Source organism: Pinus tabuliformis, chromosome 7, assembly GCF_031772625.1.
Source record: "Pinus tabuliformis cultivar Carrire ecotype Pingquan chromosome 7, CPIR1, whole genome shotgun sequence".
Classification (NCBI taxonomy): domain Eukaryota; kingdom Viridiplantae; phylum Streptophyta; class Pinopsida; order Pinales; family Pinaceae; genus Pinus; species Pinus tabuliformis.
Window position 1 is genome coordinate 1,071,852,193 of NC_142293.1, and position 72,089 is coordinate 1,071,924,281.

Genomic DNA, 72,089 nt, shown 5'->3' on the forward strand with positions numbered 1-72,089 from the left:
CAAGACACATAAATGTCGTTCCTTCGGAAAAGGAACAACAAAAATCGAAAATGTTGTTCCTTTGGAAAAGGAACAGCAAAAATCAAAAATGGTTTTGGAAAAGGAACAGCAAGGCACACAAATGTTGTTCCTTTGGAAAAGGAACAACAAAAATTGAAAATGTTGTTCCTTTGGAAAAGGAACAGCAAGGCACACAAATGTCGTTCCTTTGGAAAAGGAACAACAAAAAGCAAAAGTGTTGTTCCTTTGGAAAAGGAACAACAGAAAGAAAAAATAAAGAAAAAGAACAAAATTAAAGCAGAATGACGGCTGATCCAATAGGTGTTGTTCTTTTGAAAAGGGAACAGCAGAACGAAAAATGTTGTCCCTTTGAGAAAAGGAACAACAAAAATAATAACATTGCTGCTACTTCAAAAAGTAACGGCAAAGCATTTGATTCAAAAATATGTACAAAACAAAAGAAATTATGTACAAACTGTGAAAAGAGATAAATTATTTAATGAATCACAGGTGAGGAAGACTTCTCTCCCTCCCCCAAAATTTCTATATCAGAGTCTTGGCGTAGCTGCTAGCAGAAGGACTCCCAAGTGAGTGGTCTGCGATAAAGTCGAACTCGGTGGCCATTTGCCTTGAAGGCATATCCAGAACCATCAATAGTGATTAGAGTAAGATTACCATTGTCATGTACCTTCTGGATTTCATATGGTCCCAACCAACGAGTCTGGAGTTTCTCGGGAAAGTCCTAAATCCTGGAATCGTACAAAAGTGCCCAGTCTCCTTCGTGGAAGACTTTATTTTTAATGAGAGCATCATGCCATTTAGCTCACTGCTGTTGGATAAGTGTAGTATTTTGGAGTGTAGAGAGCCTGATTTCATCGAGTTCATTGATCTGCTACAATCGATTAATCTGTGCCTCAGTTAAATCTAAGCCAACTTCCTGTGTTGTTTGCAGTGTTTGGATTTCAAATTCTATGGGAAAAATGGGTTGCTTGCCAAACACTAATTGATAAGGTGAGTAACCAGTGGTACTTCTCCATGTTGTTCTGTAAGCCCACAGTGCCTCTGGTAGTCTGGCAGCCCAGTCACATCTATGTGATGCGATTTTTTTTGTTAGGATTGCTTCTATTATTTTATTGTTGCTTTCTACCTGACCATTTGCCTGTGGGTGGTATGGAGTAGTAATTTTGTGCTGGATATGATAGATTCTGAGTGTTGCAGCTATTTTGTTCCCAACAAATTATGGTCCACCGTCTATAATTATATCTCTTGGAAGGCCATAACGCAAAAATATATGGAACAAGAACTGTATGACAGAATCTTTTGTAGCTCTCGGCAATGCCTCTGCCTCAACCCATTTGGTGACATATTCTGTTGCTACCAAAATATATGTTTTCTAGTTTGAGGGTGGGTTAATTGGTCTGATGAAATCAAGGGCCTATCGTTTGAATGGTTCAATGAATAACTGTGGATTCAAGGGCATCTCATCGGACTGACCAGGGTATCCTGCTTGGCAACTGTCACAAGCTTGGACAAATTTCTTTACGTCTTTGAAAATTGTAGGCCAATAATACCTTGTTTGCAAGACCTTATGTCCAGTTCTGCGATCGACGAAATGTCCGCCACATGGTCCGTCATGGCAGGCTTTTAAAATGTCGAAGATTGCATCCTCTCGAACACATCTTCTGATATGCATTCCTGCCCCTGTGTGGAACAGGCAGCCTCCAACCCATGAGAATCGAGCACTCTTCTAAACAATCTGTTTCCGCTCGTTGGGGGTTAGATGTTTCGGTAGTTTACTTACTGCTAGGTAATTGGCAACATCAGCATACCAGGGTGTTTGAACAGCAACAAAAAATAGATGCTCATCCAGAAATTGATCTTCAATCATTGATGCATCGATTGGTTTTGGCATTCTTGAGAGAAAATCGGCTACAAGATTTTCTTTTCCAGGTCGATCCTTGATTGTAATATCAAATTCCTGCAATAAAATCAGCCATCTAGTTATTCTGCCATTTGTGATAGGCTTGTTTGCTAAATATTTGATGGCAGAATGATCTGTATACAAGATAACAGGGTATCCAGTAATGTAATGTCTAAACTTATTGACAGCATGTATTACAGCTAAAAGTTCTTTCTTAGTAACAATGTAGTTTAATTCAGCAGGGGATAAATTTTTGCTAATATAATAAATTGCATATGGTTTTTTATCCTCTTCCTGCCCAAGGACTGCTCCAATGGCTGTATCTGAGGCATCAAACGATATCTGAAATGGCAAATCCCAATTTGGTCCTCGAAGAACTGGGGCTATGGACACAAGCTTCTTTAGATCCTGGAAAGCACGTTCACATTTTTCTGTCCAGAGAAAATCAATGTTACCAGTTAGTGCATACAGAGGTGCAACAATATGCGAAAAATGTTCTATAAACCTCCTATAATAACCAGAAAATCCAAGAAAACTACGTACCTCCGTTTGAGTGGTAGGAGTGGGAATAAGCAAAATTATTTGGATTTTGGCTGGGTCTACCTAAATGCCAGCTGCTGAATAAGTCCCTCAGTCATCATCATATAGCATTTTTCATGGCTTAAACAAAGCCTGGTAGCAATGCAACGCTGTAGGACTTTTTCCAGTGTATCCAATGCTGGATCAAAATTGTCTCCATACGGTGTAAAGTCATCCATGTATACTTCAAGTCCTTCATTTATTAAGTCTGCAAAAATGCTGAGGATAGCCCTTTGGAATGTGGCAGGAGCATTGCATAAGCCAAAAGGTAGAACTTTGTAGGCAAATGTTCCCCAAGGACAAGTAAAAGTGGTTTTGTCTTGGTCTTCAGGGGCAATCTGGATCTGATTGTATCCACTGAAACCATCCAGGAAAGAAAAGAATTTCTTTCCTGCAAAAGTGTCTAATACTTGGTCGATGAATGGGAGAGGGAAGTGGTCTTTTTGTGTTGCTTTATTTAGTTCTCTGTAGTCCACACAAATTCTCCATTTCCCATTCGTTTTTGGTACCACCACAAGCAGAGAGACCCATTTACTATCAGAGATAGGAGAGATGAAGTTGACATCTAAAAGTTTTTGAAGTTCAGCTTTTACCACATATTTTAGATAAGGATTAAGTCTCCTATGAGGCTGGCGAACAGGTCTCACATCTTTTTCTATGTAAATGTGGTGGGTACATAATTGAGGGTCAATTCCTTTCATATCAGGATAGTCCCGTGCAAATTATTCTTTATATTTCCTCAACAGATGGATGAGCTTCGTTTCTTGTTTGGAGGTGAGGTTGGCATTAATGTTTAAGGTTTTTCCTAGTTCGATTTCCACAATTTTACTATTTGCAACAGAGGTAACAGGTATCGTTTGATCATGTGTATATTTAAGAGGATCTTCTTCTAATTCGTTATCGAATGCTACCTCTATCATGTGACACTGTGTGTGGGATCTGGATTCGGTTTGACTAATAAATTTATTAATGGCATTGTCGTCTATCTGATCTTTAAAATCAAGTGCCTCTTGTATAGTTAATGGAGATCTAATGTTGTCAGTAAGGTATGATACAGGGTGCTTATTAGTTTTGATCATTGTGACACTTGGTTGTGTTGGAGGATATAAGGCTAAGTTCTTGATATTCGCTCCCCTCGTTATGGTCATATTGCCTTATCGGCAGCCAATATAGGCATCGGTAGTTGCAAGCCAAGGTCTTCCTAATCAATGGGTGTCCATCAAGTCGGCTTTTGGGATTTATTACCAGAAAATCAGTTGGATATTCCCAGGAGTCAACAAATACCATGACATCATGTAGCGTGCCCTCTGGCCTAACCACAGATCGGTCAGCCAGCTCTAACAAGGTAGAGGTGGGTTCTACAAATGTAATGCCTAGCTTTTGGCAAGTAGTAGTTGTTAAGATGTTGATTGCAGCTCCTAGATCAACTAAGGCATTAGGGAAGGTTTGACCATAAATTTGTACGGTGACTATTGGATTTCCTGGGTCTTCATATTTAATGGGCATTTATTTTCCTCATAATAAGTCAGATAGAGTGCCAACTACTTGGATTCTTGGATTGTTTGTTGCATTCCTCCTTGGTTTCTTTACACAAAATTATTTGATAGTCTTTGCATATATCAGAATGTCTTGAATGGCTTAGAGGAATGGAATTTTTATGTACAAATTTTGTAATTCTCCCGGAATGTCAAAATCAGGATATTGTGTAGGTCGAGGTATGATTAATTGTTCTGGGAATGGGGGAGAGGATGTGGTTGTTTGGTTATGAGTTTGTTGTTTTTTCACATCCTCTTCTTGTGACAGATGTTCTCTGGGTAACTGATTTTCAACATGGGCTATCTTTTCTCCCTCAGTTTTAATGATACGCCCAGATCTTAACTGAAGATCATTACACTCCCTCAGATTAGCTCCTATTTCTGATGTTTCTATTATTTGGACAGATTGGACCGGTTTGTTATTTGGATTGGGGTTGGGTTGGGCTGGGAGTTGCGGTCTCAAATTAGACTGGGGATTTTGTTGTAAGACTGGCAGTGTAGGTTGAGGGAGTGGCATGGTTCCTACTGGCTGATGCATCGGTCTTTACCAGTTTGTCTGCCAGGCTGAACTTTGTGAGGTAGGCGGAGTCCATTGTGGTGGGTATGGGTTACTTTTCCAATATGGTGGAGTATAAGGAAAATTCGGCCAACCAGATGGGCTCGCCTGATTCAGCCACTGGGTTGATGAAGGAAACGACTGAGGTGACCAGTTTGGGGGCGGGGGTTGGGATTGACTTTGCCACATATTATATTGTTGGGCATTATACTGCGGAGACTGAAAAGAAGAGGTTGGGTCTAAAAACATACTAGATTGTCGCGGCTGCCACTGACGGTGCTGGTTGAGCAAATATACCGATTCTGGCTCTTCTTCTGCTTCCTTATATACTGCTTTTAATCCGGGAAGTGAGGGACAGCTTTCCGTAAGGTGATCTTTTGTGCAGATGGTGCATGTTCAGACTGCATCTAGTGGACACTCTTTATGGCTATGTTTCTTCCTGCATCGGGGACAAAAGATTGCCAAATTCTGTTCTTCCTCCATTTGCTTCTGCTTGGCTTGCATAACATCAATTTGTGTAGTTAGCGTCCCTAGTATATCCGTTTTAAAATTTTCCAATAGATTTCTAATTTCTGCACGCGTTACTCCTTCTGTTGAAATTTTATGATCTCTTACAAACCAATCATGTTCTGCCGGTTTCAATCTTGTGCTGCCTCTCGAACTCCTGATACATAAGTCAATAATGTCAGCAAAATTTTCCTGATAAATATCTCCTTTTCCCATAATATTTAATGTTTCAATCCATTGTTCCTTCATTCCCCTAATTAATGTTGTTTTTAACACATTATCAGGTAAAGGTAGTGACGCATAAGGAGATCTTTGAAGATTATATTGAAAATGTTCCACATACTCCTCTAATGTTTCACTTGGTCTAGCTACCATCTGGAATATTTCATCCTTCAGTTCTCTAGACCTGCAATAGTCCTAATATTTCTTTAGAAAAGATTCTTTCATTTGATCCCAGTTATTTATAACCCCGCCACCTAATCCCATAAACCATCTTAAGGCAGCCCCTTTTAATGTAGAGAGAAATAATTTTAGTTTCTGGGGGTTGGTGGTGTAATCATATCCCCTACACAGCACATCGAATTCAAATAGAAATGCATCCGGATCTTCTGATGTAAGATCGTGGAATGTAGGGATATGTTGAAGAGGTATTGCTTTCATGGGCGCATTTGCTGCAGTATCCACTAGGGGGTATTGCAATGTAGAGGTTTGGGTGTTTGGCTAGTTTTGAGCCATTTGGTCGAAGATATGCCAATAACCTTCTGGGATATCTAGGAGGGTATTCCTAGGTTGAGAAGGAATGACTTTAACAGGAATGGTTTTAATAACACTTCCTCTATCTGGGATAATGAGAGTGCCTAATGTCTGAGGAGATTGAGTTTCTTCAACAATGATTTTTGCAGCACTTCCCTTGTCTGGGCTATTTAATGGCTGAGTTGTCCCAAGAGGAGACCTTGGTTCCTCAGTTTCCCCTGTTTCTCCTCCTCCTTCACAAAGATTTCTGAAATTCCCTTCTTGCAATAGTTCTGGAGTAGAATTTTGAATTTCTTGAAAGTCTTGCTCTTTAGTTTGACTATGCACCTCAGCAAAGGCTACAGATGGTGATCCTGTGGCCTAAGGGAACTAGTAGGCTGTCTAGAAATAACTTTCCTGGGTCCTACTGAAGGCTGAGATTCTGCTTTCTTGAAGATTTCATCTATGAAGGTTGATTGGCCAAGGGTCACTAGCCCCTTAGCTTTTTCTGGCATGGGTAGAGGTTTGGAATTCTTTTCTGGATTTTTCTGCTTAGTCATGCACACAAATCAACTGCTAGATTCTACCCAAACAAAACAACAACAAATCTGTAGGAAATCGGGCAGGGGAGCAGGGTTGTTACATGCTCCACATGTAGGTTCTTACCTTCCATTTTTAAAACTCAATTCTTCCCTAACAGGTTCTTACACTACTCTGAAAAAAAACAAATGGCTACACTCTTTCCCCGGCAACGGTGCCAAAATGTGGAGCTATAAAAAGGGTCTCTTTCACCTCTAATTACCTCACATTAGTTTTCAATCTAGGAACGTTTTGTTATTTCAAAGAGTGTCTTAGTTTGAGGCTATCATTTGCCAGAGTAATGCTAGTAGTACAGTGTTCAGAAATACAAGAGTAAATGGATGCTTGTTTATAGCAAACTACTTCAAAAGATTAAACTACACATTCAGAAAACTAAGCAAGTTATCAGTCAAGGGTTCAGTGGCAGTAACTCATCCCTTTGTAAACTGATGGAACTAAGGTAAATCAGAGAACAGACCGTGGATCTGGGAGCCAGTCAGTAAATGCCAGTGCTCACTACAGCCCTGGATCGTTCTTCACACCAAAATAACAAAGGACAAGAAATGGAATGGCAGATAAGAAATGGAACAACGAAATAAGAAATAGAACAACAAATCTGAAATGGAACAACAAACAGGAAATTTTAACAGCAACTAAGTCTAGCAAGAAGTAACACCTTAGTCTACAAGATCAAATGCATGTATCGTGACCTACAGGAACCAAATGGCAATCCTTCACTCTTATTGGACAACACACCAAAATGGAACAACACTGATTAATGATAAATTATAGAACAGCACTTCAAAACCATATATGCACACAACGCACCTTAATAGTAACCTGATCTTGGTAAACCAGTTATCACTCTCAGTTATAAAAGATTACGACTGTGTTTCAGAATGGAACAACAATGTCTATAGATCCAACAATCGCAAAGAACATAATCGCTAAGATGAATTACGTAATACCAATGAATAAGTGCACGAAACAGAGGCTCTGTAATTGAACAGAAACAATATTCTGTAAAGACTGACAATATTATATCAACACTTAGAAGAACAGTGATGCGTTGCAGAGTCAATGCAATAGTTTTGTCTCAGTAAAGTAAACATAATAGAGCATGTGATGTAAACTAACAAAACACATCAGATTACTAAATAACACTGATAAGAAAACCACACATAAAACAAACGTAATAGTACAGGAGCAAGTGTCCTCCAGGGCCAGGCCCTTAGCCTTCGAGGGTACACTGCTTGAAGTTATTCCAGACTCAGTGATGAAATAGCAACCGAGTTTGTATTAATGCATAAAATAGAATTATAGTAGATCAGTTCTCAATGAGACTCGATGATCAAAGTTCCAATCTTCAGAGAAATTACATAAAACATAAGGATTAGACCCCCTCGAGCTAACAGTGCTGCCTCTTTTATAATGATGAAGGCAGAGATGTCTAGGTGCAAAAATACTTAAAGCAACGATCCCTCAAGATCAAAGGATCCTGAGGGATTCGCCGAACTGTTCGTTCTTAGTTATCTGTTTTCCTTCTTGCAACGAGCCGACATCTCCACTTCCTTTCCAGGGCTAATTCACTTTGATCTGTTTTGCCTTGTTTGCATACGGTTCCCCGTCAAAGGGACAACGGTTAACCCGGCCTTGTTCTTTCCTTCAGCATGGTAGTCCTTTGTTTTCCCTTCTTTCTGCATAAGAAAATGACAATTGTCAGTGTTTCCTCTTTGCACATTAATCTCACAGGTTTCATTACAATTCCTTATCATTTTCCTAGCTCATGATGCAAAAGGTTTGTAAGTTCTATTGAAAAGATGCTGAAATAATTACCAAAAACATACCTTCTTTAGTACTCCACACTTCCCAGCCAGGAGTTGGGTGGCTATGCACACCCCTTTATCTTTAATGTTGCTAATTGCATAACCCCTATTTTTATTTCCCATTTTATATTTCTTCTCCATGGCCTCTGCGAGCGCCAAATCTCTGCTTTTTTAGGCTATCTCCGCGGGGTTCTTTCCCTTAAAGGGGAGTCGGGAAATCCTGTGGATAAGATCCGATGTGATGGGAATAGGCTCCTCCAGCCATAAGTACCCATCATGCACTAGGCAAAGCAGCTGCCTAATGATGAAAATTGTGATAGGTACACGATGAAAGTGTGGAATCCATCGTAGTTGGAGTAGTCCAACCTTCTCCACACCGTGCAACCATTTCTACGGCTCTAGCATTGTAACTGACCCCTCCGTGCTCTACTTCATGAGGTTCTCAGTCTCTAAATGTGGGAACTTCTCGCTGTCCACGAGGTCCCAATATTCAAACTTCATTGTGGGCACATGGCCCAGGGTTGAGCCCTCAAACATAATGCCATCACGGAGGAGTGGGGTTTGGACTGTGCTCTTAGCAGCATCCAAATCTTTGGGTACCTTAGCTTTCCCTTTCCATGAAAGAACGTACTCGGGCAACTTTTCTGCAGCGCGCACTGGCTGGATGTCTTCTTCCATGTCTTCTACTACTTATGTCTCATCTACAAGAGCCTGTAGGTCCTCCTCTTCATTATCTGTCTCAATGGTGACAGCCTTGCCCTTTTCTTCCATGGAGAGTTTACCGAACCGCGGATTCTGCAGGGACATGCAGACTGGTCCTGCCACCTGCTTATCTTTCTTGGGCCTCACTGTTCGAGGCGATTTCAGGATTTCTAGTGCGACCGCAGTGTCTCCACAAACATCATGCACTGTGGGGTTCTGCGCTGTCTCGTCAGCGGTTTCTTTGGCATAGCCCAAACCTCTCCTAGTAGTTGTCATATTGCTTGAGCTGTCTATGGTTGTTCACGAAATTTGGGGCTCAAATGTCACTTGGCGCTCAACATTCTGGGCTATATGTAATTTCTCAAATCTAAAATGAACAAGTGTTGTCTCGTGGCTAGCCCTTGGAGTTTTATAGTGCCTTTTGAATTCAAATTTGACCATTCCCCCCAATTCTAAGCCATTAATACTTTCTTGGTGACAACTTGCCCTAAACATAGCTCTTAATTCTTGTCTTGAATGCCTGTTGCCCACTCCGTTTTGCCTTAAATTAGACATCTCGTCATGAACAATGACACCAATGGTTACTTCCCAGCCTACCCGCGTGGTAGTGCAGCCCCCCGTGTGCGGGTGTGAACCTTGTGCCATGATGAGTTCGCGTACACCTCGCTCATTGCGTAGCTCCCAAACAGACTCTTTTATAGTCCCGTGCTCTCTTTCAACTATCTGGAGCACTGAGACTGTGCCTACTCCGGCTAGTTAGGTGGTCGCACCACCTATGCAAGACTTCAACTCGCCTTCCTGCATAGTCCATGGAAAATCCTCAATTGTCTGCGTGACCATCGGTGCTGCATGTTCTACTATGTGCAGTACGCTCCCCCGGTTACTGCGTTTAGTGAGGTGCAGTCGTAGCCATGGCAGCAAAGTCATAAATTCTCTTCAACACTCTTCTAATGCAGTGGTATGGTCATCTGTATCTTGCTTTGTCATCCTTTGTTTATCGATTAGACATGCTTGCATGATCTTATTTTGTAGCCTTCTAATTTCAGCGTCCATCCACATGTTTTTCTTCCTCAATCGTACTTGGTCCTTTTCGAGTTCGCGAAGTCTAAGGTTCCCTCGCTGGATGGCTTCCTGAATCCTTATATGTTTGTCCTCGCGTAGATGTGTGATTTCTTCCTTTTGGTCATCGCACACTGTCACTACTACAGGGTCCAGTACATGCAGATTCATTTTTTCATTTTCTTTAGTAATTACCGTCTCCATTCTGTTCTGCTCCTTTGCAATCGTCTCTGTGTTCAAGGTTTTGCACATGGTCTGGTAGGCCCATCGAACCACTGGCATGCGTAAGTCCCAATCATTTCATCTTTCCTAGTGAACCTTTTTTAGTACTCAACATACCCTATCGAAGGCTTCGTCATGGAGAACTGGTAGCACGCGTCGCCTTTCCTTCTACTACGATTTGTTCTGATCCTCTATTCTCGGGTTGGTGTGTGATTGTGCGGGTTTTGCAGCATATGTCTGTAACCATCGAGAAAGGTGGGCACGCAAGTTGTTCCACCACTATTGACTAACTTGCATTTGAAGCTAGGGTTTTCCAAATTGTAGGCACATCATCCTTCTGCATCCATGCCAGTCCACAAAATTTCCTTGATGCATACCCCACCATCGTGCAGGAGTTACACATATTTCCCATTTTAGCGCATCAAACCACTATTGTTCTGGTACTATGCTTTCAAATTTTCTCAGAATTTCCTCCATCGCTGTTAATCCATCATATCTCGGCAGTTCCCTTGCCTCTGTTGTCATGCAACGCAATGATCTAGTCATCATGTTGTAGTTCAGTGTTGTTACTTCGTGCAGTCGATTCTGCCATCGCTCTATCTCTTCATCTAAATCCGAAGTGTAGGAGCTTTCACACTCCCATGAAATCCTTCCATTTACAGTCGGATTCACCCAATCATCTCCTTGCGCAGTTATCTTGTAGATACAGTCGATATTGTCATCACTGTCATCATCGTGCACCAGTTTAGTGTATCGCGCTCCTTCAGCTGGATCTAGCGATACTATTACGCATAATGCCTTTTTCTCAAAGATCATTTTGTGCTTGTTCAGATTTATAACTCCATTCATATCAGTAGCCCAGTCAATTCCCAGTAGTGTGAGATAGGGACTGCTGTCATCGACAATCTCTATCACTTCAAAATCCACCTGTGCGCTCGCACCTTCAATATTGACCGTTACCCCTTGCAATCGTCCCATGGGAAAAATCTTATGTTCGTTTGTCATTCATAACTGAATAGGGGACCATTGTAATGCAGGTCTGCCCATGCATTCCCATCTTTGCTTTGGTAGTACATTCATGTTTGAACCCACATCCAGGATTACCTGATCCATTTTATACTCACCTATTTACGCAGTCAACCTCATTTCCCTTCGTATGCGCAATGAATGATTTCCAAGTTTCCGTACCATGCGCGGTTCTCCTGACCCCATGCACCTAGTAATAAGTTCCTGTAGTCCTTTAATTGCCTTGCTGTCACACAGTAGTTTCATGCATGTCTCCATAAAGGTAGTGAGTATTGAAGGATCCATCCCTGGTTCTAGTTGATCCTTACTACTTGAAGTGGAGGCCTCCGTGAAGCTCTTCTTACCTTCCATGAATGTCTCCTTTGCACATTCTAAATCAAACTTGGGTTCCTTTTTAGGAGCCTTGCGAACCCACACACTTTCTTTTGGCTGCTTCCCTTTATCATCTCCCATTGTCATACTTCTCTTGAGCATCATATTTACATTTGGGTCTTCTTTGCACAGCTCAGACCTCATCATGTGTAAATTCTGGGTGAGAGGGGGTTAGAGTACCCCCTTTTCGCACATCCTCACTATCAATGAAGGGAAATCTTCCACCTCATGATCAAATTGAGTACAGTACCAACATGGTATTCTAGTTGGGTTTGTACAATTGTGGACATAATGACCTAGCCCTCCGCAATTGTAACAGATTATTTGGCCGTGACCCCTTCTCGGTCCCATTCCGCCTCGAACCTGACTGCACCCCTGAAACCCAACGCATTCCATCCCTGCATTTGGGTCGAGGGCTCGCGTTTTGGTCTACACCCTATAGGCAAGAGTCTGATCCATAATTAGTTCATAGCTTTGACAGGTGCATTCGTCATGGCCTACCAACTTGCAGAAATTACAAAAGAATTGTTGGGACGTCTGCCTATACTTCTGCAATAGATCGCAATTATCCATGGTGTGTTTTCCTCATATTTGGCATATCGTGCACCATAATGCAGATGCCATGCTCGGCCATACCTGTGCCTCTAGTCTTAACGGAATTAGCCCTCCTTTGGCCAGGTAGTTCACGAACACTGGACAGTGGTCCTTGTTGTGCCCTTGGCCTTTTCATTTTATGCACCATACTTCCTCGCGCACCTTTGGCCGAGGTGTCCTATCCTATTTCAAACTTTGGATCTACAGACACATATTCTGTAGTTGCACATGGATTTTTTGGACTCCCAACCTAGGGTCTTGTAAAGGGGTCTCATGCAATCTCATTGCCATCTCCAACGCTTCGGCTTTGGTGGAAAGTTTTTGCTATGACAACACCATCCTTAAGTGTGGCATAAGAGAGGCCACAAACCATGTGCGATGCTATGCATTTGTTAACGTCATATAGGATTCACAGATTATACTCTTCAGCCTTTGATCCAGATCCCAGGGGGTCTCGCCCGGGAGCATCGCGATCTCCTTAAACCCAATGATTAATTGTGTCTCTGATTTTGGCCTGCTAAATTCCCTGTTCAGCGCAGCTTGGATCTTTGCAATTCCTACGTTCGGGTGGTTATTAGAATTCTTGATATACCACATTAATATGCGATCCTACAGCATGCTCACCAACGTAGCCTTTTTAATATTATCATCCACGAAGCCCTATGCTTCCCATACTGCTCTGACCACGAACCAAAATTGGTTCGGATCTTCATTTCCCACTCCTATGAATACTGGTAGTTTGATTGCACTCGCCATAATTTGTTATGGTGGCAGAGGTGGGGTGGATAGAGATGGAGGTGAGGAGGGTGAGACGGGTAGCGGTGTAGGTGGAGGTGGTAAACGTGGAATTCGATGCCTTATCAGATTGGCTGTGCTTCTCGGAGAAACTTTCGCGAGCTCTTCCTCGCTTTCCTACGAGGGTGAAATTAAGGGACTGTTTTCCAACTCTTCACTACTTCCGCTCCTATATATCTTCCCACTTCACGTAGTTCCAAACATTAATTTATTCGCATAACCCGCTTTTCACACAATAGCATCTTAGTCCAAGTGTTCAAAGATTTAAAATACTTACCTCGTGGTCCCTTGAGAAAACGTCGTTCTGCCTCACTGTAGCCGACAGTCGTGTCTACTATGAACACAGTGATAAATCCTCCTATTATTCGGTCGAGATAATGGTCCACAGCTCGCGCTATCTTATCTTATGATGCTTCTAGTCTGCGCAATAATTCTGGAGTCCACACTATTGGTTTGTCGAGCCTACACCTTCCCTGGCTGTTTGCTAACTTCACGATCCACTCATACAATTAAGAAGGAAAGGATGCAAAGAAAATTTCATGGATTTCCGTATACAAGTAGCGCTCCAACCACTGTTCCTTAAATACTCACAGATTTCTATTCTCCTCTACCGTGAACTCGTGAATCTTCTTGTCCAACTACTCTTCAATTTCTTTCTTCGTTGGATTCTAGTGGCATGACATTAGACATCCTTTATGCAGATCCCGGTCCTACTGGCCCTTTTGGCAATAGTCTGTGGAGCGTGGACTGAGGTCTCACCGAAGTAGTATGGGAGGGTGCTAGAACCAGGTTTCCTCACCCTGGGGATGTCTGATGGGCTTCTAGATGTTCACGGTCCAACCCGTCGCTACATGCACTTGCTATTCCTTCGCAACCTGTGTTTTTGTTTCTATGCAGCCCTACTCGGGGCGTGACCTATATCATACCCAATTTCCTTGCTAATTAACTGATTACCTAACTTGTGTGTTTAAGATTAATGGTTATTACAACATATTCAACAATCACATCAGTGTGCATGATACATAAACCAATATAAACATAAAGAAGACAATGCACAACAAATACATAGAAATAAGAATCAACTTCTCTTTATTAATCTTCAATCCTGGTTACAGACTCGACACCACCCTGCGCACTCAGCTACAGGGGTCCGTGCACTTAGCTACGGACTCTACTAGGCCTTTGCACACTCATCTTTAGAGCCTCTTCCTACTACTACGCCCCAATACACTTAGAATCCTACTCTAAGCTCAAACCATTCCTTCCTTATTAACTATCTTTACAACCTAGAGCCTTGCTCTATTTATACAATCCCATGGTTCACGGACCATGGGTGGGCCGACATGACTTTAAATTACATTACATTACTTTAGGGTGAACAACCCTATGAATTAACCTCTACTTCGTTCTCCGTGCCCACAATTCACAGAGTCTTACAAAACCTTTGACCAAAATTTGGGTTTTGAACCCCAAAACATATTGTGGGGGGATTCCATGCCCAACAGATGATAACTGCGCAAGTCCCCATACATTTATATGCACAAGCTCTAATTTTTCTCTCTTATTTTCCATCCCAAATTTGATAAATCTTACTCTCTTTTGTTTTCCATGAACATAACTTTCACAAAAATCCAAATCAACATGCTTCAAACTTGGCAACAAATTCCTTGAGTGAAGAATATGCATCCCTTCTCACTCATGTGTCCGAGACTATGATGCCAGAATGTCATATCTTCTCATGTGAAGTTAAAGAATTAATATAATTATAAATACCATTGCATAAATACAACGTACAAACCTTTTCTCCTTTTGCTACTAGTAAGGATCCTTTAGTGACCTTCTAGGTTTTGTTTGCGAATGTAGTTACACAACCTTCACCACCTAAATACCTCGTTGAAATTAGATTTTTCTTCAAATATGGAACATACCTTAACTCCTTCAATAGAAATTGGTTTCCATTTTTTTTCTTTATAAAAACCTTACCCATTCTAATGATTTCATGGATTTTATCATCACTCAAATGAACCTGTCCAAAATGTCCTTGAACATAGCCATGAAAATGTTTCCTATAAGGTGTGGCATGGAATGAAGCCCCTAAATCTATCACCCAGGCATTAATAATATTCTCTAAGGAAAGAGTTAAAGAATCTTGCAACACATCACCTGTCACATTCACTTCAGGATCGTTCTTTTACTATGCATATCCTTCTTTTCCCTTCCACGATTTGCAGTCTTTCTTCACGTGTCCTTTCTTCCCACATTCACAGCACACTATCCCTGATCTAGATTGGGATCTTCCCTTTCTTAAATAACTTTGATTTCCTGGTATCCTTCCTCTTTCCATTTTTATTCCCCTAATTTTTGTTTTTTAAGCATTACCTAATGTCTCACCGGAGCTTTTCCATCACATTTATTTACTAAGGATGGCACAAAAAACATCATCAAAATTTAAAGTACTAGATCTAGGAACAAAGTTACTAATAGCCATAACTAAGCCATTCGAACTTTCTGGAAACGAGCACAAAAATAATAGAGCCCTAACTTCATCATCAAAATTTACCCCTACAGAAATGAACTAACTCGTAACCATGTTAAATTCATTTAAATGAACAAAAACAAATCCACCTTCTGACATCTTCATATTAAATAGATGCTTCATAAGAAATACCTTATTTAAGGCTGAGGGTTTTTCATATAGTTTGGCCAATGTCATCATCAAGCCTTCTTTGTTGATTTCCTTTGAAATTTTAAATGCCACTGACGCTACTAGACACAACCATATTGTTCCTGCTGCCTTTTTGTCGAGAAGTCCCATTCTTTGTCCATCATACTTGTCAACTTCTTTGATTTTGTGCTCAATGGTAGGTACATAAATTTCTGATACATATAATATTTCATCTACATATTCCACAGATGGTAGTTTTGGTCATTAAATTTCTCGACCCTAATCATACCATCTTCTGCCATTGCTCCCACTCGAACAAGGAACCCTTCCCTCTTGCTATTTTATTAGCCAAATATACCTTCAACTCTGATACAAGTTGTTAGAAAATTAAATAACAGAGCAATGGAACATGTTGAAAAGTGTAGCAAGAAATTATCAATTTGATTTTTCCTTAATTAAATTGAGAAAATTTAATTTGCATATCAGTAGACAACTTGAATTCAATTAACTTGTGTGACATGGATTGTGTCACCAAATTTACTCAGTAAATTTGAGTTGGAGGAGTTAGAGTTCAGTTAAGCAAGTGTGATTTCTAATTTTTAGAGATCAAAGTCATTCATCTCAAGTTGTTTTCATTTAAACTATTTTCAACTTTTGGAGGAACTAGTGTAAGGTCAATTATGCTGTGGGACTTCAGTTAAACTCAATGATCATCTAGTTAACTGATCAATAAACCCAAAATAGCTAGTGCATGCAGAGAATTTGAGTTCCCCAGATGTGGTGGAGATTCCAAGGTAGTGTAACATTAGTTGTAGACTAATATTGAGTGTAAAAGTTTTGCATGCATTCAGATGATGAACCTTGGGAATTTCATAATCCATTTTGGCGAAATCCCTACATAATAGGGGCCTAATTTCTTAGGAATTGTACAAGGAAATAGGGTCTTAAGTAGAGGTAGAAATTGACTAAGTATGGTTAGAGCTTCTGAGTGAGTAGAGAGATAGGTTATGCACTTGTACTTTTTGCTCAGCTGAGAAAAAATATTGTAATATGTCTATATTCATTAGATTAATGCAAGGAGGCATTGGGGTTTTTAGCAGATTTCTTTCCCCGGGAAAAATAATGTGTGCATGTGTGTTATTTCTTATTTCATGTCTGATTTTTTTTTTCTAAATCGTGAATTAACTCCCACAGAGTAGTAGAGTAGGTTTGTGATTTGTGATTTTGATTAAAAAATGATGAGTAGTTGCAAATCTACATCGTAATATCTGCATGGTATCGAAGTAAGAATCAAATTAGAGTAGAAATTTCGAAGTTTCTTCTCAGGAGGATCAAATTCAGAGTTTAGTGCAGTAGGATCTCTTCAGAGCTTAGAATATGGCCTTTAATGGACTAAGGCTAGAGTATGCCTTGGAAGGCACCTCTAATTTTGTTACATTGAAGGATCACATGGAGGTGGTATTGGATGAAAATGGATTGCAAGAATACATCAAGACAAATGTTGCTAAACCACCAGATTCTGATGCCTAGAATCTTGCTCAGTGGAAGAAAGATGTAGGAAAGGTGAGGAAAATAATCTTGGAGGGAGTAGGAATTCACATTTTCTCAAATATTCACAGAAAAGAAACTCGGTTTTCAATGTGGAAAGAACTGACATAATTACTGGAGAATAATAGTGACCATAGGAAGATGATGCTCAAGGATAAACTTTGAAGTATCAAGATGCAGAAGAATGACACTATTTCATAGTATTTGTGGCAAGTTCACACAATGTCATGATGAACTTGATGGGGTCGGTGTTAATGTCCCTGAAGAAGACATGGTAAGCCAAACCCTTCTGGGCCTTCCTAAGAGATGGCATAGCTATCAAGATTCGGTGAATGGGAGGGAGAAACTACTGAATTGGGATTTATTATAGCTTGATTTGGTACAAGAGGAAATAAGGTGAAATACCAAAGATGGGACTTCATCCAAGGGAAAGGATGAAGAAAAAACTGCATTGGATGGAAAGGAAAAGAAGGGAAAAGGGAAGAAATATCAATTCAAACCAGAGTCCATCCAAGGGGGAAAGTAGAAAGTTTTGTCCAAAATTAAATGCTTCCATTATCATGAATTCAAGAACTATGCCACGAAGTGTCCACACAAAAAATCAAGGAATTATATCATGGGAGGAGTGGTAGGGGAAGCCTTGGCTTCACAGTTCGAGCATGAATTTACCCTCATTGCATGCATGGCCAACACAACAATAGGGAGCATGTGGTACTTGGAATTAGGTGCATCATTCCACATGAAAGGGTGTAGATATTTTTTCAGTGACTTGGAGGAAAAATACATGTACATGCACATTGAGATGGGGAATGAAGAAATGTATAGTGCAACTAGGGTTTGTACAGTCACCTTGCAGAGGGAGTCAAGATCCTCCCTTAGGCTCAAGGATGTCATGTTCATTCTGGGCATAAAGAAAAATCTCATCTCTATTGTAGTTTTTGAAGACCATGCTTATGATGTGATCTTCAACAAAGGAAAGGAATTATTGAGACACATAGCCATGGGACATGTGAAGCAGATCGAGGTTCATGTGAAGAAGAAGGTGTAGAGCCATGATGTCGAACTTTGGCACAAAATAATTGGCCATTTTCATCATGGTTCCTTGAATATTATGCAGTAGATAACCACAGGCCACACCAAAGGAGAACTTGAGAAACACGATTTATGCAAAGGATTTACTTTGGGTAAGTACACAAAATCCACATTCCATGATCGAGATAGCATAGTGCATGTAGTCCTTGAAAGGATCCACTATAATTTCTATGGACCATTCTTGACAACCTCCACTAAGAGACACACATATTTTGTCGTTTTTATTGATGACTTCTCACGAAAGTGTTAGATCTTCTTCATGCAAAATAAATATGATACATTATCCAAGTTTGTAGAATTCAAGGCAGTGGTTGAGAAAGAAATCGACATGAAGGTGAAGGCTCTTAGGAGTGATAATAGAGGTGATTATTTGTGAAATGAATTTAAAAATTTATGTGAAAAATAAGGCATTCGACGAGAGTTGACAACACCCCACAACCCACAGCAAAATGGGGTGGTTGAGAGAAAGAACCATAGAATTATGGGAGAAAAAAGGGAAATGTTGCATGACCAAGCCCTACCTCTACATTTGTGGGTTGAGGCATGCAACACAACAGTCTATTTTTAGAACAAGAGTACTCATCAAATTCTGGGCGTGATTGCACTGGAGGAGGCTTTCTCATGGAGAAAGCCAGATGTGTTGCACTTCAAGATTTTTGGAGCTTCTGCTTAAGTCTACCATTTCTCCAAATAATAGAAGAATAAGTTAGATACGACAACAAAATTTGGGGTACACAGAAAATCCCCACAATTACCATGTGTACTTTCCATCCCTCAAAATAATAGTTGTGCGAAGGGATGTAAAGTTTGATGAGGAGAAAGCAACATGTTTATCTCTTTAGAGGGAGCTTTAGAGCCCACCAGAAGAGGAGCTTTTAGCTCCAATGGAGGAACCTCAGGAAATTGTGGAGTAGCCAAAAATTGAGGAGCAGAGAGTGGAGACAACCACTCAAGCAGAACCATCCCTGCAAGGTAGGAAAAGAACTAGGGAAGCTGAGAGACGTTCAGGACGCGAGGGAGAATGTGGGTGCTTATTCAAATCAGTGTAGGAAGAGAAGGTCACCTGATCAATACATTGGCCACATGGATATAATGACTAAGATTGTAGAGATTGAGCCATCCTTTTTCAAGAAAGCAATAGAGAAACCTATAAGGGTATATGAATCCATTGTAAAGAATAATGTTTGGGAAGTAGTACCAAGACTAGCAGATAAATTAGTTGTGGGTTCAAGATGGATCTTCAAGGTGAATCGGGTATCTAAGAGAAGCATAGAGAAGTATAATGCTAGATTTGTGGCCAAGGGGTACTCTCAATTTGAAGGGATTGACTATGAGGAGACATTTTCTCCTGTAGCAAGGTACTCATCCATCAAATCAATTCTTTCTTTGGCTGCATAGGTGGGGTGGAAGATCCAATAGATGGATGTAAAAACAACATTCTTCAATGGAGTTATTGAGGAGGAGATTTACATCAAGAAACCAGAAGGATTTGGGACTTTTGATCGAGATTCTCATGTGTGCAGACTCAAGCGAGTGTTGTATGGTCTCAAACAAGAACCTCATGCTTGTTACACTAGGATCAGTATATATCTCACTGGTTTTGGATTCACCAAAAGTGAAGTAGATGTAAAACTCTATCACATCTTAGTAGAAGGTAAATTGCTCATTATTATCTTATATGTTGGTGATTTGATTTTAACTAGTGACGAGAAGCTGATCATATAATTCAAGGAGGACCTTGCAAGGGAGTTTGAAATGAAATTCATGGGTCTCATGCACTACTTCCTTGGGTTGGAAGTATGGCAAGGTGATGGGGAACTGTTTTTCTCTCAAGGAAAATATGGAAATGAGATACTACAGAGATTCTGCATGGAGATTTGCAAACCCATGGAGACCCTTTTAGTGACCAACTAGAGGAAGGAGGATCCCACTTCATGTGAGGAAGTGGATGCAATTATTTATCGATAACTAGTGAGTTCATTGATGTATCTTGTGAACACATGACTAGATATGTGCTATGACATCAACCAACTGAGCCAAGATATGGTTAGGCCAACAAAATTATTTTGGAAGGTCGCTAAGCATGTTTTACATTACCTCAGAGGCACTACCAAGTTTAGACTATGGTACAGATGGACAAAGGGAGTGAGGCTATGTGGCTTCACAGATGTAGATTGGGTTAGGATTCCATCAGGTTGAAAGAGTACATCAAGTGGAATTTTTAGTGTTGGGTCCACAAATTTTTCTAGGTATAGCAGGAAGAAAAAATATGCGGCACTCAGCTTGGCATAATAAAAATACATGGTTGCAAGTCAAGCGACATGTGAGGTGATCTGGATGACAAAGATACTTGTTGGATTGTTTGGTCAGATGGTGATCCAACTATGATTTGTTGTGATAATCAAAGTTACATCAAGCTCTCTGAGAATCCTATTTTTCACAATCGATCCAAGCATATAGATATCTGGTATCACCATTTACGGGACTACGTATAGAGGATGATAATGTTGTTGTAGTACATTCCGATAGAGGAACAAGATGCCAACATTTTAATAAATGCCTTTTCATGAGGGAAGTTTTGATTCCACAGGTGTAGGATAGGGGTGGTTGATAATCCATTTCTTGTAGAGAGGGAGCACTGAAAAATCTAGCAAGAAATTTTCAATTTGATTTTGCCTTAATTAAATTGAGAAAATTTGAATTTCTACATTAGTAGACAACTTGGATGCAATTAACTTGTGTGAAATGGCTTGTGTCACCCAGTTTACTCAATAAATTTGAGTTGGAAGAGTTAGAGTTTAGTTAAGCATGTATGGTTACTCATTTGTAGTGATCAAAATCAGTTATCTTAATTTGTTTTAGTTAAAAAAGTTCCAACTTTTGGAGGAACAATTGGAAGGTTAGTTATGAAGAGGGACTTCGATAAAACTCAGTGATCATCTAGTTAACTGATAAATCAACCCAAAATAGTTAGTGCGTGTATAGAATTCGAATTCCCCAGCTGTTGTGGAGATTCCAAGGTAGTGTAACATCAATTGTAGATTAGTCTTGAGTGTACAAGTGTTGCATACAGTCAAACGATCAACCTTGGTAATTGTGCAATCCATTTTGGAGAAATTCCTAAATAATAGGGTCCTAACTTCTCAGGAATTGTGCAAGGAAAGAGGGGCTCAAGAAGAGGAAGAAATCGACTAAGTCCGGGTTAGAGTTTCTTAGTGAGTAGAGAGAGAGGTTATTCACTTGTAGGTTGTGATCAGTTGAGGAAATAAATTGTAATACATCTCTATTCATCAGATTAGTGCAAGTAGGAATTGGTGGTTTTAGCAAATTGATTTCGCTGGGAAAAATATCAAGTGTATGTGTGTTATTTCTTATTACATGTCTGAAATTTTTATTCCAAATTGTGAGTTAACTTCTCCGGAGTAGTAGAGTAGGTTTGTGTCTTGTGATTTTGATTAAAACTTCATGAGAAGTTGAAATTCTACACCATAATTGCTACAGAACGCACAAAATATTGTGGAAACAAAAACACAGATATACGTGGTTCATCCAATTTAGGCTACGTCCATGTATAGGCAACCAATCCTTCCTTTTATATTGTCCAGCAAAATGAAGAGATACAACCTATAGTAGATTTGTTGTAATTTTGTCTTTGCTCTCACAAAGTCTCCTCTCTCTTTCTTGCTCAAAATAATAACACATAGCTACAATTCCCTCATATAAACCAAGGGTTCCCTTCTAAGGAAAAAAAACCATAAATTAACATAACGTCTACCATCATATCATCCACCTAATGAACGACCCATATTGACTACGAAATTACAATATTTTACAAGGCAATTTTTCATCTATTTTTTTAGCTTCAGGGGTGCTTCCCCCAAACCCTTGAGGTGAGGGGAATAGGGCCCCCCAGATCGCCATGGGGGGTACAAGCCGCCCCCCCCCCCCACATGGAGGGTTGTACAGTCTTCCTAGTGTATACACCCAACTGAAACAAGACCTTTGAATCAAGAAGATAATCAAGCTCCACACCCATTACATGCAATGTCTATGCATCAATCAAAACATCAAGCTAAACGCATCGTTGTAGTCAACTTGCAATCCAAAATCAAATTCTATAAGCCGAATACAATTACAACTTTCATGCTATTAACTTTGTAACTAGGCACCAATTTTCTTCCCAAAGGTCTAGATAGAGCCCATATAGTCCAAGTATTGAACTTGGAGATTTTGATACCACTATGTAACATACCCACTACTATCCCTATCCCATAATAAGGTAGAAGGAGGCAATTACTATGATGAACAAACCTCTAATATACAGTTATGGAAATGGGGTCATAAAATTTTTGATCTTTCTCAAACTTCTCAAAACCCAAGATATACATTGTGTAACAACCTTGGTAGAAATTCATTTAAGAAAATATATAAGAGCAAGTTCCTAGGACATGTATTCCAAGATGAATGTTTGGAAAAAAATCCCAGCGGGTGTTCATTTTAGTTAATATGGCTAAAGGAATTTGGAAAATGAAGCACTTCAACATTGGATTAAGAAAAGAAAAGTAAGGAAAAAGAAGGAAAAGGGAAGCAAATATCAAGCAAGGAAGAGCAAGATCAAGTGGATACAACATGATTAATTGCAAGTATATATTTGCATGTGTGATTTCCTTGCTAGATTTGGCATGGATGGTACATTCATGTGTGTATTTAGTTTTCTTGTTGTCATTGGCATGGGTTTTTCTAGGTGCAACTGTTATCTCAAAATCAGGCCCTGGAAGGCTGTAGACCAGGAAGACTTCAATTAACTATTTCAAACCAATCTTTTAGCTAAGGCTTAGCCTCCTTAGCCTAAGAGGGCTCTCTCAAAGGATTAAACGTTTTCTGATTATGATCAAGATGGCTAACTCTTTATGAAACAAATAGGAATGAAGATGGTGGAAACAAATTTAACAAGTATCCATTGGGCTTATGGAGTCATATGTGATTTAGTATTAATAGTAGGATTGGCTTTGCATAAAGTCAAGGCATTCAGATTTCAATATAGGTAGAGCACACCAAACACAAAAAGACAGTCTACAAGTATATGAAGGAAATTAGAACACTGCAAGTGATTTCTAAGTAATCAAATACTCATAACACTGTAGATGACATGAAAAGACAACAAAATAAAATCATACATTGAACTCTCTATGATTCTTGAGAAGCATAAGGCAGTACTGTATTACCAAAAAAAAAACAGTCTTTACATAAGCCAATTATCATAGATTTTTTACATAAATTTCCAACCCTTATTACATTTCTCTTTCCCCTATATATAGAGCTCTTCTACCTAACTGAGATTCCTCCTCAAGCATGAGGGGAACTCAAAATTTACTTCTAATGAAAACTATTCAAATTTTAACGGCCTATTAAATATAACAAACTACTACTAGACTTTCTAGAGATCTAAATCAAATAGGAGTCTAACTCCATATTATGCTAATAATAGCCTTAATTACAATAATTCTTGTTCTTTGACATGTGGTCCCTTTTTAGTTTGGCTGTGGTGGATGTTCAAAGCTCCATACTGGTCTTCAATGTTACACTTTCTCCATTGCCCCTGAAAAATAGAAAACTGTCCCTGTTTATCGGCCTTTGGTTTTCCTCAAAGATGTTCGAATCCAATGAACTATGCCCTTCATCTTTGATTATACAAAACATATCAGAATGCCACGTCCTTGATGTGCTGTCAACCTTTTCCTTGTGTGAAGACAAAAGCTCCTCCAAGCTGTCTGACATATCTTGGACTGTAGTAAATAAGATCACTTTATGACAAAAAGTTTAGAGTTGGATTCGAATACATGTTTCCTCCACCTGTCTTGACCTTGTTGAAAGTTGATACCTGTAGATGATCCCTTGAAGATATTCCCTTTTCAAAAAATTTCCACTTGTATTTCAAAATCGGTTGACTGAGATTAGATTGTGCAGCTTCAGCAGTTTCGTAGCGCGCTACGAAACTGCTGTGTGTTAGTCATCATCTTCAGCAGTTTCGTAGCGCGCTACGAAACTGCTGTGTTATTCCAAAAAACACAGTTTTAACCAAAATTTTGCTATTTTAAGCCTCTTGATATTTAAACATCCCTTTCAACTGCTCCAAGGCCTTTCAAAACTGAATGGAAAGTATGATTCTTCAAGAAAGATTATACCAAGCAAAACCATCAAAATTTGAAACATAGCCTTACTTGAAATGGGATTTCTTTAAGGAAATTCTTTCTGCTGGCTTAACTATATCTTTAAGTCTTCCATTTGTTTCTTCATGACTTTGATCCCAGATCTGAGGTTTGTATTGACCTTTTTGATAAAATGAGCTTCCTTTATTGTAGGAACAGTCCAGCTATGGAATTGAACATTAAAATCAACCACCTCAGGTATTTGAAATGTTTGGTCCTCCCACTGAGCTTGCATTTGGTTAAAATAAGCCTCCTTAACTGCAAATTTCCTAGAAGCTTTCTTCATTCTAGCAATTTCAAAGTTGGCCAATTCCAATCTCCTTTTCAAGTCTTCCACACTATCTTCTTCTTGAATGGTAACTACTTTGCCTTTATCCTTTCTTTCATGAGGTTGTGTCACCTCCCCTGTTTCATCTGCTCTTGGCAGTACCTCCTGTATTTGTTTAAACTTCCTCGTTATGGGTCTCCTAGGCTTAAAGACAATTTGATTAACATGATCATCAAACTTGAGTTTTTTCGAGGCTTTGACTCTCTTAGCCTTGTCTTTTCCTGACTCTATCAAATCTGCTTGAACTAGTGGAGATTCTTCAATGTCGATGGCTTGCAATAAGTCATTTAAATCTCCCTTCAAAACAGGGATTTATTCAATAATCCTTGATTTTCCTTTTTCTTCAACTACCTGGCTCCTAGTCCTTCTTCTTTGAACTCGTTCACCTGTGCTTGATTCATGTGCAGCTTCTTTGACCTGAGCTTTCTCTTTAAGGGACTGCTGGGGTGTATCCTTGATAGTCAGTGGCCTGGTGGATTCTCTTACTTGCTTCCTTGCCTTTAACTTTGAAAACCTCCTGGATCTTGTTTCTGCCTGATGACCAGTTGTTGTTGGAAGATCTTTTGCAGCTTGAGGACTGAGACTGGTCTCATTTTTGAAACCAGACATGAATATAAAGGTGGGCCAATCTCTACCTACTTTCCAGAGTTCATGCAAAACAATCAAATTAATCAAACCATGGTGAAACAATGAAGTCTCATAGGCTTATTTCCTTAGTTGCACCTTGTCACACAATTTGCTTAAGTTGCGAAATAAGTAAAAAGGTAGATCAATAGATGTCTTTCCTATGAAATTCAATAGAAGTTTAAAATGGAATGAATACGCCTTATTATATCTCCCTTCACAAGTAAGGTACTTCTGTATACAAGTAAGCAAATTGGCATATGACTCTTTGACATAACTTCTAGGAACAGACTTGTTTAAATCTGAGTTAATGAACTCTTGCTTCAGAAATTCTTTGCATGGGATCATATCAAATTTGAAATTCTTAAACCATCTTTCTTGCCCCCTTGGAATCTCTGTAACTATGGATATTATGTCTGGTGAGACCTGCAATTCCAGCATACCAACCTTTGAGTTTAGTCCTGTGAAATTCAGGGAAAATTCCTTGGTGACTTGTGCATGACCTCCCTGGAGTTTCTTGCAAAAATTCCAACATCCAACTTGTTTAAATGCATGCTCGACTTCTCTATTCTTCAAGGTTATGTCTAAACCTTCAGGTTCGTTTCTCAAAAATCTACCTTATCTGTGGTCTTTTCTTTTTGTTGATCCCTCCATGAAGGTTTGAAACACTGTTGCTGCTCAAACTTCAATCTCTGCCTTGCTTGAACGGCTGCCTCGCTTGGTAACTGCCTCGCTTGATAACAATGTATTCAAATTGAAAACTTGTAGACTTGTTCTTCATGCAACGAATACAATCATCATTAAGACTATGAATACCTGGCTTTTCTTGGAACTTGCAATCCGTGTGTACCAATGTACCTAGCGACTGTAATGATGGAGATAAGTAGTTGGACATGATATGTGGAGTGCATAAACTGACAATGAATGACACAACTATAACTTAACTTGACAGATTTGACAGTTAGGAAAGATTCGCCGCGGAATGCACGAATCTCCGATTTCGTAGCGCAGTCAGTGTAAATTTTGAATTATGCGCTATGAAATCACCTAAAACATGTCGTGCTGTGAAATCACCTAAAACATGTTGTTCTGCGAAACTGCTAAAAAGAATTTATGCGTTGCAAAAAAACTTTAAAATGATTACATGCGCTACGAAATCACCTAAAGGGCTTTGGCATATAGTAACTTTTGAGCAAAACTGACACATGGCTATGAGACCGGTGATGAATAAGAATGACCAGTGATGAATGAGAATGCATAGTTGACTCAAGACCCATAAAACTTAGACTCTAAGGGAAACAAAAATCAAACTTAGACTAGCACCAACCTTTATCATCAAACTAATGTGAGAAATTTTGGCATTAGAATTCTTAAGTGATAACAGTGGCTCCACTTGGGATAGTGTGCTCCTATAGTACACTAAGAACTCGCAGGTCCAGTGCTTTGTCCATTTTATGATAAACATAGATTTGCTTGACGAGCATCTTTTTCCAGCTTCTTGGGCCTTCACCTCGGGCTTAAGCTTTCTGTTCAGCTTGTCATTATTTGCAACAAAAGAAAAACTGATAAAACGGGTATATACAATGTTGTGAGAAACTGGCAGAATTTTGATCAATAATAATGCTTTAGGAACCTGCCATTGACAGGTCCTCCAGCATATGGTTTTCCATCAATCTCTTGCAGAATGTAAGTGTTATTTCCATGAAAAGCAGAAATTTGATATGGCGCTTTCCACAAATTTTCAAATTTACCATGCTTACCTTTTTCTTCAATTCTAGCTTCCCATTTCAACACTCTATCATGGATATGAAAGGTAACTTCTTTGATCTTTTTATCAAATGTTCTCTTGATTCTGTTCTGACTTTGTTGATGACTATCAAACACCTCATTTATTTTCTCCTACAAAGCTATCAGATGATTGATCCTTCTTTGTAGTGCATTTGGTTCCTCCTCTAATCCTTGAATCAACTTCATCACAGGTACTCCAAGGGATGTTGGAAATATGGCTTCAGCACCGTATACTAACTCATATGGCGATGTCCCAATGGATCTCTTTGGACAAATCCGGTCATCCCACAAAGCATACTTTAATTTCAAATGCCAAGCTTTCTTATTTTCCTGCAACAGCTTCTTGATGATCGTCACAAGGCTTTTATTTGATGATTCATCAAGGCCATTTCCTTGCAGATAATAAGCAGTAGAGTGTCCAAGAGAAATGTGATACTGATGGCAAAAATTAATCATCTTCTTGGACTTAAAAGCTTTAGCATTGTCAGTTATAATCTTCATTGGGCAACCAAACCTTGATAATATATTATTCTCTAAGAAAGAGATAATCACTAAATCATTTGCTTGCCTTGTTGGGACCACTTCTATCCATTTGTTAAAGTAATCAGTGGCTGTGAGAATCTAGCCATGCTGACTTGATGAAGGAGGATGGATTTCCCCTATAAAATCTAATCCCCATTGCTGGAAAGGCGCTTCAACATATATAGGAACCAAAGGCAATGACATAAGCTTCCTCTTTCCTTCAAACACTTGACATTCATGACATGTAGCTATATTTTTATAGATATCTCTGAACATAGTTGGCCAAAAATATCCAGCCCTCAAGATCTTGTTTGCAGTAGATTTCCAATAGTGATGTCCTCCACAATCTCCCTTATGGAATTCATCAATTACTTTATCATCTTCTTCTTCAATGAGACAATTTAACAATATCCCTCCTGCATCTTTCCAAAACAAATTTTGGTCATACACGAAATATCTTAAAGATTTCAGCTTGACAAACCGGGCTTTGGATTTTGAAAGATTAGCAGGGGCTTTATTGTGCTACAAAAAAATGCTACATCCTTGTACCACTCTAAAAGCAAGAAGTTTTCATTTATTTGGACCAATTCCTCTTCATTTTCAGAAATTTCTGAGATCTCTGTACTCAAGTTAATATCAAGACAGTCCAAATTTGATTGAGTCAGTAGCTTAGCTAAGCCTTGACCCTTTACCAACTTCGTGGGTTTAATCTCAATGTCATACTCTAACAATTTTGCTATCCACTCGCCCCTTTTTCCATCCGGATCAGCCTGTGTTAGAATATCCTTTATAAGCGTTTGGAACATAGGCAACAATGTGAGAATGCAAAACATAGATCCTGAAATCCTTTATTGCTTTCACCAATGCATAGGCTTGTTTCTCTAGGATATTATACTTCAATTCAGCATTTGATAATTTCTTGCTAAAGAAAGAAATAGGTTGCTGAGTACCTTGACTTCCTTTTTGCAGTAGAACTCCAGCAATTGTATCTTCAGAAGCAAATGTAAAAATAAGGAATTCTTTGGTAAAATCAAGGCTGATAAGTATAAGTGCTTGTGTGAGTGCCTTCTTGATCTCCTCAAATGATTTCTTTGCTTCAGCTGTCCACTTAAAGTCCACTCCCTTTTTCAACATCTTTGTTATATTCTTGACAACTTCAGCGAAGTTAGGAATGAATCCTCTAACAAAGTTGACTTTTCCAAGAAAGGATTGAATTTCTTTCCTACTTCTTGGTAGATCTAACTCTTGAATTGCACTAACTCTATTAGGATCAATTCTAATTCCTTATTTAGAAATGACATGACCAAGAAGTTTTCCAGAGGTTAAAGCAAAAATACTTTCAGTTGGATTAAGAGAAATACCAAACCTTCTACATTTCAGCAAAACTCTTTCAAGGTGCTTCAAATGATCTTCTTCTCTCTTTGAAAAAATTGTGATGTCATCAAGATAAACCACCACTGATTTTTCTTTTTCTTCAGCAAAAGCAATATCCATTGCTCTCTAGAAAGTGGCTCCTGCATTCATGAGACCAAAAGGCATCTTGGCGTACATAAATGTTCCCCATGGCGTTGTGAAGGCTGTTTTCTCTTGATCATCTGGATGAACAAGAATCTGATTGTACCCTGAGAAACCATCAAGCATAGACATCCTTTGTGAACCAACAATGTTTTGCAGAATCAGATCCATCTTTGGAAGAGGATAATTATCTTTCAATGAAGCTTTATTCAAATTTCTGAAGTCTATACAAATCCTGATCTCTCCATTCTTTTTCCTAACTGGGACCAAATTAGCAAGCCAATTTGAGAATCTGATTGGAACAATAATCTTAGCATCAAAAAGTTTTTTCACTTCCTTTTCAATCAATGGCATAAGAAGAGGATTAATTCTTCTTAACTTCTGCTTGAAAGGCTTTTCATTCTCCTTAATAGGAATGGTATGCTGTATAATTGAGGAATCATATTGTTTCAAGTCAGCATAGCTCCATGCAAAAACATCAATGAACCTTTTCATCATCTCAACATATTTAGTCTTCATATCAGCTGAAAGAAATTTTGAAATCTTGACCATCTTAGGCACAACTGAATCTCCTAAATTGCAGCTTTCCACCTCTTCTTCATCAGCTTGTAATTTTGGTGCTTTGAATACATTGTTTTGATCAAAAAATTTCTCAAGGGGAATGAGACCTTTTGGAATTAAGTTGTTTTTTAATTGTAAGACTTCAAACTTTTCCTTTGATTCCACAAACATATTTTGCTGATCTATTTGAGTGCTCTGAAATTCTTCCTTCAACTCAATGAAATTCCTCACCTACTGATCATCCTCAAAGACCTACCAATTAATGATGTTATCTGGTATAACTGGTCTGTGACGAACCTCCACCTCATATTTTTCAGAAGAGTGTGTAGGAATAATAAAAAGGCTGGCAGAAATAGCAAGAGAGTCTGCAATAGAGTTTTGGTCTCTGGTTTTTATACTAAAAGTATGAGCTTGAAACTTTTCCAAGATCTGAGATGGTTGATCCGAGACCAGTATCACATGAATAAATGGAAAAAAATTTAGGCTTATCTTTGTTGCTTACCTATAAGCCATTCTGGTCTCTCGATACAACCTCCCTTGCTTGCCAAAAATAGGGATAGTAGCATAGGTAAGGTCCATCTACATCGTGCCCTTGATTTTTTCTGGCCACGATCTTGAGAGAAGCATCCTAAACTTAGGTGGAATGTCAGCCACAACAATTTCCATGACAATTGTTTTTGCTGGAATTTGTGTGAGACCCACAACAACATATTTAATCAAACCAATGCATTGAAATCCTTTTGAATCAAAGGAAAATAAATCCTTATATGGTCTAGTTACCTCTAATCCCAGTCTTTCCATGATCACCTTGGGCATAAGATTATGAGATGCCCCTGAATCTAACATAGCATTATGTAAAGTCATGTCATGAATGCTAATGCTTATGTAGAAAGGAGGAAACTCTTCATTCTGTTCATCTTCAAGTCTTGGACCCAAGCAAATAACAGGATTATCTTCTTGTACATTTAAGGTATCAACTACTCCTGGTTGTGAATTGAGAATTTCAACAATCTTACTTTTGTATCTATCTACCTTGAGGATTTCACTTAAGGGGACTGATATCTTGATTTTTGCAATCTCATTCTCAAGGTTAAAAACAGAAACAATATTCTCAACTTCTTTAGTAGGTGATGGAGCTTGAATATCCTTTTTCCCATGTGGAGAATCATCTTTACCTTCAGCAACATTTGAGTTATCCTTCTTATATTCAACAGACTTTGAGGCATCCTTCTTGGGCTGTGCTTTGCTTGCTGTAATGGGCATGTTTCTATTCCTGAGATTGTACTACTTTTGCATCTCGAAGATAGCACGCTGATAACCCTTTAAATAGTCTGAAGGCTCTTCTCCTGGTTTGGTCATACTAGACTGATCATGTTCCTCCTTAGTCAAGAAAATCCCTGACACTTCTTCATCAAGACAATGGATGGACTCCTCAGGAATTTCAGGTTCATCTTCTTCATCCACCAAATTTTACTGGAAAGGAGGTCTTACTGGAGGATTTGGCTATTGATTTCTATTTTCTCTTAGCCTTTGCTGATTTTGAGGTCTTTTGAACTGAGGATTCCTAAATTGAGGTTCCTGCTATGCTGGGGGAGCCAAGGTATTCCCAAGAGCCAACCGATCCATTAATTTTTCCATGGTCTTCATCATTGTTTCAAACTTATCTTCTAGAGCTGAAGTGGAAGGTTTCTCTTCTTCTTTTAGTTTAGCCTTTGCCATCTTTGATTTCTTAGCAGCAATCATGTTCACCTCCCCTTTAATTGCATCATTTTTCATGTAAGCAAGATTAGCAAAATCCCTTTCTCTGAGTAACAGAGAGAAGTTAGAATCAAATGCTTCGGCATATCTCAGTTGTGCCAAGGCCCAAGGAGGTTTCAAATGGGCTGGAATAGAATTGTATATTTTATTGAACCTCTTGGAGAATTTTTGGACAGTTTCATCAGGAGATCTTCTAAGATTGTTGTATTCGGTAAGAGCTTGGATAGGGTTAGTTCTATTTCCCCATTTCCTTAGAAAACTATCTTCAAACTCTACCCAACTGTGAATGCTTCCAGCTGTAAGAGCCTTAAACCATTTTTTGACCTCTCCAATGAAGGTTTGTGCAAACAATCTAAGCTTCACATCCTCATCATCAACTTCCTCTCTGTCAACAAAATCATTGAATCTGTCTACATGTTCTTCTGTTGTGATATTTTCATCTCTACCCCATGTTGGAATTCTAGCAGCATATTTGTTGGGAAGGTCATGTAAAACAGCAGGGAGGGCTAGTGGAGCATACTTAGCAGGTACAACCATAATTAATGGAGGATTAGTGATGACAGGTACTGTGGGCACAGAGGAACCAGAACTAGTATGAGGTGGATTTCCTAGTGTCTGAGAGCTACTAGGACTAGCAGAGGTAGAGGATAAAGTGCTGATACGAAAGGACTATTTGGACTTTGCAAACCACTGACAAATGTACTCTAATTTGGAAGGGGTAGACCAGTTTTAGATTTGAGTAAGACTTCAAAAGGATCAAGATCTTTGAGTTTATTTAAATCTTCCTCTTCTAAAAACAATTCAGAAGTAACCACCTCCCAAAATTCCTCCTTATCTTTTTGTGACACTAAGGATGAAGTATCAATACCTCTTTTTTGTAAATGTAGAATAATTCCAATAAGTTCTTCTTCGTTTTCAGACCTCAACAACACCTCATGTATGTTATCATCAACAATTTTGTCCTCAGGACTTCTTCAAAATTCAAAGAGCAAAGATTTTGAAAAAGATGGAGTACCTGGTGTTTCAGTAAATCTTTGTCTGCTCCTTGAAATGGTGTTTGGATTGTCCACAGGAGTATGTGGATCTGGGTCAGGATTCCTCCGTGTATATCTTCCTCTCGAAGCCACCTTTTAAACTTAGAAAATGTATGGAGTCACCAAGGTAGATTGCAGCCTCGAAAAATCTTCTGAGCTCCTGCTACCTTCAAAAGTTCAGTCTCTTGATTTCGGGAATGAATAATCTTTAGACTCCCGGCAGATGCACCAAAATGTTATCTCAAAATCAGGCCCTGGAAGGTTGCAGACCAGGAAGACTTCAAGTAACTGTTTCAAACCAATCTTTTAGCTAAGGCTTAGCCTCCTTAGCCTGAGAGGGCTCTCTCAAAGGATTAAAGGTTTTCTGATTATGATCAAGATGGCTAACTCTTTATGAAACAAATAGGAATGAAGATGGTGGAAACAAATTTAACAAGTATCCATTGGGCTTATGGAGTCATATGTGATTTAGTATTAACAGTAGGATTGGCTTTGCATAAAGTCAAGGCATTCAGATTTCAATATAGGTAGAGCACACCAAACACAAAAAGACAGTCTACAAGTATATGAAGGAAATTAGAACACTGCAAGTTATTTATAAGTAATCAAATACTCATAACACTGTAGATAACATGAAAAGACAACAAAAGAAACTCATACATTGAACTCTCTATGATTCTTGAGAAGCATAAGCCAGTACTGTATTACCAAAAAAAAAAAAACAGAGTCTTTACATAAGCCAAATATCATAGCTTTTTTACATAAATTTCCAACCCTTATTACATTTCTCTTTCCCCTATATATAGAGCTCTTCTACCTGACTGAGATTCCTCCTCAAGCATGAGGGGAACTCGAAATCTACTTCTAATGACACCTATTCAACTTTTAATTTCCTATTAAATATAACAAACTGCTACTAGGCTTTCTAGAGATCTAAATCAAATAGGAGTCTAACTCCATATTATGCTAATAATAACCTTAATTACAATCATTCTCGTTCTTTGACATGTGGTCCCTTTTCAGTTTGGTTGTGGTGGATGTTCAAAGCTCCATACTGGTCTTCAATGTTACACTTTCTCCATTGCCCCTAAAAAATAGAAAACTGTCCCTATTTATCGGCCTTTGGTTTTCCTCAAAGATGTTCGAATCCAATGAACTATGCCCTTCATCTTTGATTATACAAAACATATCAGAATGCCACATCCTTGATGTGTTGTCAACCTTTTCCTTATGTGAAGACAAAAGCTCCTCCAAGATATCTAACATATCTTGGACTGTAGTAAATAAGATCACTTTATGACAAAAAGTTTAGAGTTGGATTCGAATACATGTTTCATCCACCTGTCTTGACCTTGTTGAAAGTTGATACTTGTAGATGATCCCTTGAAGATATTCCCTTTTCAAAAAATTTCCACTTGTATTTCAAAATCGGTTGACTGAGATTAGATTGTGCAGCTTCAACAGTTTCATAGCGCGCTACAAAACTACTGTGCATTAGTCATCATCTTCAGCAGTTTCGTAGCACGCTACGAAACTGCTGTGTTATTCCAAAAAACACAGTTTTAACCAAAATTTTGCTATTTTAAACCTCTTGATATATAAACATCCCTTTCAACTGCTCCAAGGCCTTTCAAAACTGAATGGAAAGTATGATTCTTTAAGAAAGGTTATACCAAGCTAAACCATCAAAATTTGAAACATAGCCTCACTTGAAATGGGATTTATTTATCGAAATTCTTTCTACTGGCTTAACTGTATCTTTAAGTCTTCCATTTGTTTCTTCATGACTTTGATCCCAGATCTGAGGTTTGTATTGACCTTTCTGATAAATTGAGCTTCCTTTATTGCAGGAACAGTCCAACTACGGAATTAAACATTAAAATCAACCACCTCGGGTATTTGAAATGTTTGGTCCTCCCACCGAGCTTGCATTTGGTTAAAATAAGCCTCCTTAACTACAAATTTCCTAGCAGCTTTCTTCATTCTAGCAATTCAAAGTTGGCCAATTCCAATCTCCTTTTCAAGTCTTCCACACTATCTTCTTCTTGAATGGTAACTGCTTTTCCTTTATCCTTTCTTTCATGAGGCTATGTCACCTCCCCTGTTTCATCTGCTCTTGGCAATACCTCCTGTATTTGTTTAAACTTCCTCATTATGGGTCTCCTGGGCTTAAAGACAAATTGATTAACCTGATCATCAAACTTGAGTTTTTTCGAGGCTTTGACTCTCTTAGCCTTTTCTTTTCTTGACTCTATCAAATCTGCTTGAACTAGTGGAGATTCTTCAATGTCGATGGCTTGCAATAAGTCATTTAAATCTCCCTTCGAAACAGGGCTTTCTTCAATAATCCTTGATTTGCCTTTTTCTTTAGCTACCTGGCTCCTAGTCCTTCTTCTTTGAACTCCTTCACCTGTGCTTGATTCATGTGTAGCTTCTTTGACCTGAGCTTTCTCTTTAAGGGATTGCTGGGGTGTATCCTGGATAGTTAATGGCCTGGTGGATTCTCTTACTTGCTTCCTTGCCTTTAACTTTGAAAACCTCCTGGATCTTGTTTCTGCCTGATGACCAGTTTTTGTTGGAAGATATTTTGCAGCTTGAGGACTGAGACCGGTCTCGTTTTTGAAACCGGACATGAATATAAAGGTGGGCCAGTCTCTACCTACTTTTTGGAGTTCATGCAGAACAATCAACTTAATCAAACTGTGGTGAAACAATGAAGTCTCACAGGCTTCTTTCCTTAGCTGCACCTTGTCACACATTTTGCTTAAGCTGCAGAATAAGTAAAAAGGTAGATCAATAGATGTCTTTCCTGTGAAATGCAACAGAAGTTTAAAATGGTATGAATACACCTTATTATATCTCCCTTCACAGGTAAGGTACTTCTGTATACAAGTAAGCAAATTGGCATATGACTCTTTGACATAACTTCTAGGAACAGACTTGTTTAAATCTGAGTTAATGAACTCCTGCTTCAGAAATTCTTTGCATGGGGTCATATCAAATTTGAAATTCTTAAACCAACTTTCTTGCCCCCTTGGAATCTCCGTAACTGTGGATATTATGTCTGGTGAGACCTGCAATTCCAGCATACCAACCTTTGAGTTTAGTCCTGTGAAATTCAGGGAAAATTCCTTGGTGACTTGTGCATGACCTCCCTGGAGTTTCTTGCAAAAATTCCAACATCCAGCTTGTTTAAATGCATGCTCGACTTCTCTGTTCTTCAAGGTTATGTCTAAACCTTCAGGTTTGTTTCTCAAACATCTGCCTGATCTGTGGTCTTTTCTTTCTGTCGATCCCTCCATGAAGGTTTGAAACATTGTCGCTGCTCAAACTTCAATCCTCGCCTTTCTTGAATGGCTGCCTCGCTTGATAGCTGCCTCACTTGATAACAATGTATTCAAATTGAAAACTTGCAGACTTGTTCCTCATGCGACGAATACAATCATCATTAAGACTGTGAATACCTGGCTTTTCTTGGAACTTGCAATCCGTGTGTACCAATGTACCTAGCGGCTGTAATGATGGAGATAAGTAGTTGGACATGATATGTGGAGTGCATAAAATGACAATGAATGACGCAACTATAACTTAACTTGACAGATTTGATAGTTAGGAAAGATTCTCTGCAGAATGCACGAATCTCCGATTTCGTAGCGCAGTCAGTGTAAATTTTGAATTATGCACTACAAAATCACCTAAAACATGTCGCGCTGCGAAATCACCTAAAACATGTTGCACTGCGAAACTGCTAAAAAGAATTTATGCACTGCGAAAACACTTCAAAATGATTACATGCGCTATGAAATCACCTAAAGGTCTTTGGTTATAGTAACTTTTGAGAAAAACTGACACATGGCTATGAGACCGGTGATGAATAAGAATGACCAGTGATGAATGAGAATGCATAGTTGACTTAAGACCCATAAAACTTAGACTCTAAGGGAAAGAAAAATCAAACTTTGACTAGCACTGACCTTTATCATCAAACTAATGTGAGAAATTTTGGCATTAGAATTATTAAGTGATAACAATGACAATGATCTTCACCCTTACCTTTCCATTTCCAGATAGCCATGGTGTGAGGGTGGTTTCTCTTATTTGGGTGAGCTAGATTTCTAGATGGTATTGAAGTTGAGTGAGGTGGTCTCTGAAAAAGAACATAAGGCTTAGGAATCTCGTGGTTGCATGCACATAACTGGGTGGAAAATATTGTAGCCACTCCCTTGTAGGCATCATCCATGGAACTAGAGGGTTTCATTTGAAATCAGGCAGTGTTGTGCCAACATCTAGGAGATCAGGGCACCGAAAAAAGAGGTTTAATTCAGGGTTTGGGCACCTACAAGGGTGGTTTATCCCTTAGGATACTTGTAGCACATAATGGGGAAATCATTAAGGTTTTTGGTTTGTTTATTCCACTTGTTTAGGGTGATCTAGGAGGTTGAATCATAACATAGTAACTCTTCGTCACATGTTTACCCCGGTAGGCCAGTAACTTGGGTAAATGTGGGAGGAGGGTGTTACAGAGTGGTATTAAAGCATGGTTCAACACTTGGAATGGATGGGCAGAATTTATTTGTCATGCATGCATGTAGGTTGTATATGTGCCTTGTTATGTATGCATGGAAATGTTCATTGTTATCATTGTGTCGCCATGTGGAAGTTGATGATGATGTTGTTGCAATGTGTTTTCATGTATGCATGTCAATGTATGAATGTTGTTATGCATGAAATGTCATGGTTATAATTGTCATGCATGAGGTCATTGTAGGAATTTTAGGTCATCATGATGTTGTTGGTATGTTATGATGCTGATGTGTTGGTTTTTGATAGAGAATGAGATGCAGATCATTAAAGTGAAGTTGCAGCACTAGACTTCGGGGTGAGAGAATATAGTCATTTAGGTTTGTATGTTTGGCATGCAGGTATGTGGTTAATGGTTGTTATAAGAATTAGGGTTACTTATATGCTTGTCATTCTATTTTTATTGTGGTTACATGTATGATAAATGCTAGTTGATTAGTGTAGTCATATGCACATGTTTCGAATAGTCATGAAGGATAATAACTTGTTGTTATATGCATTGTGGTCATATGCATGATGGTTGTGGTCATTGCAACTGAGGTATTGATGTTGTTATGTTTTGTGCTAATTTAGATTGAACCATGCAGACTATTATGGTTATGACATTCAGGTATGAGTTAATATATTGTGATATTATGTCATGCTAATCTAGAATGACTATGCATATGTTGTTGTTATGCATGTATAACAATTGTTTATGAGATTATGATGTGAACATGTTAGCTAGTTACTGTTATGGATATCATGACCTTATTTAAGTTTGGGTTGATATGTTGTGAATTTATATCTTGCTAATCTAGATTGATTATGCAGAAACAATAGCCTCCCTTGAGATACATTAAGGTATGAGTTTGCTTATGTCGTATACTTGGCGTTTGAATGTTTTATTATGTCATTTATTTGTTGTTTCAGTGTTTAGTCTCTATTATGTTGTCCATATGTTACTTGGATGTTTGATTAATTACATGATATGAGTATGTGTCTATAAGATTGCATGAAGGAATGATCTTGTTTCAAGATGGTTGTACTAACACATTATGTGTTGAGACAGTAGATATGCACTTGAATGCAAGTGGGTGCTAGTTGTAGTATTATGATTAACGAATGTAACTTGATTTCATATAATGACATGACTGTTCATCTTGGTAAAAGTTGATTTCAAATTAATATACATGATGTCTTGATCTTTGGAACGTGTAATTGACATGTGTGAGCATTTGCAGGGAAACATGCATGGTAGTAGCATGACAAGGTAATAGTTGATGTGTTTATATAATTAACAGTTGGGTGATGTAACAATACATAGTAAGACTCGATTGCAACAAACTAAAAAGGTAAAATAAAGGAATTGGGTGAGAATTCCTTTCGCTTTGTTTGGAAGTTGAAATTCCAAATGAATGAGTGTTTTGCATGAACACAAGAAGTCTTCCTAACCTAGATTTTGTCTGACATCATGTGGATATGTGCTAGGTTCATGAACATGTATTTGATAGGTATAACAATTGGTTTCTAGTTATAGTTGGATTTGTCAAGGGAATTGGAGTCCCTTAAGAGATGGAATGGATGTGTTCAGTTATAGGGAAACTTTATTGATACAACAAGGTAAGGTAACCATTATATTGTTATATTTATTTATACATTGACAGTTGCGTGTTTATGGAAATAGGGTGCAGGGGATTGTATGGAAAAGGGGATTGCTATGAAATCTTGAAGAAGGATCAGGTTGAGCTTTCCCTTGGAAGCTTGGGAATGATGGGGATTGAGTCTTGGTGTTGTTTTTTGTTTGTTCTTTTGTATTTTGTGATTTGTGTTTGCTTAATTTGCAGTTTTGTTTATCTTTAGTGTATTTCCATACCAATTCGTTTTTGGTGTTGTATTACTATTGATTTTTCGTGGGTTTCTCCTTGTTTGTTTCTTGTTCTTGTTTTTTATGTTTAATGGTATTGGGAATTGGTTGGGGGGAGAAGAAGTTAAAAGAGCTTAGGGAGAGTTGAATGAAACCCAAAAGGTAATGTAAGACACAGATGAAGCTCGGTGCATGAGTAAAGGGCAGCTGAAGGAAAGCATGTATGACAGTTGGTTGGATTGGTTGCGTCCATTGGAGTAAATGTACGATAATAGGATAGTCATGAGGAAGGTAACAAGAAAGGTAAAGTAAATGGATTTGAGGCGTCAGATTCCTTGGCTATGTTGGGAATCGTTGTTCTCCATATTGTGTATGTTGTGCACAAATAAAGTGAATTATCTTAACCTAGACCTTATGATATCTAGTAATTAAATTGTGATCTTGATTATGTTGATGTATATATATGTATACATGTATGTATGTATGTCATTGTTTGACATGACCATCAGGTATCATGATTGTTTTACGCTAATGACTATATGTATATATGTCATTTTATGACAGGGTCATCAGGAATCATTCTTATGGAGGAATGATTTCTTATGTAGGTGAATGCCATGAAGAGGTCCCTAGCCTTATGAGGAATTGAGTGGGAAGAGTATCCTTGATAGATATATGAGGTTAGTATCATGTGGATATGAATTGATAATGTATTATACTATGTCCATGTTTATGTTATGGATAGGCTATGCTGAGGGATACATCAACGGAATGGAGGTAGTGTGATCGTCAACATGTTGGAACATGCGTGAATAGTGGAAAGACACTAGAAGAAAGGTTCCTTGGTAGAGTCAGTGTGTGCTCTATGGATGTGAAATACTACTATTGTATATATGTTGTACATGTTGCACCTGTGATGTTGTGTGCAAGTGGTGTTCTGTACAGATGGTGTTGTGTACATGTTCTTTATGTAATGCTATGTACAAATGGTGTTTTATACATGTTGTTTATGAAATACTATATATAGATGGTGTTGTATACATGTTGTTTATGAAATACTATGTATAGATGGTGTTGTATACATGATTTTTATGCAATGCTATGTATAGATGGTGTTGTGTAAATGTTGTTTATGCAATGATGTCTACAGAAGGTGTTGTGTGCACGTTGATATATGGTTTTGTGTACATATGGTATTGTAAACATGATTGTACATGTGGTGTTGTATGCATGTGGTGTCATGTACATGTTGTACATGGGGTGGTGTGTGCAGGTGGTGCTATGTACACGTTGTGCATGTGGTGTTGCGTACATGTCATGCATGTGGTGTTGTGTACACATTGTGTAGGTGGTGTTGTGTAGATGTTGTGTAGGTGGTGTGGTGTACATGTGGTGCAGGTGGTGTCGTGTACATGTGGTACTGTGTACATGTTACACATGTGATATTGTTGTACATGTGGTATTGTGTACATGTCGTACATGTTGTGTTGTGCATATGTGGTATTATGTGCATGTTATACATGTTATTATGTGTATGCGTGGTATTGTGTTATGTGCATTGTGCAGTCATGGTATCATGACATGTGTATTCATTGTGTTGTACTATGTGTATGTATGTGTATTGTGTTGTACACTAGATGTAGGAGTATGTATTGTGTTGTGCTGTACACTGGGTGTAGTTGTATGTGTTGTGATGTATATAAAATGTATATGTATGGATTGTGTGGTGTCTTATACTGTGTGTGGATGTATGTGTTCTGATGTACATTGTGTGTGTGTACATTATTGAAGAAAAGAAAAATGCATTGGGTGTTCGCTGGGTGTGGCAACTAATCCGGTGTGTGTACGAAAAGGACAAAGGATAAAGGAAGAAGAAAATGACTGAATAAAGGATAAGTATTGATATTTTATTTTAGTTTTATTATGAATGTGATCTATGATTCCGGTTTATGATGGTTACATGTGATCTATGATTATTGTTTATGATGATTGCATTTGATTTATTATTGTGATCTATAATGGTTATGTTTTGAGCTAAGTGAATGTGATATATTTATACATGATGATTTGATCAAAGAGCTAGTTTGACTTGTTGTGACATGAAGCAAATAGATTTTCAGACGTACCTTACTAATGAACTATCAATGAGGTATGATTTGAAATAATTTCAACTTATTTTAAATAAATGGAAGTTATATTCTTGGTACAGGAAAGCATGGAAATTCCCAGTTGGGTGGTTGAAACTAAGTTAGCAGCAACAACAAAAGGAATTGGAATAGGCAATAGTATGATGGTAACACACTTTAGGAGTAGGGTCATTGTGGGAAATTGACATCCAATATTGTCCATTGATTTCCATGAGAATTCCATGACCAGTATGATGGTTTTGAGGTAGGGATATGCCTTAGTGTTTTGACCTTCTGATGTGAGGAAACCTTGCCAAGGGATGGATCACCCAGGATAAGGGATGTCAGGGAACTTGGAAGGTGAGTACTACACAGAAGGGGTGACCGGATTGCCCGAGGGACTGTGTAGCAGAGAATGGAATGGAGAGAATCGATTTGTTTTGGTCATTAACATTTCTAGATGGAATCAGATGCACATTAGAGTGTGCCCTGGAAGAATGAGTTGGTAACTATTCATTGAGAAGACAAATGGTGCAGGATTGTAGCACTGGACATTGGATGCAAATTTGATTTTGATAGTGGATTCTAGACTTCCTAGGAAGGAGGTGAATCCTGGTATTACTTTGAGGGTAGAGGTGTGAGCCTCTGGATTCCCTTTTTGTGGATGCAAGCATCATATCATTTTATTTGTTGGTTAGAGCAAATGTACATATGTATATATGTGTATATCATTGTAAATATTGTATCGTGCTGGATTTATAAAGCTCCAAGAAAAGTACGATTATTTGTTGGTTAAATAAAATGTGCATAAGTATATGTGGTTGTTATTGTAAGTATCATGATGAGATATGTTATAAAGTTCTAGTAAACGGTATGGTTATCATGTTTTCAACGGTGGTCATTATAAATACTACAACGAGTTAGGTTATAAAGCTCCATGGGAAGTACGTTTTTCTTTTCAATGATCTTGTTGGTTGTAGGTGTCATTGAACATTGAGGATGGTGTTCCCCCAAGGGGGAGGGTTCTATAACAACCCTAGTAAAAATTTAATTAAAAAAAAATATAAGACCAAGGTCATGGGACACATATTCTAAGATTAATGTAGGGAAAAACATCCTAGTTGGTGGTCATTTTGGTTATTATGGCTAAAGGGAATTGGAAAAGGAAATGGGAAAGGCTTTGAAAATTCAAAGTGGCATTAATTGGCATTTTATTTATGAAAATAAAGAGAATTAGGAGAAAAGGAAGGTGAAAGGTCACATGTTGCATGTGAGGAGGAAATTGAAGGAAAATAATGGAAAATGAAGAAAATAGAGGCATCTTTAATAAAAAGGCTTATAAAGATCAGTTCACAAGTTTTTAACGGTTCTATGGTGGAGTTCTCTCTCTCTCTCACACTTTTCGACACCTAGATTTTTCTTGGAGAACTTCAACATTGGATAAAGAAAAGAAAAGTAAGGACAAAGAAGGAAAAGGGAAGCAAAGATCAAGCAAGGAAGAGCACGATCAAGCGATTACAATAATATTACTTACATGTATTGATTTGAATGTGTGGTTTCCTTGCTTGATTTGACATGCATGGTACATGAATGTGTGTATTTGTTCCTCTTGTTGTTATTGCCATGGGTTTTTCCAGGTGTGATAGTGATCTTCAACCTTGCCTTGCCATTTCCAGATAGACATGGTGTGATGGTGTTTTCTCTTATTTGGTTGAGCTAGATTGCCAGATGGTATCGAAGTTGAGTGAGGTGGTCTCTAAAAAAGAACACAAGGCCTAGAAATCCATGGACCAGAGAAGGTGGGATTGCAATAAAACCATATATTATGTACCTCGATGGGTCGAGGAATCCACTACTGGTGAATGGCAGGATATACAATAAATCCTAGAGGTGTGTACTCTCAATCAGGCCTAGGAATCCATGACTAGTGAATGGTAGGATATACAGTAAATCTTGGAAGGTGGAGTCTTGATCGGGCCTAGGAATTCTATACTCATGAATGGCGAGATATATGGTAAAGCATGGTGACTAGAGTCTCGATTAGGCCTAGGTGTCCTCAACCAATGAATGGAGGGCTATATGGTAAAACATAGAGACTAGGGGGCATCCAATTTCCTCACAGTGTAGGTGGAGAGATCCAGAGACATCCATGCTTGTTTAGGGCCTAGTGACCCGATGGTGATTACAGTAAATCCTGGTTGTATTGATGACATTTCGAGTCTAGTGATCCGGTGGGGATTGCGGTAAAGCCTGAGGAAGCCCTAGTTGGTTTTGTTGTGAGTCCCACATTCATGCTTGGAATATGGCATGGGGGTGATTGGATGAAAGAAAGATTTGGTTTAGCCCAATATATGGTCAGGTGGTACATGGAAGTCCCTAACTTGGTTGATTTTGCATATGTTAATAGGAGCTCTTTTCCTCTTGTGATTTATGTGTACATCTACCTGTCATGATGAGACTTTAATGGTTGTTATTATTGTTACTCTACAGGTTATATGTTGGTTATAAGCATGGTCTTATGACATATCTTAGTCATGGCTCTTACCATGATTTGATTAATGAATGAATGAATGACGAATGTATGACCTAATAGGTGTTATTGCAACTATTATTAGAAGGAACTAGACTTTCTTGTTTAATTTCAGATAAGTATCAAACCCTATGTTCAAATGTGTATTTATAACCTCTAGATTTCATGTTCATGATATGTTTGATGAAATGTCTGGCATGGCTAAGCCTTGTTAGGTCAAATTATTGTCTAATATTTGTATGGAAGGCTTTTTCCTTATGTCATTCATGATTCTAGAAAGTTTCATTAAGTTCTGGGAAACGGTCTAGATCCTATCCTAAAAAATTAGCTTAAGTCCCACAATTGCAGATAAAAAATTGGGTGGAAAAGACTATATTTTCTCCATTGTGGGCATCATGTGTGTGACAGGAGGGTTTCATTCAAAATTAGGCAGTGTTGTGCCAACGTATGGGAGATCAACGCACTAAAAAAAAGGTTTAAATTAGGGTCTGGGCACTTGGAAGGATGGTTTAGCCCTTGGGGGGCATGTAGCACCTAATGGGGAAGTCATTAATGTTTTTGGTTTGTCAATTCTACTTCCTTAAGGTGTTCTCGGAGGTTGAATCATATCATATTAACTCTTCATCACCACATTCGTCTCATCGAGACCTTTTTGGCACTATAAAATTCACCCTAATCCAACTTACAAATCAGGAGATATGGCCAGTTAAAGTTTGGCCAATAAAATCCTACTACATCAGCAGTAAGCTCCATGTAGCATCATGCATGGTTCTTGTGTGGATGGTCTTCCAACATGGATGCATCCTCATAAATAAATCGTGTTCCACCTTGTAGTCAAAAGTTGGTCTGCTCATTGGAAAACACAAAACATAATATTTAATCATAGCCTTAACCTCGATCTCGTTGAATTGTGCGACCACATATTGGCTCTAACTTGCTCACTAGCCTTGACCATACCAAACCCCAACTAGTAGGTCTGACTGAGTCACTCATTAGCCCACCATTGACTAGTGGGTTTGACTAACTCACTCACTTGGCCCCGAACCATTTGATCATCAATTAGCAAGTCCGACTGACCTACTCACCCGACCTCAACTTGCTTGACTGTCAACTGGCAGGCTTGAAAGACTTCCTCACCCAACCATCATTGAAAATGGGGTCTGACTAACTCTCTCACTCAGCCACTATTGGCTAGCATATCTGATTGATTCACTCACCCAACCCCAACTCACCCGAGAATATACTAGCGGTCTCACCTGACTAGCTCAACTACACTTCTTGGTCAAGCATGAACTTTCCTTGAATTATGATTTCCATTCGACTCGCCCAACCTCGACATGATAGGTCCCATCATTGAATCAATGTGATTCCATTGAAACAAAGAGTTGACACTTGGGCCTTCTCCACGAACAACCTCAGATGCATACCATAAGTCTTATGACCCTGACCATCCTAACCTTGCAATGAAATTTTGGAATTGACCTTTTCTTTGTGGCCTTGCCCCAACTTCAAATTTATTCTAAAGTCTTTAGAATTAGAAATTTTGTCAAGTTGCACAAACTAGAATTCTTTACATTTTGACTTGCACATACATGACTTTAGCTTGTGCTCTACGAGCTCATGGATCATGCTCAATGTTCAACCAAACCATCTCTCTTGCCTTAGACATATGGAATATTAGTCTATTGTGATTAAGCATCAACCCATTAAAATTCTAGGTTAAAATGAGGGACCCCTGACCTTCAATACATATATTTGTTTATAATCATATATGTGCATATATGTGGTTGGGATGCCCTTGGCTTCTGACCATATGAGCTATCTTCCTAAGATTATAAATAAATATTGGTATGGACTTCAAGTCATTTTTAATGTAGACATTTAAACTACTTAATATATTTTTCTTATCTCTTTCATACTCTGATTATTTAGACAAATTGCAGACTCAAATTTAACACAGGGATGATCCATTCCATAGAAAATATTTAGGAAAAGTAGCATCTTCCTTTTATCTAAACATCTCATGCCTTAATGGTAATATAAACAATATGAATGCTTTATAGCTAGTATTTATGATTCAATATAGGAAAAGATAACTAGGATTTAACATATCATACATAAAGGAATTAACCATTCCTCATCAATTGTAAAGAATTTAGCATCAGACATTTGCACTGGAGTTAATGTTCCCAATATTAAAAGAGATAAAAGTTCTATGCATTCAAATGGAATTTAGGCATACTAACAAATATTCATATAAAATTCATTGGCACATAAGGCTAAGAAACACTTATCTTAAAATGATGAATTTGGAGATTGAGATTCAAACTCTAACTCTCCACCCAACCTTAGACAATTTGCAACCAAGCTTACTTGCAACTGTCATTTTCGAGCCAGATTCCAAATCTTGAGGATGAGTACTTCGGGATAAAATCAATACCACAACTAAAACATGGTCTCCAAAGGTTAAACCACCTTTACCCACCTACTAATCAGAAATTGTTGAAAATAACAAGAAGAAATATTAAAAATAGAATCCAAAAATTCCAATTTAATTTGTCCTTGAGTTAAATTGTGAATTAAAATTATAATTATTTTCTCATAGCAACTTGTAATAGTTAACTAAGTTAAGTTTGTTGAAATATGGAAACAAGAATATTCCAATTTATTTTTTCCTTGAATTAAATTGTGAATTAAAATCGAATTTAGTCTTAACATCTACTTGGAACTAATTAATTAATTTATTTTTAAATTAATTAGTTGGAGAAATTCAAGTTAGAAGTCTTTCTGAAGTCATGCAAGAGATATCCCTTAAATTAAGGAGATAAGATTGAGTTATATTTGAGTTGTAAATAGTTAACTCATTTTATTGAGTTAAGTCTAGTTAAATTAGTTCCAAACTGTTTGAGGAACTAACAATGAGTTAACAATTAGTTGATGCATTAATGCACTCAACTAGTGCTACTCCAGTTAGCTGAAGATTCCCTCATCAAAAACTCATGCATGTCTATTTTGAGAAAGACCCAGTTGAGATTAATGTTCAAGGACAATGTATTATCAGTTGCATGTGTTTTTTGATGGAGAAAAATCATGCATGCAGTCAAGGATAAATCCTTGAGGATTGGGTAGTTTTGAAAGGAGATCATCCACTTGGTAATAGGAAAACCATCCACAAGGAACAACACAAGGAAATAGGATTTTGGAGGGCAGAGAGGAAGGCTAGAGAGAAGCCAAGATTTCTTGTGAACATATGTGAGGATTGTACTAAGAGTTGGCTAGCTGTGAGAGCTAAGGCTTTGTATAATTCCTATGTATTTCCACCATGTATGATAATACGATAGTGTGGGGTTTTTAGCTGATGCTTTCCCCAAATTATTTTCATGTATATTATGCCATTGATTCTTCTTCTTCTGGTTATATGTTCAGCTTGATCTTTAAGCTTCCTCAAATTGATAGTAGAATTAGGTTATAGTATTCTGCTTTGATTTATATTACATTATTGGGTTAACCTACACAAATTTTCTACATGGTATCAGAGCTATATTTGTAGAAATTTCTACATGGAATCAGAGCTGTGAATAGTATACTCAGAAGAGAATTCGAATTTTGATGTTCGGGGTTGCAGGTGCAAGTCGAAATCATATCATACTTCAAGGTTGGCCAATGGCGTTCTATGGCTTGAGACTCGAGTATGCCCTGGAAGGTAGCTCAAATTACATAGCATGGAAAGATAGAATGGAGGTTATATTAGAAGACAATGGCTTGAAGGAATTCATTGATCAAGAAATCCCAAAGCCAACTTCAACTAATGCACAAGATTTGGCTGAGTGGAAGAAGTGTGTGGCAATGGCGAGATGGATCATCCTTGAGGGAGTTCGGGACCATATTTTCTCGAGTCTCCATGGGAAGGATACTCCATTTTCAATGTGGAAGACATTGAAGGACCTCTACCAGAACAATAACAACCAGAGGAAATTGGTGCTCAAGGATAAGCTTCAAAGAATCAAGATGGAGAACGGCGATACTATTTCCACATATTTGAACAAGCTCACCACTTGCAGAGATGAGCTTGGCAGTGTGGGAATAACTTCTGCTGATGATGATATGGTGAGCCTCGCTCTCCTTGGCCTTCCAAAGAGTTGGAATAACTACCAGGACTCTGTGAATGGAAGGGAGAAATTGCCAGATTGGGAATGACTATGGTCGGATCTTATGCATGAGGAGATCAGGAGGAGCACACAAGATGGTTCTTCATCCAAGAACGATGATGAAGAAAATTTGGCCTTAGCAAGCAAGGCAAGGAAAGGGAAGGGGAATGCTTCCCATTTCAAATCGAATTCTTCTCATGGAGGGAAGAAGGGTGACACGTCTAAAGTAAGATGCTTTAATTGTCACAAGATGGGACAATATGCGACTAATTTCCCATCAAAGAAGTCCAAGAAGGGATCCTTAGAAGGATCAGAAGGTGAGGCATTAGCCTCTCAATTCGAAATGGACTTTACCATCATCGCATGCATGGTGTCATCGATGATGGGTTATGTCTGGTATCTGGACAGTGGGGCCTCATTCCACATGACTGGTGATAAAAATTTATCCAGTGCCTTGGAGGAGAAAGACCTCAAGATGTGCATAGAGATGGGTGATGATGGAAGGTATAGTGTTTCAGGAGTGGGCACGGTTGCTTTTCATAGGGAACATGGAGCTCCTCTCACCTTGAAAAATGTGATGTATGTGCCTGGACTGAAGAAGAACTTGGTATCGGTCATGATGTTGGAGGACAAAGGCTATGATGTTTTCTTCAGTAAAGGAAAGGCGTTCCTAAGACACATAGACATGGGTCAGACCAAGAGGATAGGGATTCAGGTGAAGAATCTCTATAAAATAGAGGTAAATGATTGTGTAGCGTTGAGTACGAAAGAATAATTGGTGCAAAGCCAAGACATTGGTGAGTTGTGGCATAGGAGGTTGGGCCATTTTCATCATGGGGCTTTGAAGATAATGCAGTAAATATCTACAGGACTTCCCAAAGATAAACTTGAGCAAGTTGACACATGCAAAGGTTTTACCTTGGGAAAGCACACAGAGTCTTCCTTTCATGATCGAGACAGTCGAGCAAAGGCTATCTTAGAGAGATTTCATACTGATTTGTGTGGAAAATTCTCGATGGCATCCACAACAAAGCAAAGGTATTATGTGATTTTAATTGATGACTATTCTCGTAAATGCTGGATTTATTTTATGCAGAAGAAGGACCAAACCTTCACATTTTTTTGTGAGTTCAAAGCTTTGGTTGAGAAAGAATCAAGGAAGAAGATCAAGGCCTTGAGAAGTAACAATGGTGGAGAATATGTCTCTCAAGAGTTTAAGGACTTCTATGTAGCAGAAGGAATTAAACGAGAGTTGACAGCACCTCATAACCTATAGCAGAATGGGGTGGATGAGAGGAAGAATAGAACTATTGTAGGGGTAGAATGGGCAATGCTTCATGACCAAGGCCTACCACTTCACTTATGGGCCGAGGCATGGAACAAAGCGGTCTATTTGTATAATAGAAGCCCGCATCGCATACTTGGGATGAAGACGCTAGAGGAATCTTTCTCCAGTAAGATACTAAATGTGGGTCACTTCAGGATCTTTGGCTCATCAATATATTGCCATGTGACAAAGGATGCACAGAAGAAGCTTGAGTTGACAATAGAGTTGGGGGTATTTTTGGGGTACACTTATACACCTCATAACTATTGGGTGTACTTGCCTACCAGTCGGAGGACAGTGGTTCACAGAGATCTCAAGTTTGATGAGAAGAAGGCCATGTGAGTTTCCCTTGAGAGGGAGCTCTAACTATAGGCTGTGGAGGAACTATTGGTTCCTAAGGAGGAGGAGCCTTAGACTGATGTGGAGTAGCTGCATGTAGAGGTTACAGGAGTGGAGACATCCACTCAAGCAGATTCTTCCAGAGATGGAAGAAAGCACACAAGAGAAGCTGACAGATTGTTGGAGGATGTGAGAGAGAATGTGGGAGCACCATCCTCTCAGCACAGATAGAGTAGGTCACCTTAGAGGTACACTAGACACATGGCCCTTGCTAGGTTGTGTTGACCGAGCCATATTCCTTTGAGGAAGAAGTGCAGCAGCCGATTTGGGTTGATGCTATGGTGGAGGAGTATGACTCCATAGTTTGTAACAATGTTTGGGACGTGGTTTCGAGACCGGAGAACAAGTTAGTTGTGAGTTCCCGTTGGCTTTACAAGGTAAAGCAAGCTGTGATGGTGGTGTGGAGAAGCATAAGGCAATATTTTTTACCCGTGGCCTTTCACAGGTCGAGGGGATTGACTATGATGAGACTTTTGCTCCTGTCATAAGGTATTCATCTATCAGATCTATGTTGGCACTATCAGCACAGATGGGTTGGAAGATCTATCATATGGATGTGAAGACTGCATTCCTCAATGTCTAGATTGAGGAAGAGGTGTACATAGAGTAGCCGAAAGGTTTTGAGACCTTCGATCGTGAGTCACATGGTGTTGGCTCAAGAGAGCGTTGTACGGGATCAAGCAAGCACCTCGTGCTTTGTACACTAGGATAGACAACTACTTCACCAGGTTGGTCTTCACAAAGAGTGAAGCGGATGCGAACTTGTACCACATCGTGGTGAAATGTAAGTTGTTGATCATCGTACTTTATGTTGATGATCTCATATTGACTCATGATGACTGGTTGATCATGTCTTGTAAGGAAGATCTTGCAAGAGAATTCAGGATGAAAGACATGGGTCTCATGCATTACTTTCTTGGAATGGAAGTGTGGTAGAAGGATGGGGATTTGTTTGTGTCTCAAGGGAAGTATGCCAACGAGATACTCAGGAGATTCCACATGGATAAGTGCAAGCACATGCAGACTCCTCTAGCAGGTAACTGGAGGAAGGAGGTTGCTACTTCAAGAGAAGTGGTAGAGGCTACTATGTACAGATAGCTTGTGGGTTCACTGATGTACTTAGTGAACACATGAATAGATTTGTGCTATGCGATGAACCAGCTAAGCCAAACGATGGTTTAGCATACCAAGATGTTTTGGAAGGCGACAAAGCATGTATTGAGATACCTCAGTGGCACATGTTAGTATGGATTATGGTACAAATGGATAGAGGGAGTGAAGCTACAGGGATTCACTGATGCAGATTCGGTAGGGATTCCATCATATCAGAAGAGCACACTAGGAGGGATTTTCAACCTTGGTTCAACGACAGTTTCATGGTACAACAAGAAATAGAGGTCGGTTGCACTCAGCTCGACAGAGTCAGAATACATGGCTGCAAGTCAGGCATAATGTGAGGCCATCTGGACGCGAAAAATCCTATTTGGTTTGTTTGATCATAGGATGGATCCAACTGTGATCTATTGTGATAATCAAAGTTGTATCAAACTCTTTGAGAATCTAGTATTTCATGATAGGTCCAAACACATCGACATCCGGTATCATCATCTCAGAGACTGTGTAGCGAGGAGGATCATGTTGTTGCAGTATATTTCGACAGAGGAGTAAGATGCTGACATTTTGATAAAGGCATTATCAAAGTGTAAATTATAGTTCCATAGAGATAGGATCAGGGTGGCAAATAATCCTTTCCTTATTGAGAGGGAGTGTTGAAATATGGCAACAAGAATATTCCAATTTAATTTTTCCTTGAATTAAATTGTGAATTAAAATTGAATTTAGTCTTAACAACTACTTGGAAATAATTAATTAATTTATTTTTAAATTAATTAGTTGGAGAAATTCAAGTTAGAAGTATTTTTGATGTCATGCAAGAGTTATCCCTTAAATTAAGGAGATAAGATTGAGTTATATTTGATTTGTAATTAGTTAACTCAGTTTACCGAGTTAAGTCCAGTTAAATTAGTTACAAATTGTTTGAGAAACTAATAGTGAGTTAACAGTCAGTTGATTTATTAATGCACTCAACTAGTCCTAATCCAGTTAACTGAAGATTCCCTCATTAGAAACTCATGCATGTCTATTCTGTGAAAGACCCAGTTGAGATTAATGATCAAGGACAGTGTACTACCAGTTTCATGTGTTTTCTCATGGAGAAAACACATTCATGGAGTCAAGGATAAATCCTTGAGGATTGCGCGGTTTTAAAAGGAGATCATCCACTTGGTAATAGGAAAATCATCCACTTGGTAATAGGAAAATCATCCACAAGGAACATCACAAGAAAAAAGGAACTTGGAGGGAAGAGAGGAAGGTTGGAGAGAAGCCAATATTGCCTGTGAGCATCTGTGAGGATTGTACTGAGAGATGGCTAGCTGTGAGAGATAAGGCTTTATATAATTCCTATGTATTTCCACCATGTATGATAATATGATAGTGTCGGGTTTTTAGCTGAGGCTTTCCCCAAAGTATTTTCATGTGTATTGTGCCATTGATTCTTCTTCTTCTAGTTATATTGTTCAAATTGATATTTAAACTTCCACAAATTGATAGTAGAAGTAGGTTATAGTATTCTGCTTTGATTTATATTGCATTATCGGGTTAACCTACACAGATTTTCTACAAAGTTGACTTAGTTAACTTAGGAATTTTGAGTTGGAAGTATTTTGGAAGTGATGTATATATTCTCCCTAAGTTTTAGGGGTCCATAATGAGTTTATTTATTAGTTTTAATTAGGTAACTTAGGTGACTGAGTTATGGTTAGTTAAATTAGTTCTAACTGTTTGTCAAACTAATAGAGAATTAACAGTCAATTAGTGCATTGGTGCATCCACAAGTGTTACTCCAATTAACTAAATATTCCCTCATCATAAACTCAGGCATGTCAGTTTAGAGAAATACCTAGTTGAGACTAGAGTGTAGGGATAATGTACTATGAGTTGTATGATTTACTGAGTTGTAAATATCATGCATGCAATCAGATAAGGACCTAATTTTGGATTGCACAGTTATGGATGAGGAATTTACCTTTAAATATGGGCTAATTCTCTTGGGAATTTTGCAAAGAATTAGAAGCTTGGAGGCTTGGAAATTTGGTTAAGTATTGGCCAAAGGAAGTCATTAGGTGGAGGATAGGATATACTTATGCAAGTTAAACTCAAGGTTGAGAAGAGCATATTGTATTCATCCAAATTCTTTGACCAAGGGCACAAGGAATCAGGGGCTTGGAGAGAAGAAAAAGAAGCTAGAGATTGAGTTGAGCTTGCTTGTGAGCAGGGAGATTGATCATACTGAGTACTTGGATTTTTCTTGTGAGAACAAGAATTATATTATCATCTTGGATTTATGATTTAATGCAATACAGGTAGTAGGGGTTTTTAAGCTAAGGCTTTCCCCAGATACTTATTGTGTTATATTCCATTGATTTATCTTCTTCTTGTTCATATTGTTTTAATTTCTCTATTGGCTTCCTCTAGTTGAAAGTAGAATAATATTTTTGTATTTTTCTTTAGTACATTGCACGAGCTTGTAAATCTATAGGAAATTCTACAATGTATCATAACTAGATTTGTAGAAATTTTCTACATGGTATTGGAGCCAGATATTTTTGGGTTGCGAGTTTGCAGAGTAGATCTGAAATTGTTTGTGAAAAATTTTCATAAACAAATAGAATATTTGGATTCCTTGTGAAAAAATACCCAAATTCAAAAAAATAGTCAGACGAATCGGAGTTTGTGTGAAGGAGATATCACTGATTTAAAATCAACTCTTTTTTTTTTAGAAAATTTCATCACAGCGAGACATAAGAAACATATTGGTTTGCGAGCCAAGAACCTGTATACTCTTGAGGTTCAAGATGCATACAAAAACTAGAAGAGAAAGGCAAAGTTTATATACTTGGTGGTTGATAGGGAGAGTAAATTACCTCTCAACATGCAAGCCCATAAGAAGACTCAGAAGAAGCTTCAGGAAGTTGTGGAGTATCCACAACTAGAGAAGCTGAGAGGAGACCGAGTGGAGGCATTTGCTCATTTAGAGACATCTGATAGGGAGATATTTATAGTGAAGTGGGTAGAGGGAGCACATGCAGCCATACTTCCATCTTTGAGGTGGGGTGATGTGAAGTGATAGTCACAACAGGGTTGAAATTGGGTAGGGTCCATTGAGAGGTTTTGTCTCATGGATCGTACCTTGCTACGAGAGCCCAAAGTACATAGTAGCAAGATGAATCAGTGGTGACTGATGCAGTCAGAGATCAGAGTGACAGAGGCTAGAGAAGTCAGATACTGAAGAGCACAAAGAAGGGTTGACAACGGTGCAGAAAGGCAAAGTCAGCAGAAGCGCAGAGTTTTCAGTTGATAGAGGCAGTAGCAGTCAAAGACTTTGATGATAGATGCATCATTACGAGTTTGGTTGGATATTTTTGTTTGTTTTTAGAGTTGTTGTAGCAAAAAAAATTAGAGATAAGTGTTGCATCCAGAGAATTGAAAAGGTTTAGGATTGGGAGCAAGTCGAATTCATTTCTTGTTGAGAGGGAGTGTTGAAAATAACAACAAGAAATGTTAAAAATAGAATCTAGAAATTCCAATTTAATTTGTCCTTGAATTAAATTGTGAATTAAAATTGTAATTATTTTCTCATAGAAACTTCTAATAGTTAACTAAGTTAAGTTGACTTAGTTAACTTAGGAATTTCTAGTTGGAAGTCTTTTGGAAGTCATGTATATGTTCTCCCTAAGTTTTAGGGGTCCAAAATGAGTTTATTTATGAGTTGTGATTAAGTATCTCAAGTTATTGAGTTATGGTAAGTTAAATTAGTTCTAACTGTTTGTGGAACTAATATAGGATTAGCCGTCAGTTGGTGCACTGGTTCTTCCACAAGTGTTATTCTAGTTAACTTAAGATTCCCTCATCAAAAACTCATGCAAGTCGGTTCAAAGAAAGACCCAGTTGAGACTAGAGTGTAGGGACAGTGTACTATTAGTTGTATGATTTACCAAGTTCTAAATATAATGCATGCAACCAGAGAAGGACCTAATTTTTGATTGCACAGTTATGGATGAGGAATTTCCCTTTAAATATGGGCTAATTCTCTCAGGAATTGTGCAAAGAATTAGAAGCTTGGAGGCTTGGAAATTCGGCTAAGTATTGGCGAAAGGAAGTCATCAGGCAGAAGTTAGGAAATACTTGTGCAGGGTAAGCTCAAGGTTGAGCGGAGAATATTGTATTCATCCAAATTCTTTGACCAAGGGAACAAGGAATCGGGGGCTTGGACAGCAGGATAAGAGGCTAGAGATTGTTCTGAGCTTTCTTGTGAGCAGGGAGATTGATCATACTAAGTGTTGGGATTGTTCTTGTGAGAACACACATTTTATTATCATCTTGGATTTTTTATTTAATGCAATACAGATAGTAGGGGGTTTTCAACTGAGGCTTTCCTTGGATACTTATTGTGTTATGTGCCATTTATTTATCTTCTTCTTGTTCGCATTTTTTTCATCGATCTATTGGATTTATCTTCTTCTTGTCTTTTGATTTAGTACATTGCATGAGCTTGTGAATCTATAGGAAATTCTACATAAATCAATACGAGGAATGAGAATTCACTTCCTATAGGATTTCTCAATAGCTCCTAGCTGCTACATAATAGAGATTGCTATCTCAGTCATCCTCGATTCTAAGGTTCTTTTTGACATAGAGGCTTATTTTTAAATGTAAATAATAGAGTTCCTTTAAAACATGAGAAGGTTATTCAGACCTTAGGCAAACCACTTATAGTGGTTGCATTAGCCTCAAGTCAAGTCATTTCTCTATAAATTCTTTTATCTTAGCCAACAAACCACACACAATGGTTTCATTAGTTGCATTGCTATAAAGTGAACTGTATCTATCCAAATGAATTTCCCATTTGGTCCAGAAAAGGAACCACCCCTCCCCTCTTTTCCATCATCCATATCTTAAATAGTTATCTTCTCGTTCCTTCCAATTTTTGATGCTCGCCCTTTCTAGGTGTGTGGACTCGTGGATTTTTCTAGGTGCATAGAAATTCTTGCCTCTTTAGGTGTGCATAGAGGCCATTCTTTCTCTTCATTAATTCCTCCCACTAGATGCTATACCCACAATTTCTGGTTTCATGGGAACACCCTCTATGTTTTCCTTACAGTATGCGAAGGAAAACATATACTTCCATTTAATTATGAGACTCTCTCTTACAAATTTTCCAAGAGAGTTAGTATGTCTCCAAAGAATTCTTTCTTTAGTTGAATTTATTGTGCAACCAGTTCATTAAAGAACACAATCTGACATTAATATCAACTAGGTTTGCTAAACAGAATCTCGTTCCTCAAACTCTGGAATCTGTGCCTCGATTTCTTATTCATTTTAATTTATGGCTACATACTTACAAGGAATTATTTTTCAATGCTTACCAGGGAAATTAACCGATATGTGGTGTCACACATTACCTGCTCCTATACCAAACTTGATCTCAAAGCAAAATCTCGAAATACTTTTTTATGCAAATTGTAGTTTCTTTTAAATGGATTAATAATGTTTAATGAGAAATTTTAAAATATGTACTTGTAGAATAAACAAAAATAAAAAACCAATAAGATTAAGTTGATATTAGAGTTCACATTTCCTAGGCTACATCTTCGAGTCCACCTCAAATGACCAACCAATATATTAAAATGATGCAAAACTCTTCAAATTATTTCTTACATCAACATTGATCTCCAACCTGTAGTAAAATTTCCTCAAAGATCTTTCTAGGAAGACAATAGTATTGTTGGAACACTTTTCCCATATGTTTCCCAAAAATAAAAAGGCTTTATGGCCTTTATTCTCCAAAACATTGTTGGAAATTACTCAAAACTCCTTTTGTTGCATAATTTTGAGGGATACTTCATAATTTTAGGGATAATGTAATCTAGCCACATGATTTTATTATATCCATCCACATAATTTTTGGATATAATACAATACATCATAACCCATATGATCATACTCACTTAGAATATTTTGACTTATCCCATTATTTACTCATATGAAATTTTCCAACAAACCAAATTCTCCAACCAATCACAAGATCTGTGCCTACCACATAATCCTTTTAGAAGGTCCATATGGTAGCCACATGGAAACCCATGTGGCAAGTTCTAGTTTTCCCATGTGGTACCCTCTAGTTGGTCCACATGGCAACATCTATTTGGCTCACATGGAAGCCTTTAGTGTGCCACGTTACAACCTCTAGTTTTTCCATGTGGCAATCTCTAGTTGGTCCATGTGGTGACACAAGTCATTCTTCCATTGAGCCATGTCAACCGATTCCATGCCGTGTGTTTCCCTATCATAATGTCATGTCAACATATAGCATGCCATGTGTTTCCTTATCATCATTCAATTTGAATGTTTGGTATGCCTCATATTATCCTCTAGGTGTGCCACATGTCATCCTCTAGGTGTATCACTCATGTTTTCTCCTTCAACTTCTGAATGCCATAACTTTTTCATATGGTGTCTATTTGACCTCGTTCAAATTGCATTGGAAATATTTGGAAGAGATCTTCTACATGTAGGTGTTCTAATAAATATTTGAGACCATGAATTTGGATTGGTTGTGGGAATATTCCTATATCACACCAAATACCAAGACACCTTTCATTCCAAACATCTTGAAAAAATTATTGTAAGGGGGGGGGGGGGGGGGGGGGGGGGGGGGAGGATGAGATAGAGTGGAAGAAAGATAGAAAGGGGGGAGGTAGAGAGAGAGGGAGATAGAGTTAAAGTGAGGGAGTTGTGGGGGGGGGGGGGGGGGGGGGCAGGGGCGGCATATAGGGAGAAAGAAAGACGGGGGGAAAGATAGATAGAATGAGTGAGGGATAGGGAGGAAAGTAGTATTAATGAGATTTAGGAATGTTTCTCATAGAAGTTCACACACACTCTTAAGAATGTGTGCACTCTCCTATAATGAACAAGAGACATAGAGAAAGAGAGGAAGGCAAAAGGTATGATGATAGACCATTAATGTGAATTAAGAATGTTATTCACAAAAGCACATGCACATTCTTATGAAGAAGCATTTGTTTTGTGTATCTAGAAGATCTTTTTTTTTCCTTTTTTCTAATTGGAAGACAATATTTGTATCCTTGTGTAATTGGAAGGGATTTTCTTTTCTTTTCTTGTAATTGGAAAATAATTTTTGTCTATTTCTATAATTGGAAGACACTTTTTGTTTTTTTGTGTAATTGGAAGGTAAATCTTTGTATTTTTCTTGTTGGAATTCCCTTTAAACATGTGGAACCAATGTATTCAAGAAAGGAAGTGGTCAATGATAAGTAGGCCATGGAAAAGGTCATTGAACAAAGGAAAAAGGCTAGGATATGTTTTGAAAAACATACATTTTTAGTAAAGAAAATACAAATTCTGATACAACAAATGAACATCCAATGGCTATTCCATAAAGACAAGTTGTTATAAATGGTCAGAGGATGGTGGATTTTATTGGAGTTCATTATATTATGGATGAAATTAGAGAGGAAATTGGTGAACAACCTCTTGATAAAGAAGTTCTTGTGGTGTGATATCTTGTTTCATAGTTTGACATTTCAAAAGATACCCATGAGCACTGTAACAACACTTTTTGGTTTCCCCTCATGTAAATATATTCATGTGTGATTGTAATTAACTATGATAATGTGAATTGAATGGATTGAAGGGAGAGGATACAAATTCAAAGCCTATGGAGGAGAAGCTTCTTGGGAATTTTTTATGGAAATAGATAAGCTCAGAAGCTTGCATATTTAATGGCCACCTATATCCATGTCGAATTTTAAAAAACTGGTACAAGAATTAAAAATTGAGAATAACTACTTGAGCAGAGGATGATGCTATCTTATAGGAAACGTTGGCTCTTGTAAACATGCAACAAGAAATCAAGAAAGGAAATTGAGAGACAGTCTTGCAAGGACGGCATTCAAGGCATGTGGATGAGAGGAGATGCATAGTGGTAATATAAAGTGCATACATGCTTAAGAGCCCACATGAAGACCCAATCATGATGATAATGCAACAATAAAATATGATATGCATTAGTAGTGTGTAGAAAGCAATGGAAGAAGCTTAGCATAAGCTCAAGATTAGAAGCTAGCTAAGGGATGCTACAGAAAGGAAACTTTGTGGTGTTGAAAAGATAGAGAAAAAATGGACTCTAAACTCATGCTTAACAGGTGGAGACATTGTGTACTCTAGGAATTATCTTAGTGTTTTCATAGGTGGAGACCCTAAAGGTGGACTCTATATTCTTTTGGAAGCTATTAGGGGGAGGCATTGTGTGTTATGGATTCCTGTCAGATTGCTAGTGGTGGCACTAAGGGCTCTAGATTTCTGTAGTGTAAATCGGGTGGAGACTCTATGGGATCTAGATTCCTATAGTGATTATTGGGTGAAGCATTGTGTACTCTGGATTCCTTGAAGTGTTTGTTTGGGTGGAGACACATTTCTCTAAGGATAGGTGGAGGCATTGTGTACTTTGGACTCCTAGGTGTTTGTATCTTTATTGGTGTGAATTTCCCTTCAGAACTTCACTCCTCAGGCTCTCAATCTAGCTTAGGTGGGTGGGGCTGATAATTTCAAGAAAGAATAGTAGTTCAGTTGGCCTACGATTGGGAGGAGATTTTAAGTTCCTCTCTTATTTTTCAATCATTCAAATACCAAGATAAGTTGTTGAAATGTATCATTGTGCATGTTTGTGCAATATGAATTATCAATAATGTTATTATATGACAATGGGTGTATCAACACTATCAATGAGGGATATGTATTCTTTTGTGTCTCAGTGTGACAAAATTATTCTCATAGTTGTAAAGGACTTGTAGATTCATGTGATGCTAATATGCTCCTAAATTGCATAGTTTCTTACATGCTTATATTCAATTTTTTGACATGACCAGTTGAATGTGGTTGTGTGTGATTTGCATTATATGAAATGTATGAATATATTGAAATTTTTTTGTGTAAAGGTTATTGAAGGCTTATGGTCAATACTATAAATAATTATTTAATAAATGTCGTTAAACTATTGTGGTGCTTGTAAGGCCATGGGTTGAAAGCTATGACTGAGAAGGAGTCTTCTTGCCTTATAACTAATGAATTCTTCTGTTATGCTCTTAACCTGCAAGATGATACCAAAATACCAAATATGAAAAGAAATATACCCAGAACATAGAACAATGAGAAATAACAGCAAGTATTTTATTATTCAGAAAGCAATGTTCACTTGCCTCTTCGAGGGGGCAATCTCCAATAGAGCTGAGTTCAATTAAAAAATAAGACATGATGCTCCTAGAGGGGAGTCTCTATCCTTTATATAGGATTCATACATGCAATACCATGGGGAAATACCATGGTTCTTATTAATACCATCTATCTAATACCATGGCCCATTTGCATCTAACTGTGGTCCCTTCATTAAATGTGCGTTAACCACTTACAATTATTAATATAGGCTTCATTGACTCTTTACTTAACTATAACTATGAATCGATCCTATTACATAAATATGGGGGTTAGGGTGTGACCCTAACATGTCCTCCCCCATAAGAAGAGCCTTGTCCTCAAGGATGAAGCTGCGGAAACTACTGAAGAATAGTGGTTGGTTCCAAGTTGCATCTTTTGGAGAGGTGTCTTTCCACTTGACAAGGACTTACTTGATCACGTGGCCATGCAGGTGCCATTATTTTGTGTCAAAAACCTGTTCAGGTTGGAGCCATATTGACCCTTATTCATCCAGTTCAAGTAGACTGGTTTGAATTCTGCAATTGTTCCCAATCACTTTCTTGAGGCATGAGACATGGAAAACTAGATGAATTTTTACAGTGGGTGGCAAAGCTAGCTTGTAGGAAACTTCTCCAATGCGTTGAAGTACTTGATATGGTCCGTAGAATTGTGGAGATAGTTTCTAACAACCCTTGTCTTTGAGTGATGTTTTCTTATATGGTTGTAGCCTCAAAAATACCTGATCCCCTTCTTGAAATTGGCGTTCTGAGCGATGTTGATCTACCTATTGCTTCATGCGGTTTTGAGCTTGATGAAAATTCTCTTTAAGGTGGGCCAGCATTGTTGTGCGGTTCTATAGGAGTTGATCCACTTCTTGTACCTTTGAGCATCCCTTGATATAAGAAGTAGGGGAAGGAGGGAGTTTACCATAAACTGCTTCATATGGAGTCATTTTGGTGGTGGCATGATAGTTGGTGTTATACCACCATTCAGCTAGAGGTAACCACTGTACCCAGAGATGTTGCTTTTCTGAAGTGAAACATCTAAGGTAGGTTTCCAGACATTTGTTGACTGCTTTAGTTTGACCATCAGTTTGTGGATGATAGGAAGTACTGAGTTGTAGTTGGGTACCTTGTAGCGGGAAGAGTTCTTGCCAAAAGTTACTGGTGAAGACTGGGTCATGATCAGACACAATGGAAGTGGGCATGCCATGCAATTTGAAGATCTGATCCATGAAAGATTGAGCAACCAAAGTCAGTGTAAAAGGGTGGGGTAGGGCACAAAAATGAGCATACTTAGAAAGTCTGTCCACAACCACCATGATGACTGACTTGTTTCCTAACTTGGAAGACTCATAATGAAATGCATAGAAACCTTCGTCCAGATTGAGGTCGGGATGGGAAATGGCTATAATGTGCCTGGGGATTTGACTGTTTCTCCTTTGTGGCGCTGACAGACATCGCATTCAGCTACAAAAGTAAGAATGTCCTTTTCTATGCATGTCCAAAAAAATGATCTTCGAGTGCGAGCACACGTCTTCTAAAAGCCTGAATGTCCTGTAGTGGGAGATGAGTGCAACTCCACCAAAATGCGGCTTTTGAGGGTGGATGTTGGTGATATTACAACTCTCTACTTCTAGCAAAGAATCTCATCCTGCCACGAGTATCCTGCTGTGGATTTTGGATCCACCTACAATTGATTAATGAGTTGGGAGAGCTAGGGATGTGAAAACCATTCCTTGCGAGCCTCTTGAATCCATTCTGCAATGGGAAGGGAAATTGTGAGAAGGGTACTTTCCTCCTCAAATTGGCGGGATAACGCATTTGCTACAATATTTTCGCGCCCTTTCTTGTAAATTATCTCATAATCATATCCCAACATTTTTGCAAGCCATTTATTTTGTTGTGGTGAGGATATGCGTTGCTCCAAAAAATATTTAAGGCTTTGATAGTCTATGCGGATTTGGAAACGTCGCCCCAATAACTATGGTCGCTAGGCATCTACCGCATGTAAGATGGCCATCATCTCCTTCTCATATGTAGATTGTCCCAGATTCTTCCCACTTAGTTGTTGGCTCATGAAGGCTAAGGGTCAACCTTCTTGCATTAAGACCATCCCAATACCCGTACCTGAAGCATCACATTCAATCACAAAATATTTGGTGAAGTCGGGTAGTGCTAAGACTGGAATGGAACACATGGCATGTTCGAGAGCTATAAAGGCCTGTTGTGCTTCATCATTCCAAAGGAATGAATTTTTCTTGAGGAGTTGAGTGAGGGGCCTCACAATGTGACCATAATTGTGGAGAAATTTGCGATAGTAGCCTGTGAGACCCAAAAATCCTTTGAGGCTCTTCAAGGTCTTAGGTTGAGGCCAATACTGCATTGCCTGGATTTTTTTGGGGTCCACCCTGACACCTTCATGCCCCATAATTTGGCCCAAATACTCAACTTCTTCCATGCCAAAAGAACAGTTGGACATCTTGACAAATAATTTATGCTTGCGGAGTAGTTGCAAGAGCAGATGTACATGATGAAGATGTGCGACCTAGGTGCGACTATAGATGAGGATGCCATCAAAGAAAAAAAGGACAAATTTTCTGAGATATGGTTTAAGTAGGTGGTTCATAAGGCTCTGAAAAGTGTATGGGGCATTACAAAGTCCGAATGGCATGACCAGGGACTTATAATGGCCTTCATGAGTTCGGAAAGCAGTGTTTGGAATGTCTACTTCTTTCATGTGAATTTGGTGGTAGCCTGAGCAAAGATCGAGCTTAGTAAAGAATTGAGCCCCATTTAGTTCATCCAGAAAATCATCGACAATCGGGATGGGAAATTTATCTTTGACTGTCAACTTATTAAGGGCCCTAAATTCTAGACACATACGCCATTCCCCATCTTTCTTGAGCACCATGACCACCGGCAATGAATAAGGACTAATGCTGGGACGAAAGATGCCTGCTTCCAAGAGTTCCTTGATTATTTTTTCTATTTCATTATTTTGGGTGAACGGATATCTATATTGGCGCACATTTGGTGGTTGGGCCCCTGGGACCAAAGTAATGCTATGATCATGTTCCCCTCTCGAGGGTGGAAGCTCATGAGGCTTGTCAAAGACTGGCAGATGGTTGTTTAAGATCTGTTGCATCTCAGGATGAATATGAAGAGAATGGGGTTCGAAGGCTTGGATGGCATTAAATTGAGCTATAACTCCATGGTGGCCCTTTTTTAACAATTTTTCCATCTGATGTGAGCTGATGATAGAGGGAGCTCTCACCTGGAGTCCGTGGAGGGTATGTGTGTGGTTGTTCTGCTTAAATCTCATATATAACTCCAAGAAATCCATTGTGATTGGGCCAAGTGTGCGAAGCCATTCTGCACTGAGGACAATGTCGCACCCTCCCATGTGTATGGAAAACATGTGGGTCTTTAACTGATAATCCCCCATTTGAAGTTTGAAATTTTCACAGCGGCCTTGACATTTCATTGTTCCCCCATCAGCAATTTGGACCTGGAAGTTAGAAATTGCTCAGAAAAAATAATGCACTGCTTCTGCAACTCTTTGATGGATAAAATTATGCGTACTTCCACTATCAATCAAGACTACTATTGAGCGATGCTTAATAAAACCTCTAATTTTGAGAGTTTTAGGTGAAGAAATCCCTACCAAAGCATGCAGTGAGATAACTAGTTCTTCAGGTACATTGTCCTACTAGTTGTCCTCTTATTCCTCATCTGGTTCCTCAAGTGGTGGGGCTTCCTCCAATGAACTATGATCAGTAGCATCAATTTTAAATAATTTGGGCTCCTTGCATTTATTCTCGAGGGAGTATTTCTCATCACAGTAGTAACATAATCCTTGCTTTCTTCTTTCCACCATTTCTACTAGTGACACCTTTTGAACCTTGAGTGTTTGGGTAATGCTTTGAGCCTATGGGTGGCGACCCTTGGCGATGAAATTTGGGCAATTGGACTGGGCCGCTAATGCGCGTTCGACTTCATGAGCTATCCTGCAAGCATGTAGCCAAGAGCTAGGGTGGTGCAGTCAGACGTGGGCTTGTATGGCTTCTTTGATACCACTGACAAAACATTCCATGTAGAACTCATCTTGTAGACCTCCAGTGCGGAAAGCTAAGGCTTCAAAGGCTGTAATATATTCGTTCACTGTTCCTGTTTGTCAAAGCTTAGTGAGATGACCCAAAAAGTAAGATTCATGGTCAAAGTGATCCATAAGATATTTTTTGAATGTCTCCCAAGTCAAAGGCCTTCCATAGCAATGTTAATGCCATTGCCACCATTGCCATCTTTCATTGTCCAAGTACATGATACCCACACTAAGCTGAGTCGCATTATCCAGGATGTAATTCAGAGTGAAATATTGCTCCATTTGTGCTATCCATGTGGTCGGGTGAGAACAATCAAATTTATACATGTCCAGCTTGGGTGGTTGCGGATGGGATTGTTGGTGGGTGCCAAAGAGGTGAAGAGACTGGCTAGACTTATCCTCACTGTTTTCATTTCCAATATATGCATCCATGAGTTCCTCCATCTTTCCCTTTGAGAGTGTTTCATTTACGTTCTTTAGCGACAATAGTACCTCGTTCAATTTTGATTCAAGTTTGTTGATCCTCTCATTCGCCATAGCTTGAGCTCTAGTTTGTACCCTGCACTGATCCAATGTACTTGAAATTTGGGATCGCTCGAATTTTTTGACACTAACAATTGAATGTCACCACCTTGCTCAGCTCGTCATCCTGATTCTTATGGGCTAAGTCACCAATAAGCGCCCCGAGGGAGTTTTAATCCAAACGGAGTTTTACTCTGAACGGAGTTTTACTCCTTGCTTAGGAGTACTACAGTAGTCGAATCCCAAAAATGTCAATGTTGCCAAAAGTCTTGCGAAAATCACGCCCAGGTATACGAACCCACACAACTACTCAGATCTGGATGGTGGATCTGATGGATCTAAGAGATTTGAATAGCTGATTTGACAGATCTGAACGTCAGAGCTGCGGATCTAATGGATCTAATAGATTTGAATGGTTGATATGATAGATATAAATGGCAGAATTGATTACTGTTGTTGCGACAAAACCCCACTTGCGAGATCTGATTTGGCAAAGATTATGCATGATCCAAAGATAGAGAAGGGAACTATGGTCTCCAGGAGTGTCAGGTGCTACAGATCGCAATATACATAAGGGTCTGACAGTAGTACTCAGCCCAATTTTTCAGGGCACTAACCAAGGAGGATCAACCGTACCCTTAGCCATACAACTCGACTACCCTATCGTATGCGCGAGTAATCTCTCAGAGTGTTGTTCTCAGATTACTATAGTAGCAAGACAGCTGACTGTTTATCTATGGTGAGGTTTCAAGGGAGCTAGGTGGCTTCCGATATACCCAGAGGGTACTTGGAAGACAGTCTGTGTGTGGTTCTATCTAATGCGCTACTACTCGAAGGGGTACCCACAGGGGTGACAAGGGAGTCCAACAAGCGTGACCACCTCTTGTATTTCCTGTGTGCATGCCTCCCCAAATCCACAGGTTTATGCACTCAATGACAAATCTCATGGTTTAAATACGCTGGAACACGTATCTAGCCAAAATTTTCCTTTTTGCTAAAAATTAGAGATCCCATCGGCCCTAGAAAATGCTCTGATACCACTTGTTATGATCTTAACCTGCAAGACAATATTAGAATACCAAATATGTGAAGAAATATACCCAGAACATAGAACAATGAGAAATAACAGAAAGTATTTTATTATTCAGAAAGCAATGTTCACTTGCCTCTTCGAGGGGACAACCTCCAATAGATCTGAGCTCAATTACAAAATAAGACATGATGCTCCTCAAGGGGAGTCTCTATCCTTTATATAGGATTCATACATGCAATACCATGGTTCTTATTAATACCATCTATCTAATACCATGGCCAATTTACAACTAACTGTGGTCCCTTCATTAAATGCGGGTTAACCACTTACAATTATTAATATGGGCTTTATTGACTCTTTACTTAACTATAACTATGACTCGATCCTATTACATAAATAAGGGGGTTAGGGTGGGACCCTAAAATCTTCTATTAAAGTTCCATGTATGGCATTTTAAGAGATTGTTTGGATCTCTGTTGTGTATGAAGGGTCAATGCCTTCTTTATCTAGTTGTGGTCCAATACTTAAATCTTGCACCCTATGTGCTAGGGATGATATGCAGTGCCATTGAAGTCCTTGAGACTTCAAGCTTGAGATTCGTATGGATCAGGTGTACATTTGGGCTGAACTGTTGAATTTTCTACAAAAGCACAATAAAATACTATTTTATGCTAGATAATTACTACCTAATAATTATTCACAAAATATTATTATGCCCCTGATATCATTGAGCAACTACACTTTAGAAAATATTAACAATAAATTCAGAAAAAACAATAAAGACCACAGAAAGATAGGCATGCATAATAGAGATAATAATTTTATCTGAGGAACCCAACCTTGGGAGAAAAACCAAAAACGTTTCTTCTAGGAGAAATTATTCTTTAGCAAGATTTACAAATCCAATTTGTCTAGAAATCGATGCCAAAATCTAAATCAAAATACTAGTCAAATATAGTCAAATTCCAGCAAGTCAATGCCAATAAAACCAACAAAAATACATAAAATTCAATGTTAGTCAGATAGTCAAACTATGGTTAAAATTTAGCCTTGTGGCACTTGCTTTCAATCTGCAATCAACTATGGTCTACTTCTATGGTCAAGTCTACACTGCGGTCAAGTTTGGTCAATGTTCAAACTAATTACCTAGTGTTGGTGGTGTGACAAATGCCCACCAAAATTTTTCCTACACCCTGAATTTTGGAGCCTCCTTGATCTTATGATCTATAATCTCAAGTTGTTCATGGTCACTTTGTGATTGGTTGATGTTTTTCTAAGTCCTTAAGTCTTCTTCTAAGATTCTAACTGTCGAAGTCACTTGCTTACACATGCTTGGATTTTGATGCATTCATAAGAGCACCCCTTCCTAGGAAGCCTAGCAATCATTGTCTACTTTTGTAGACAAACATTGCATAACCATTAAAGATAGTGCTTACACAAAATTTGGAGATAGTTCCTGTGTGGTCCCTAGATATAGTGACTGTGCAATGCCTAGTGATAGTGACTGCAAAACTCCTAATGATAGTGACTGTGCAACTCCTGATGATAATGAACACACAATATTTGATGATAGTGATTGTGCAACCCTTGGTCATAGTGATTGCACGGTTCATAAAGAAATCTCCTACGTGGCACTTGTTGATAGTAGTGCACAATTCCAGTTGACAATGAGAATGCAATTCGGCAAGTCAGTGTTGTCACACCTCTTAGTGGCAGCGACCTCACTCTTGTCTGCTCTCCTTGTATGAAGAGTGTAACTCAAAGCTATTTTCATAGTTTTCTTTTGGATTCAAGCTCTATGCACTTTGAAGCATAAGGAGCATTCTCTCACTCTAAGCTGCAATTGTACTCTCATCTAGGTGAGCTTCTCAACTATCACTTTTGTGCACTTTTACTTTCATAAGTGTCACTTTCAATTTCATGTTTGTCATTTTTCTTTCTTTCACTTTCACAAGTTTCGTTTTGCTTTCTTTCATTTTTTTCATGTGTTGCTTTAACTTTATTTATGATTTGTAAGTGTCATTTTCATTTATTCTTACTGTCACAAGTGTCACTTTTGATTGCTTTCACTCATGTATGTGTCACTTTCACTTGTTTTCACATATATTGCTAAATCACTTTGCAATACCACTAGAGGTAGTTCTAGTGCACTCTTCTACATTACATGATCCTATCTCTCATAAGAATATGTGCTAGACACTTTCCCATAGCTAGTGTACTTTCGGGTTGTAGTCGATGCTTCTTTTCAAACATGTATTTTAAGTGTTTCAAACAAACGTTTCAACTGTCGCACTTAGAAATAAGTGTCGCTTTTATATTGTTTCAAGGCATGCATGTTGATTCTAAGTATTTTACATTCTATTGGCTTGTATTCAATGGTGAATATGTGTGTGATCATTGTTTCTGGACTTTTTTACATGTTTTGTTCTCTCTTGTTCCATTGATACCACATAACCATCTTTGGAACTCTTCTTGGTCCTACCATCAAGAGCAAGTTATAAAAGTGCTAACCCTCCAATAGGTGATGAGCAATGCTCATTCACAAGATTAATTTATGAGACCTTTACCTCCTAGACTTTTTCACTGAGCCTTTCTTGGGGACAACTCCCATTGTTGCACATTGAGTACCTTCAAAACATATTCACTAAAACCTTGATGCTTGTATTTCCTCACTGCATTAAGTCTTGATAGGTGATGCCATGTATTGCACATTGAGAAATTATATATGACAATAAGAACTTCCTTGCCTCCTTGTAGTGATAAATTATGCAATACAAAGGCTCTCTCCCCTTCATGGTGAAGTCAACATCTTCAAGGTACAATGACCTAATATTCTATTGCTTACACTAGTCAACTGTGCAATCCTTTCACTAAGTGAACCTCCTATTGTAAATTACACAATTCTAAGTGAAAAATAGATCACTATCTAGGTCACTGCAACCCTCAACTATGCAATCCTTGGACTCTACTCCTCAATCACTATGCACTGCACAGTTATAGTGCCTGATCTTTCCACTCCTGTTGACTGAAACTCCCCATTGCGTAGTACCTTGTCCTATCTTGCCTCCTACTATGCATTGCATTGTTCCAATGAATAGTGGGCTCATCGTTTAGTCATTTTCAATCTCAACTACCCAATCCCCACCTCCTCTTCCTTGATCATTTCGCACTGCACATCCTAAGTTAGCAAGCTCATCACCCTTGTCTCCTGGATTTTCTCACTTTTAAAAACCTTGAGGAAGCTCTCTCTATTGTGAATTATGTAATATTGGATAATATGGTCATCCTTGGGTGCCTGCTAAGCTCAACTACGTAATTCCTATATCCTTTCTCTCAAATCTCTTGCATATTTCCCCATCACAATCAGTATGTTACATGTGAAAATACAGTTAGAATAGGTGATTATGGGACTGATGTTGTATTGTCATGCATGAATTCATTTTTAGTTGATATGATGATATCATTGTACCATGAAAAGATTATGTTAGAAAGGTCAAAAAGGATAGGTCACGAGAAGTACACTTGATGCGATGAGACACAAAGATGCTATCATGCAAGTGTAAATGAATATTGAACCCATAGATGGCAACCCATGCTCACTTAGAAGGTTCCAACACAATTTATCTAGACCCTTTGGAGGGTGAAGATGGAGCACAAGAAAATATATATCATGAATACTTTAAAGTCATAGAAGCAAAGCTAAGAGCTTGGCATTGATACCATGAAGTCTTATGTCATCATCACCAAGTCATGGCTTCTTAGAGTGTCACCACAAAATTCATATGTGCCAATGTATTTTTCCACATCTCGTGGAATGTAATTATGTAGTTTTCAAAAAATGAGAAAATGTAAAATGTGTGGAATCCAAAAGGTCCCACTTGGATGTGAAAAGTCACTAGAAGGTTCTAAAGTTATGTAGAAGCTCAAAAATCACATAGGAATTGAAAAAGTCACAGTAGGACCTCAAGAGTCATGAGGGAGTTCAAGAGTCATATGGGCGATGGAGAGTCACGACATTTGTTATATCTACACCCTCATAACTCAAGAGGGAGGGGATGAATTTTCACCTTGGCTTCTCTAGCTTGGCATAGCAGAGAAGATATTTCTTTGGAGGAGCAAGTGGTGACTTAATGTTCCACTATTGGTGCTAGTGTTGCATTGTTGTACTCGTGTAACTTGGGATTTTCACTTGATATATGAAGCTCTTAGAGTAGACACACTTTCATGCAAATGTCATGAATTCTTGTAAGACTATTCTTTCATTATTTGTGGTGTATGTTTATATTAACGCATACCCATGAAAATGAACTTTTTCATTCGCTTTAGTACGCTTGTTGTTGAATGTGCATTGTTACTTGCTTTTATCATCATTGTTATCTTGTGAACTACATTGCAAGTTAATCAATGATTATTTCCATGCTCTTGTGCATCTCTTTTAGGATTGTACTATTACTTTTATTCTAGAGGCTTACTCTTTATTTTCCCTTCCGTGAAAGTACCTTACATACAATGCAACTATATGCCTCATGGTGTCAACTTACTTGCTTGTTTCAAAGATTATTTTCATAATCTCTTAGTTTGTTAATTTCAGCCAAGATAAATCCCTAAGAATAATGGTGGTTGGGACTATTATCTAGATCGGACCCCTACTCCAAACGATGTGACATCTAGTTGGGACTTCATATCGAGCAGAACCCCTTTATTGGCGGATTTCCAACCCCATCAACTCTTGGTTAAAATCCAACCAAATCGACCTCTTTCTATCATATGTGCGACTGCTTTTAAAGGGGGAAGATGTTGAATAATTAATGATGAAAAATGAAGTATCATATCATGTATATATACTAGTTGAATGGGGGTGGATCAACCCAAGGGACACCCCTTTCATGTGGTTGAGCCGACTTATCTTCCTAATCTGACTTGATGCCCCAAAAATAATTTTATTTTGATTTTTTCTGCAAGAAAGACTTAGGCATGTGAGAATAGTGCCTAATGCTACAAAAAATAAACATGAATGGGCCTTGATAATTTATAAAGGAAATAAAAAATTTATAAAGTTGTGGAATTAATGGGAGCATGTAATAGGGAAATTCTCGCTACTAGTTGTGGGTTATTCATGTCATGTTGTGATGAAGTTTCCAAGGGTTATTTGTGGAATTGGGTGTGGTTAATAGAAGGCATGAGACAAAAAAATTTCCATCACTTGGAACCAAGACTTTCCATTATGCCATGGGGGTGATATAATAGTTCCTTCCAAATGTGGGCATGTTAGCACTGTGGATGAAAGGTGTGCCAAAAAACCCTCTCTATATTTAAATGTATAAATGTAAAAGTATCACTTTTCATAGAGCTTTGGGACTTGGTGTGATACTTGAGTTGAGCTAAGCTTGAATATGCCACATAAGTAGGATAATACTACGTGGTTTCCACATAGGGTACTAGATGACATGTACAAGTGACATGGCAATTTTTTTGATGTGGCACACTAATAACATGACACATGGAAGGAAGGAATGGACTTTTTGGAGGACAAAGTGATTGATTTTCAAATTCCATGTGGAATTATGAGTGATTTCCATGTAGCAAGATGACATCACCCTAGCATCATTGTGACATCATCAACATAGTAAAAGTAGGTGATGTGGGGGATGATGCTAATGTGGCACCAAGGTGACATGTTACAGAGGTTTTTGGTGCCACCTGGCTTGGGGTTGCCACATGGTATTGGAATGGAATTGTATGTGGCTTGGAGCCACATCACCATGAAGCTTGGGTCCACGAAAGTGTTTTTAATTCACTTCATAGGTGGGGAACAATGATAGATGGAAGCAACAAAACAAGAACCACCTCATTACGTAACATATATGTTCATGACATGGCATTTTCAAAAGGTTGAAAGGGGGTAAATTTCAAAGGAAAATATAGGGTTTGGTAGTGTTATGGAATTGTGATGTGGTAGGGCCATGCGAGACATTGTGTAACATGGTAGAACCACATAGGACACTTAGCAGTACTATGTGGCCATAATTGCTGAAGTGGCAAGGTTAAATGATCAATATTTAAATGGGAATACATTTTTATCTAGACATCAGATTAAGATAAAATTTATATCATCAAAATGATCTTGATGAACTAAATGCAATGGTGTTGTAAAATTTAATTCCACTAACTTTTGGAAAGAAGAAATTTTTGACCCCATTTCCAAAATGATACCATGGAAGTCGGGTTAGGTAAAAGTAACACCCCCCATTCAGTCAAGATTAATCCAAGGGTGTGAGAGGGAGTGTTACAGATATGTTTTAGAGCTAAGGCTCTAAACTGGACCTTTGGAGATAGAATTTTGAGTTCTTATACAAAGTATCAGAGTGCCCAAGTCTAACACTTGGACTGAATTGATCTAGAAGGATAAAATATAGAACTTTTTTATAGAGTGTAGTGTTTCATATTGATTGGTTGTTGTGTGTTTCTTGTAGTATTTTAATTACTAAC